Source organism: Chrysemys picta, chromosome 7 (genome assembly GCF_011386835.1).
Source record: "Chrysemys picta bellii isolate R12L10 chromosome 7, ASM1138683v2, whole genome shotgun sequence".
Lineage (NCBI taxonomy): Eukaryota > Metazoa > Chordata > Testudines > Emydidae > Chrysemys > Chrysemys picta.
In genome coordinates this window covers 71686173-71757847 of record NC_088797.1, presented here as the reverse complement: position 1 = coordinate 71757847, position 71675 = coordinate 71686173, and the positions used below count along the sequence as shown (strand labels likewise).

The following is a 71675-nucleotide window of genomic DNA, read 5'->3' as shown; positions in this document are numbered from 1 at the left end:
CCTCCTTCCCCAGGTTCCGTCTGTTTCCCGGGGCGGCGCAGGGAGCCTGCCCCGGTGCACATTGGGCCGCAGCCCGCCCCCTGAACCCCTCCTGCAGCCAAACCCCCGCCCCGAAACCCCTGCCACACCCCAACCCCCTGCCCTGAAACCCCTGCTGCAGCCCGCAGCCCGCACCCCTCCTGCACCCCAAACCCCTGCCCTGAGCCCCCAGCTGCACCCCACACGCCTCCTGCACCCCAACCACCTGCCCTCAGTCCCCTGCTGCACCCTGACCCCCTGCTGCACCCCGCACCCCTGCCCTGAACCCCACACTGCACCCCTCACCCCTCCTGCACCCCTCACCCCAACTCCCTGCCCTGAGCCCCCACCACACCCCTCCTACACTCCCTGGGAGCAGGGAGGGGGCGGAGTTGAGGTGGGGATTTCGGAGAAGGGGTTGGAATGGGGGCAGGGAAGGGGTGGGAAGAGGCGGGGCTTCATGGAAGTGGTGGAGTGGGGGCAGGGCCGAGGGCGGCAGGGAGGAAGTGTCAGTAAATACGGCCCTCGGGCCAATGTACTAGTCCTCATGTGGCCCTCGTGGTCATTTGAGTTTGAGACCCCTGGCCTAAACTGATTTCTGATGCTCTTTGAAGAGCTATTCCACTGCCATCTTCTACCAGTAATATCTGAGAAGATACAGTTACAACATCCTCTGTACAACAAATGGCAAAGCCTGGCACCTACTGCTGTGACAGTCAGTGATCAAAAGAAGAAAATCCATGATCTGTAATTGACTTCCTCTACCATAGCCCAACATAAAGGCCTAGGAGAAAGGGAAGGAAACAAAGCCACTACAGAAAGAAGTTTGTACATGTCATGGAAAATCTATCACATATCAGAACATCTTATGACTAAGGGATACAGGCAAATATTTGAGTATATTTTAAATTGTCACTTTGCAAGAAAGTGAAAATATAATACTTTAAAGGCTTCAATACTGTCAATATATATAACAAGAACATTACCTGCACATTTGGTCTGTTTCTTTTGGTTGCACCTTCAAATGCCAAGTAGGACAAAGAAGCTTGCTCACTTCCACCAACATCCACTTTGAATACGTCACCTGCCTTGATAGTCACTATGCCTATCACATGATCTCCCTTGACTGGGACATACTGAAAATTAAAACAAACATGTACAAGAAATAAATATATCTTTTTACATGTATATACACATCCATACAATACACAAGCACCGTATACAAAGAAGCTGAGTGACCAAACTTATTTCCAAAATAAAAGTTGCTGAAAAAAAATCTTGATACAGTATCAAAATGAACTTCTATTTTTAGAAGGCACAGACCCCACTGAAAATACTTACATTTACTTCAACAGGATTATTCATAAAAGTTAAGCATGTGTGTTTACAAGATTAGGGCTTCACAGTCTTTATAAATAAGGGTAAATCTACAGTGCAGCTAGAAGCATGCTTCCCAGTGCGAGCAGACACATACACTAGCTCTGCTTGAACTAGTATGCTAAAAATAGCAGTGTGGCCAGGGTGGCACAGGCTAGCCACCCGAGTACAATAATATCAGACACTGTGGGTATGTACTCAGGAGACTAGCGGCTGCCACACTTTTATTTTTAGTGGATTAGCTTGAGCTAGCACACCTATCTACCTGCACTGGGAAGCACACTCCCAGCTGTAGTGTAGACATGACCTAACTGTTGTGAAGACACCTTTAGGGTAAGTCAGTGGTTCCCAAACTGGGGTTCGTGAACCCCTGGGGGTTTGCAAAATGTTACAGGGGGTTCTCGGGAAAAAGTTCTCTAATGGCGGTAAGAGATGTTGCTAGGGATCCTGGGCAGCATGGGGCCAGCAGCCTGGAGCCCCTGGACTTCCAAGAGCTAAGCAGATCAAAGCAAGCATTGCTATCACACTGAGGAGATTTAAACTTCAAGACTCTTTATAAGAAATGGAAAGGGAGGTGGATATTTTTTGCTGTTTTTAAAATTATATAGGCAGCTAGTATTGTTTTTAAAATTATTATGAACAATTTTAAGCTTTGTTGTAACGTGCATTGTTTGCCTGGACTGCTCAAGACCTGAATGCTTGTGTAGGAGGAACTCTTTGAGTTGGCTTCTTAAATGCCTTCATGCTGTTTCACATCTGAAACATAGGAGCCTTGTCTTACAACAGGCTTATTCAAAGTGATACAAGCTACAAAAGTGAGATCTTGGAAGAGTGTTGCTGTTTTCATAATGCAATAAAAATACTGTAATGATAACTAATAATTAATAACAAATAGTGTGTAATAAACATGTCATAAAAACAAATTTTATATTCCCAAGATCACTGCTTTTATAATGTATACTCAAATAAAGGAGAAAATCCCTGGAAATATTCATTTTTAGGAGGGGGTTCACGAGACTTGACATTTTAGTGAAAGGGGTTCACAGGTTGTTAAAGTTTGGGAACCACTGGGGTAACTGTTACCTAACTTGACTTCCATCCACATACAAATCTCTAGCTCAAGTTAATTGTTGCTTTAAACTCAAGCTAGCTGGCCCATTGAGGGAGTGGGTGGGTTGATGCTTGAGTGATGCTGAATCTAGTAATGCTGTGTGAATGCAACAGCTCAAATTACAAGAGTCTCATCAGTAGCAAATCCAATTATTCTGTGCAACTCCAGTGTTGTTTTCTAGTGTGGTGGTCACTCTCAGTGGAACTAACCTAGCTTTGAGTACAGTAATGAGCAAACTAACAAGAGCTAACAGCTACAGTGAAGACAAGCCATTAGAGCAGGGGTAGGCAACCTTTCAGAAGTGGTGTGCCGAGTCTTCATTTATTCACTTTAATTTAAGGTTTTGCATACCGGTAATACATTTTAACGTTTTTAGAAGCTTTTTCTTTAAGTCTATATTATATAACTAAATTATTGTTGTATGTAAAGTAAACAAGGTTTTCAAAATGTTTAAGAAGCTTCATTTAAAATTAAATTAAAATGCTGATCTTACGCCGCCAGCCTGGAGTGCTGTTCACCTAGGCCTGCAGCGGGCTCAGCGGGGCCTGCAGCGGGACGCCAGCTGGCAAGGGGCCGGCAGCCGGGACCCCAGACCTGGGGGGGGGGGTCAGGGCAGAGGGCTGGGTGTGTGTGTGTGGGGGGTTCAGGGCAGAAGGCTGGGTGTGTGGGGGGTCAGGGCAGAGGGCTGGGGTGCTCGGCTCATGGGGGTGCTCCCAGCCCCCTGCCCTGAGCGGCTCATGGCAGGGGCTGGAAGGGATATGCCCTGTTCCACCCCCTTCCCCAAGGTCCCGTCCTTACCTCTTCTCTGCCTGCTCTACGGAGCAGCGAGCATGCTGATGCTCGGCTCTGCCTCGCTCCCCCCTCCCTCGCAAGGGCCAACTGCTGATCAGCGGCAGGGAGAGGGAGGGGGAGGGGCAGGAAAACACCACGCTGGGGAGGGAAGCGGGGGAGGGTGGAAGCTTGGCTGCTGCAGGACCAAGCTTCTGCCTCCTGCCCCCCCCAGGGGAGAGCGGTGGGCGGGGGGGCTGAGTGGGGCTGGGGGCTGGGACCCTCCCCCCAACTCTCCCCTGTGGGGGCAGGAGGTAGAAGCTTGGTCCTGCAGCAGCCAAGCTTACCCTCCCACCCCCGCTTCTTCCCCCAGCGTGGTGCTTTCCTGTTCCTCCTCCTCTCACCGGGCAGGCAGCAGTGTGCCACTCAAAATCGGCTTGCATGCCGTGTTTGGCACGCGTGCCATAGGTTGCCAACCCCTGCCTTAAAGTGCTAGTATAAAATTAGGACTGCAAAAAAAAGTGCGGAAAAGACATCCTGATTGTGTGTCTCTCTAAGAGGAAGTGACAGGAAATTCACAAGGGACATTTAAAATTGGACGAGACATTGGTAATGATCCTATAACGAACAACCCTAGCCCTGCAGTAATGGGATAGATTAGAAGTAATGGTCTTCATTTTATTTAACTTCTATAATATCTACAAATTTCTGTTAACACGATGGCTAGCGAAATAATCAGTTGTGCAATTTAAATCTTCATTAATTTTCAGCATTAACTCTCCAATAAGGTTACTACAACAATTTACACATCATAAAGATACTGTTTCAGTATGGCAGCAGAATGAGCAAAAACATTACACTGGTCTCCGTTTGGATGGTTTCTCTTTTAGGAGGACCCTTGTCCACATTACCGCTAGAACTGAGAGTTTGCAACCAATTAGGGTCACCGTCAGCTTCACCAATAACAGTTTGCCACCACACAGCAACTTTTCAGTCATTAGGGCCAATTAATTTCTGTAATTAGCAACTCTGCCTTTATTGTGAGAAATTTTGGCCAGCTATCCCATAGCATCCCATCAGTTGCTGTAGCCTGCACCAAGTGTGGTTATTTTAGAACCTCCTCAGCCCCCTTTTTTCCAGATGAGGTTACAGTTAAGTCTTCTGAGTAAGCTTAGATGCTGGGGAGGATTCCCACACTTTTGGCACAAAGAGGGAAAAAAATCTCCTATTGTTACCAGCAGCAGTGTATTTTTACCAGTGATACCTCTAGCTTTCTCAGCTACCAGTTGCAACACTGAACCACATAACTAGCAGGTTTGTTGAACACAGCAAAGGGCAGAAACACCCTGTATACAGTAGCACTCCCACTTTTGCTACCACTAGAGAAACCACAGCAGTGGTAAATTAATGCCCAAAGCCTGGTACTCATGAGGCCCTGGAATTGAACAGCAATTTATGTACACCGTTGGATGTACAACTCAACAACTGTACAGTGTTATGGTAGGATTAGTTATTACAAGAACACAGTTGTGGGTGACCCCCACACAACAAAGTAATAGCGTGCATAACGCCTTACAAGAACGGATATCTGTGCCACACTAGGCTTCAAATCAGGGATTATTAGCAGCATCATAAACAGATTGTAGTCAATCACGCCACTGACAAGTGGCACAGTATAGTAGTAATTTGTGTGTGGACGGGGACTAAGTGGACACCAGACGTTGCCTGCAGCCCCGCAATTCCCAAGAAAAGCAATGGAAGGGGTTTCCACTCCGGTTCTGCGTGAAGGGTGCTCTGAATGAAGGGTGCCACAGCGAGCTTTAAAGAGGAGGCGAGGTGCAGCGCCTGGAGAGTGAGAAAGTGAGGCGAGAGGAAGGAAGAGAGGGACCGTCCCAGCAAGGGCGAGCTTCAGAGCAAGCTCACCAGGCTTCAGCCAAGGCGCTCTGTGCGCAGAGCCACACGGAGCCCACCGGGGGAAAGGCACTCACAGCACCCACCCCCGCTCTGCAGCGCCGCCCGCCCCTCATCCCTTGGGCCCGCCCCCGTCAGCTCCGGCGCTCTCACCCGCTTCTGCTGGGAGTCCACCCAGTAGGCCCCGCCCGAGCCGCCTCCGGCCCCGCCCGGCTGGCGGTGGCGCAGCAGCCCGCACTTGGTGACCAGGAGCCCGGCCCGACAGCTCCTCAGGCCCGGCCCGCACACCAAGCGGCCCGGCAGAGCGGCGCCCGGGCCCAGCCACAGCCGCTCCCCATCCGCCTCGGGGTGCGAGGGCAGCAGCAGCACGTCCCCCGGCAGCACCACCTGCCCCACGCACTCCTCGGCGGGCAGGGCCCCAGCCTCTGTCGCCGCCATGGTCAGGGTCAGGCCTTTTCTCGGGCCGGCCAGCTTCCCCGAGCCTAAGGCGCGTGCGCGACAAGGTGCCGCATGCGCAGAAAGCATAGAAAAGCGGCGGGGAGTGGGGGTCACATCCGTGCGCAGGCGCACAACTAGTCTTTGCCTGGCTGCTATTGCGGAGAGAAAAGCCCGGGTGTCCGTCGCTCCGAACTGTCCCAGCCGGGGCCGTGCGCGAGGCTCCTGCCATGGCGGTGGGTGTCGGTACCGGTGTCAGGGGGCCCGCAGGCGAGGAGCGTTGGGTTGGTGCAGCCGAAGGGCCTGGCCCTGCCCTGTGTCACAGCTGTGCTGCTAGACATTAACTAAGGGCCTCAGTGTAGCCCTAACTGGCTACTAAGCCTGTAAAGTCAACCTCCATCTCCGCATAACTGCCCCCCACGCCCGGACTTCACAATGAAACTGTGCGATTGCAGGGCGGGGGTCTGCCCTGGTGCCACACTGTCATAACTATAAAGGGAAGGGTAACAGCTGTCCGGTGTACAGTACTATAAAATCCCTCCTGGCCAGAAACTCCAAAATCCTTTTCCCTGTAAAGGGGTAAGAAACTCAGGTAACCTGGTTGGCATCTGACCTAAAGGACCAATAAGGGGACAAGATACTTTCAAATCTTGGGGGGGAGGCTTTTGTTTGTGCTCTTTGTTTGGGAAGCGGTTCGCTCTTGGGACTGAGAGGGACCAGACATCAATCCAGGTTCTCCCCATCTTTCTAAACAAGTCTCTCCTATTTCAAACTTGTAAGTAAATAGCCAGGCAAGGCGTCTTAGTTTTACTTTGTTTTCTCAACTTGTAAATGTACCTTTTACTAGAGTGTTTATCTTTGTTTGCTATACTTTGAACCTGAGGCTAGAGGGAGGTCCTCTGAGCTCTTTAAGTTTGATTACCCTGTAAAGTTATTTTCCATACTGATTTTACAGAGATGATTTTTACCTTTTTCTTTAATTAAAAACCTTCTTTTTAAGAACCTGATTGATTTTTCCTTGTTTTAGATCCAAGGGGGTTGGATCTGTATTCACCAGGGAATTGGTGAAAGGTTTCTCAAGGCTTCCCAGGGAAGGGAATCCATTTGGGAATGGTGGCAGCGGACCAGAGCTAAGCTGGTAGTTAAGCTTAGAAGTCTTCATGCAGGCCCCCACATTTGTACCCTAAAGTTCAAAGTGGGGATACAGCCTTGACACACACATTGCAGGACCAGCTCCCGGATGCCTGCAGGAATTGCAGGTAGTCAAATCTGCTCGCTCGTACGGTTGACTGGTTCTATTTGTAATATACACAAACCAGTTTTTTCTCTCTAATATTTTAATAATTGACTCGTGTACATATATACTAACTTCTAAACTAGAAAGCTGGAGTTAGAATGAGAAAACGGAACAGAAGACTGATCTGCCACTGGATTCTTAACCAGTTGCGACATCACCTGGCCAAAAAAAAAAAATACTAGAGGGTTGATTATAGTACAACCATGTCAAATTGACTAAGGCCTTGGCTACACTTGCAGATGTACAGCGCTGTGAGTTAAACCTGACTTTGTGCAGCTGAGTAGGGAAAGTGCTGCAGTCTGTCCACACTGACAGCTACCCAGCGCACTGTCGTGGCCACATTTGCGGCAATTGCAGTGCTATTGGGAGCGGTGCATTATGGGCAGTTATCCTACAGAGCACCTTTTCCCATTCTGGTGCAGTGGGTTGTGCGAAGGGGGTGTGGGTGCGGGGGATTCTGGGTCCTGTTCCAATGCCCCGTGATGCATCGCTTCGCATCACAGAAATCCCTTTGTTTCCGTCTACCTTTGGTGCCATCTTTCAATGGTTTCTGTGCAGCGCGATCTGTCTGCGGGAAATGGAATCTGAACTGCTGAGGTGTATGCTGACGAGTCTCGCCAGCACGTCACGTTTGGCTGTCGAACTATTCCTTAAGATCCAAAGTGACAGTGAGAGTGAGGGTGAGGAGTCCGACGATGCTATTGAGCCGCGTAACTCGTATGACACGAAATTGCGTGTGGCATTCACGGACATGCTCAGCACCGTGGAACACCGCTTTTGGGCTTGGGAAACAAGCACCGAGTGATGGGATCACATCGTCATGGAAGTCTGGGATGACGAGCAGTGGCTGCAGGACTTTCGGATGAGAAAAGCCACTTTCATGGGACTGTGTGAGGAGCTTGCCCCCACCCTGCGGCACAAGGACACGAGATTGAGAGCTGCCCTGCCAGTGGAGAAGGGGTGGCTATTGCAATCTGGAAGCTAGCAACTCCAGACAGCTACCGGTCGGTTGCAAACCAGTTTGGAGTGGGAAAGTCGACCATTGGAATAATGTTGATGCAAGTTTGCAAGGCCATTAATCGCATCCTACTCAGAAGAACTGTGACTCTGGGTAACGTGCAGGAAATAGTGGATGGCTTTGCACAAATGGGGTTCCCTAACTCTTGAGGGGTGATAGATGGGATGCACATTCCTATTCTGGCACCACCCCCTTAGGATCCGAGTATGTTAATTGGAAGGGGGTATTTCTCTATGGTTCTCCAGGCGCTTGTGTATCACCGTGGGCGTTTCATTGACATTAACACAGGCTGGCCCGGAAAGGTGCATGACGCACGCATCTTTCGGAACACTTGGCTGTTCAGGAAGATGCAGACTGGGACTTTTTTCCCAGAGCGGAAGATCACGGTAGGGGAAGTTGAAATGCCCGTTGTGATCCTTGGAGATCCCGCTTACCCGTTAATGCTGTGGCTCATGAAACCCTACAGAGGGAGCCTTGACAGCAGCAAGGAACGGTTCAATTACAGGCTGAGCCGGTGCCGAATGACTGTGGAGTGTGCCTTTGGCTGTTTAAAGGGCCACTGGCAATCTCTGTTTGGGAAGCTGGACTTGGCCGAAAACAGCATCCCCGCAGTTATATTCGTGTGCTGTGCCCTCCATAATATTTGTGAAGGGAAGGGTGAAAGCTTCACTCAGGCATGGACCTCCGAGGTTCAACACCTGGAGGCTGAATTTGCACAGCCAGAGAACAGGGCTATTACAGGGGCCTAGCGCGGGGCTGCAAGGATTAGGGATGCCTTAAGGGAGCGATTTGAGGCTGAAAACCAGCAGTGATATCTGGTGCCCTGCACGGGAGTGAAGTGCAGTAGTTCCAATCTTTAGGAATCAGTTTCTGCTAAGCAGACAAGCAGACTTGCAGTGCCTGTTTATTTCCTGGGCTAAGGAGTCTTTTACTTTATGCAATAATAAAGAATGTTTTCAAAGCCAAAGAATCCATTTATTGAAAATAAAAAAAAAATATTTATTGAAAAGAAACAAGGGGGTGGAGTGGGGAACAGTACAATCACAGATTCGCGTATGTCCTGTCTGGTGTGCTATGCAGTGAGTGCTGCACTTCAGGACAGCTATACTGCATGGTGATGGGGGTTGAGTGCAGAGGGTAAGGGTTGTGGTTTTCAGGGCTGGGTGGTGAAGATACTGGTGTTGGAGGCAGCAGGTGGCGTGAAGAACACGGAAGTTGGGGAAAGTGGGTTGGAGGTGACAGTGGGGCACAATGGAAAGAGTTTTGGGACAAGGGCTGTAGCGGGGGGTGGCGTTTGCGGTACTGCTCCTCTTTCTGCATGGCTACCAGCTCCTGGATAGTGTCTGCTTGGCGCTCCAGGATGCTTATGAGCCTATCAGTGCTTTGCTGCCGGTGCGCTGTGTTTTCCTGGCAGATTCTGCTTTCCCTCTCCCTTCAGTTCTGTGCTTTCTCATTCTCTTTAATAGATTGCCGCATCACTTCTTGCAGCATGTCTTCTTTGCTTTTTCGCGGTCTCTTCCTGAGTCTTTGCAGTCTCTGAGCAGGCGATAAGAGGGACGGCTGAGGTCTCAAGGTTGATGCAGCTGTATAGGCAAAATGGAACATTTAACAGAGACAGCATTGTTTATACCAGACAGAGTAATGATTCCCCCCGCACTTAAGGAGTAGAAAACACACAGGGTTTGTAATAATAGCATAATTTTCCCGTCTGAAACAGAGCACACATCCCACGGGAGCCTCAAAATGGTGAGTAGGGGGGACTGATTGTTTCAGGGCTGCACTGTCCTATGGGTTTCTGTGCCTTGGGGAGAGCCAACAGCTTCAGGGGGCACCTACACTGAACCCTGTCCCAACATTTTCCACAGGAGTTCGTCCTGGACGATATCTCGCTGCTGAGGGTGACCTGGGAAGCAAGGGAGGGTCTTCTACTGCAATGCGGCTTCCGCCCTGGCACATATGCAGCTTGCCTGTGTGCAGCAATGGTCCCCCGCCCCCCTCACGGCACAGTGGCACAGACACGTTAGCCTTGCTGGGACAAGAACCACGGTGGCTCTCCCGATAAACCTGCTCAAGCGCATTGCACATGTTCTGGATGAGACATTCGAGGAGATTACCGAGGCTGATTACCGCGATGTGATAAACCACATCAATGCACTATTCCGCATCTAGGCATGCATGCTTAACCCTCCTCTCCCAAAGAGCCCGCACCGAAAAAATTCCTTCCCGAAAAAAAAACCCGCTTACCGGGAACCTGCTCTTCTGTTTGTCCTCCACCAAGTACCGGCCGCTGTGACTGGCTACCTTCCTCCTGGCTCGAGAAGAGCTCCTGGCTGCATGGCTCCAGGGATTGCGGGGTGTCTCCATCCGGCCCATCACCATCACTCCCGTTTTCCTCCTCCTCTTTTTCCTCCTCCCCCCGCCCCCCGACTGGCTCTGAAGTGTCCATGGTGGTGCTTGGAGTGGACGTGGGGTTAACCCCAAGTATTGCATCCAGCTCTTTGTAGAATCGGCAGGTTGCGGGGGGAGCACCCAAGCGGCCATTTGCATCGCGGGCTTTGCAGTAGGTATTCCGCAGCACCTTCACTTTAATCCTGCACTGCAGGGCGTCCCGGTCATGGCCCCTTTCCATCATGTCCTTTGATATCTTCCCAAAGGTATCGTAATTCCTACTGCTGGAGCGCAGCTGGGACTGTACAGCTTCCTCCCCCCAAACACTGATGAGGTCCAGCAACTCGCCATTGCTCATTGCTGGGGCTCACTTGGCGCGTGGAGGCATGGTCACCTGGAAAGATTCGCTGATAGCACGCCACGCTGGGCTGAGCAAACAGGAAGGGGATTTTTAAAATTCCCGGGGAATGTAAAGGGTCGGTCACATGGTTGGTTACCTGAGGCCAGGGCAGTAGAGTTTGAACTGATGACCAGAGTGGCTAGAACAGGCATTGTGGGATACTTCCGAATAATTCTGGAGGCCATTCACAGCGCATTGAGCGGCCACACTGGCGCCGCAGCGCTGCAGTGGCAGCGCAATACTCGCTATTCCTCTCGGAGAGGTGGAGTACATGCAGCGCTGCAACCAAGGAGATACAGCGCTGCAAATGCCTTGCCAGTGTGGATGGGGAGTGAGTTACAGCGCTGGGGGAGCCTTTACAGCGCTGTAACTCGCAAGTGTAGCTAAGGAAGACCTTAGAAATTCCCCTGCCAATCTTCTACCATGATCTTAAATAAAAAGAACCCTAAGAGTTTATTTGCGTATCAAAAATATAACATGAACATCCAGAATATTGAAGAAAATAACATAAGGCAGATGTAACACAAAACTTTTAAATCTTGTCTTGCTTCCAGAAGTTGCATGAGGTGAATTGAAAAATACTGTCTTTTGTTTTGTACAGTGCAAATATTTGTAATAAAAATAAATATAAAGTGAGCACTGTACGCTTTGTATTCTGTTTTAATTGAAATCAATATATTTGAAAATGTAGAAAATATCCAAAAATATTTAAATAAATGGTATTCTATTATTGTTTAACAGCACGATTAATCACGATTTTTTAAAATCGCTTGACAGCCTTACTGCTAGTTAATACATTTTTTAGTGTGTTAGCTTTTGTTTCTTTGTCTTAGTCCCAAGTTTTTAAAATGTGGCTTCTAATTCTACCATATACTTTGGCTGCACAGTCATTTGATCCTGCAAATGGTATAATTTGCATGAGCAAATGAAGGATAGAAGTTAAGGCACCTTTAAAAAAGCTGACTCCATATATAGTAATCTTTTATCATTATCATATAGTACTAAAATGTAAGTGTGCCAGATACGGCAATTTCCTGTGTATTTCTGGGAGACTTACTGAATTAAGTTTAAGGTATCTTTGGGGTCCACAGTATTAAATGCAACTTTTATATGTTATTGTGGACTGTGAGGCCTAGGAATTCAAAGGACTGTTTGGTAACTTGTAATTGCTGGCAGTAACACTGTTCATAGTCTGTGAAGAGAACAGCAAAGTGCAGACACTGGCCCTTTTAGGCAGTCTGGCTTGCTGGGAATATCAGTGTAAAGCAGCTTAAAAAAACCCAGTTAGGTGGGAGAGAGATGGGGGTCTCCACCCAGGACAGGTGACGGCTAAGGAGCCAGAAACCTTCAAGTGGGTGCCTTTGGTGGACCATGAATTGGGAATACAGGTGCAGTTACCCTGAAACTGTGACATGTGATGGGAAGGCAGTGTGTGTGTGATCTATGCCACTATGAATTGCCAGCAGTTACAAGTTACCACACAGCTCTTTGTAAGCAAGTACATTAATTCTTAAGGTGACAGCAATAAAGAAAAAACATATTAAAATAATAAAAGAACCTACACATACTAAAACGGTTACCAGAGGTCATCCCCAGCTCCAGCCACAGGCTCTAGTAGGTGTCAATCCTTAAAAATCCACAACTGGGTTCTTACCCATCTCAGATTCAGAACTAGAACTTCTGGCTGAGCAGTTCAGCTGTTTCTTTATATAGCTCAGGCCTTTAATCTCTAGTCTCTGGGAACAGGTAATTAGCAGGCAATGACCCACACCTCAAGGTGTAGCATCAAAAGGCTGAGATTTTGCATAACCAGAGGTGAAGAATTTGCATTAACCTCTCCTTGGGTATTCTCCAGGAAATCCACTTCACACTTATTGTCCCAAGTCTATTTTTATTTGGCACATTTTCAGTATAATCCTTTGAACTCCCAGGCCACACATCTCCCCTCTGGAGAGATTACGTGCAAACCTGGCCCACAATAATACATACATTTTGCACTGAATACAATGGACTCCAAAGATACTTACATTTAATTCAATAAGCTCTCCCAAGGATGTGTGGGAAATTGTCATATCTGTCACAATAAGCAATCTTCAAGTAACTCTGCCCATATTTCATGGCACTATCTCCTAAAGCAGGGGTGGCCAACCTATGGCTCCAGAGCCACATGCGGCTCTTTAGAAGTTAATATGTGGCTCCTTTTTTAGGCACCGACTCTGAGGCTGGAGCTACAGGCGCCAACTTTCCTATGGGCCAGGGGGTGCTCACTCCACCCCTTCCCGCCCCATCCCCTGAGCCTGCCATGCCCTCTCTCCTCCCCCTCCCCTCTAGAGCCTCCTGCATGCCACAAAACAGCTGATTGGGAGGGAGAGGGAGTCAGTGATTGGTGGAGCTGACAGCTCGTGACCCCCATATAACCCTCTTGCGACCCCCTGAGGGGTCACGACCTGCAGGTTGAGAACCCCTGTGCTATCGTGTTGTCGTTGTATGTAAGGTGAAGTTGGAAAGGACACAAGTTTTTCCTCTTATTTCCATGATTCTAACATTAGGGGTGGATGGGGTGTGTCCTGCCACTTATTACCTTAACTGTCATTATATGTAGTTTTTGTTTGCTAATGGTAGATTTAGGGCTTGCTTCACAGAATTCCAGCTGACTTCTGTGGGAGTTACATGCAAATGAGGTCTGTAAAATAGATTCTACTTTCTGGAGAAGCATGATCAGCTATAAAGTATTCTTCTCTTCCTCTCCCTTTCCTCCTCTGGAATTTCTTACAGTGTGAAAAGTCTATTTGGAGACTGTGACTGAGGCTCTTACATTCCATCTCTCTAGTTCAAAGTCATGTGCATGTGTTATGAAACTTTTAAATCGTACATTTTTATTGAGGAAAAACCTCAACAACTTTTGATCCAAATTATTTTGATGGCTTCCTGAATACATACAAGAAAACATGATTTTTGACACTTCCCTCATTCAAATTGGATCCAAAGCATGCATAATCGTAAAAAACCTATAGATTAACTGAACATACAGGATAAAATAGCTTTTAATAACCTAGATTTTAAAATAGGATCGGCCATAAGAGCTGTGTTAAAACCTTATTAAAAACTTCAAAGCAGTTTAAACAAATTCTAAATTTAGCAGTAGCAATTACTCAGAAGATATTTTATTCAATTATTTAACTAGAAATCCAGGATACTGTTTTATAGACAAAATGTAAAGTTGCCAGTTTCATTTGCTTTGTGACTGAGATTTAGTAATATCTATCACTTTAAGAAGGTGTTCTAAAGGATGCACTATTTCCAAAATTAGCAATTACAGATACAGTAATCAAATTGGATCCATTAAATATCAGTACAAAATTAGTAGTGTCATTATATTTCCCAGGACATATTTTAAAAAATTAATATAATAGGTGGTGTAGGATGCAAGGATACAACAGGTACAGAAAGTTGAAAGAAAAAAAATGCTCCAAAGTCTTTTATCGTGCACTGCTTTATTTTACTTTCCCATGCAAATACAGACACCAGTCTGCACACACATACTACATTTCAAGATCAGGGCCTTAGTATCTGTGGACCATCATGAACAGAAAGGAAGACTCTTTCCTACTCATTTCCAAAGCACCGTACACAATAGGAAGATAATTTAGTCAGTTCACGTGCCTTATTTTTTGTCTTTCTATTAACTACTGTGTCTTTGGTTTGCATGTCTTATTCATTCCTAGGTTTGCTGAATTCTACCAGTCATCTCAGAAAGCTTTATGGAATCTTTGCTTGCAGTGTTCTCATTTGAGGCTTCCTCATGAGATGTACTGTTAGTGATTCATTCAGCTCACTCTCATTCATGTACTGAGTCGTCTTCCCTGTCAGGTTTGTCCCTTGATGGTTCCTGGTTTGTTTCAACGGCTTTAACATCTGCCAAAATGTTCACAACATTCTCCTTACCCCCCTTCTATGTATGAAAAGAACGATTTTTTCTGTACAGACATAAACAAATACACTCTTTGGCAAAATAATCAAATCACATTATGATCTGTTTTGTAATATTTATTTCCAAAAATGAAGAATGATTTATAATATCTAAAAGGCAGGATTACTGTTTATTCATTGATTCTCCTTTTTCAGTGATTTTTAGCAGTCTCTGGTGATCCAAAATTAGGGCACAATCAAAGCTTTCAAGAGCATTTTGCCCCACAACTTAATCTGTGAAGTAAATCTGACTGTACCAGAAATCTAGTTTGAACCTATAATCTAGCACACTTGGGAGTATTTGACCAGGAGAGTATCAGAGCTGGAAAAATAATAAATAAGCAGCAAGTTAGGGCTGAGGTAAATTGTCAGATCAGATTGGGGAATACTGCAGTAGCTTGTCTGCTCTGTGCCAGGATCTAGCCAAACACCACCAGCTCTTACTTGTACAAGAGCTAACACTTAAACAAACAGAATTACTTCACAAGTTTACAATGACATGGCAATAAAACACTTTTATGATTATGAAATTATAAGCAAAGATTTGCAGGCAAAGAATACTGTTACTTTTCTATAAGCAAGTAGGCATGAACAATTTCATTTCATTCATGAATTTTAATACATTCAGCTCTTACATTTTGTACCTATATGCAACAGTTGGGTTTAGTGTATGGTTAAATCACATCTATGTAATCCTTAGTTCTCCTTTTGGAGCCAAATAGCCCTATAAAAATCATTTTGTGATTCATAGAAAACACTGTTGTGGTGTTGCTCAAAGGCCTGGAATGGGGACTTAAATCATCATTGCTGCTACCTTTAGTTAAAAATCTCTCACTTGCAGGAACAATGTTTTGCTCTTCTACTTCAATTGACAAAGTTTCATTCAATGGCACTCGTTCCTGAAGAATAATTAACCACCCCCACCTACAATTTTCTGCACTCTCTGAGATGAGCACAAATCCTATCTAGTTACTTAACTCTTGACAATGCTTATATTTAACTTTGTAAGAATTATTTGTTTATTTCCTCAGTCCATCGTGTCTTTATTTTTCTACTACTTCTTTCATATTATATGCATCACGAAATCTGTTACCTACAGCCAAGCATTCAGAATATGCTGCAAGGAGTAAGTCCAGGATATACTCCTTAACGCACTTAAAACTGCCATCACCAAACAAGGACACTCCATCAGAGAAGTAGATTGCATTATGGAAGAGGCCACCCAAATAGCCCAAGAAAACATCCTTCAATATAGAAATAAAACCCCCACTCACCACAAACCTAGTTGTCACCTGTTACACCACACTAGAATCCATATTGGGGAATCATCAAACAACTACAACCCATACTTGATGGGGACCTGACCCTGAAAGAAATCTTTTCTGAGCCTCCACTTCTGGCTTCCAAGCAACCCCCAACCTTTTCAAGCTTATCAGGAACCAGCTCCCCACAGACAAGAACACCTCAACTCAAAGTGGCACCAGACCCTGCCAGCACAACAGATGCAAAACCTGCAGACATATCTCCACTGCTACAATGGTCAACACCCGCCACAACACACCTTTGAAGATCCATGAATCCTACACTTGCCTATCATAACGTGGTAAACCTCATACAGTGCACTAAATGTCCCAATAGTAACTAAGTGGGTGAAACCAGACAATCACTATGCTCTCGAATGAACTCACCAAGGAAAATGATAAGACAAAACACCCTATCACCTGTGGATAAACACTTTTCACAAAGCAATCACTCTCTTTCTGATCTATCAGTCCTCATCCTCAAAGGCAACCTGCACACACTTTCAAAAGACAAGGCAGGGAGTTTAAATTCATAACTTTACTAGACACTAAAAATCATGGACTGAATAGAGACACTGGATTTATGGCTTATTACAACAATCTGTAACCCACTAACTCCCTCTTTTTGTCCTATGACTGCAGAGGTGTTCACGGGCCACTCTAGAATGGTCCCTTACAATATGTGATAACTACTTACACTAAACTATCGATTCCACCTTGCAATTGTGCTACGACTCTGGCCTGGTTTACACTACAGAGTTAGGTTATGTTGACCTAACTCTGTAAGCATTTATATTAAAATGTAGCTCCAACCGATGTAACTCATCTACTACACCTCTTTAAGAGGCTTAGGTGGACACAGGTCAATCCAGTGTCAGTGTAGACACTGTATTGTTTACACCAACTGTTAATGCCTTTCAGAAGCTTTCCCACAGTGCCCCACACTGACAGTTAAATAGGTACAAGGGTTCCTGGTGAGGATGCGCACAGCCATAACAAGGAATGTAGTGTGGATATGAAAAAACAATTTAATTACGGCAGTGGCTGTACATCGACCTAACTTAGGTCGACTTAATTTTGTAGTGTAGACTTGCCCACTGAGAGTACCTTTGCCAGGCCATGTCTACACTACACACTTACATCGGTATAACTACATCAGTTAGAATAATCCAAACACCTGAGCAATGTAGTTATACCGACCTGACCCGTTGTAGACAGCGCTGTGTCGGTGGGAGGGATTCTCCCACTGACACAGCTACCACCTCTTGGGAAATGGATTAACTATGCTGATTCACTCTCCTGTCAGCATAGGAGCATCTTCATTTAAGTGCTACAGTGGCGCAGCTGTGCCAATGCAGTTTTAAATGTACATTTGCCCCCAGACCTGAAGAAGACCTCTCTGTGGCTTGAAAACATGTCTCTCACCAACTATTGGTCCAATAAAAGATATTACCTCACCCACCTTGTCTTTCTTTCATATTGGTATGTTGAGTCAGATAAATGATGTTTGGTAATCAATAAACATTAATCACTCATTTACAGTATTAAATATCAGCTGTTCCATTTTCCACAGTTAGAAAGAGAAACAATTACCTAGTGAATTCAACACTGTGAAGACAAAGAAAGTTAAGCTAGCCAGCCAGCTTTATTTAGCCATGTTTTTAAAATGTGGACAGGACATCTGACATTTTTGAATTTTAGCAAACCAAGTCCCCCTCTACCTAATAGTTTATAACTTCACCCACTGATCTCTCTTCAATATCCAATGACAAGTGATTTCACCCACTAGCCATATATCCCTTTCCCAGAGCACCAACATTACCACCCTTTTGCCTTCATCTTCTAGGCTTTTACCTAATGCAACAACTTTTTTATTGTTTCATAACAAGTATAACGAAATTTGTTGTTCTCATCGCTTTCCTTTAAACTTTTTAAAATAAAGTTTTCATTCGTGTGCTGAAATTAAAACTTAATGCATTTACTATTTAAAAACATTCCACATGTATGTTATGCTCCTGTAAATATTTCGGAGTGAGATAGGAAAGAAAAAGAAAAACCTGAAGAATAACTAGGTCGCTTTTGTTTTCAGAGAGGAGGAAAGGAATGGATTTTGCACAATCCTCTTTTAAGTCCAAGATTTTCTCCATTTATTTTCACTGTAACTATCCAGCTCCCTTTAAAGATGGAAACAGAAAATGCTTCTGATGTCAGCAGGATCATGGGACTCAAGCAGCTTCTCTGACTAGATTGGAGAAGGAACTTTTTGTGACAGTGAATTGCAGAGGTTAACATTAAGCAAGAACAGTTTGTTGATTTTTAAAAACACACCAAGCATCTTATTTGCTTCCTTAATTTCTGATACACTCTGGAGAGGTACCTTCATGACTCCAGCAGATACATTTTGTTGCACAAGAAACTCTAGTTCACAGCCAATCAGTGTACATGAGTTTATTTTGTCAGTATGCAGTACATTTATCCAGTTTCTTTTCTATTCACATAATATTGCCCACTCAATCGCAAACCATGACTGTTCTTCATTTGGCAATATATAAATTTGATTTTCAATCCCTGTTTTCTCACTCTTGTATAGCTGTGTGCTTTTTGAATACATATTCCATTTTTTTTTTTGGATGAAGGTGTACCAATTCTATTTAAGGTCAGATTTTCCCTCCCTTAACTTCTTCCCACCACGAACTAGAGACATACATCTGTGAGTGTAGATACCATCCATGGCAGTGACTTAAGAGATTAGTCCATGGTCTCAGGTGTTGATTTTTGCCAGATGTTTCATGCTAGGGCTTCTGCTTCAAACTACAATTTTGTTACACTCATAAGGTATCACTCCTGTTTAAAAAGGCATATCATCAGCCCTCCACTTGCAACAGAACTATTGATGTTCACAAAGAGCCTGCACTGAGTGGCAAGGTGCAGGGGTGTGTATGAATGTGAGCTAGGCAATTAATAGATAAGGAGATAGAGTGAGGCCTGGTCTACACTACGAGTTTAGGTCGAATGTAGCAGCGTAAATTCGAATTAAGCCTGGACACGTTCACACAACGAAGCCCTTTTTTTCGACTTAAAGGGCCCTTTAAACCGGTTTCTTTACTCCACCTCCGACGGGGGGATTAGCGCTAAAATCGGCCTTTGCGGGTCGGAATTGGGGTAGTGTGGACGGAATTCAACGTTATTGGCCTCCGGGAGCTATCCCACAGTGCTTCATTGTGACCGCTCTGGACAGCACTCTCAACTCAGATGCACTGACCAGGTAGACAGGAAAAGCCCCGCGAACTTTTGAATTTCATTTCCTGTTTGCCCAGCGAGGAGAGCACAGGTGACCACGCAGAGCTCATCAGCACAGGTAACCATGATGGAGTCCCAGGATCGCAAAAGACCGAATGGGAGGTACGGGATCATGGACCGAACGGGAGGTACGGGATCTGCTCGCCATATGGGGAGATGAATCAGTGCTAGCTGAACTCCGTAGCAGTAAACAAAATGGCAAAATATTAGAAAAGGTCTCAAAGACCATGAAGGACAGAGGCCATAACAGGGACGCACAGCAGTGCCGCGTGAAAATTAAGGAGCGAAGGCAAGCCTACCACAAAGCCAGAGAGGCAATCGGAAGGTCCGGGGCAGAGCTGCAAATATGACGCTTCTACGCGGAGCTGCATGCGATCCTAGGGGGTGCAGCCACCACTACCCCAACCGTGTGCTATGACTCCGTCAATGGAGAAACACGCAACAGGGAAGTGGGTTCAGGGTACAAGGAAGATGAGGATGAAGATAATGTAGATAGCTCACAGCAGCAAGGAAGCGGAGAAACCGGTTTCCCCAACAGCCAGGATATGTTCATCACCCTAGGCCTGGAACCAGTAACCCCCGAACTCACCCAAGGCGTGCTCCCAGACCCAGAGGGCACACAGGGGACCTCTGGTGAGTGTACCTTTGTAAATATTACACATGGTTTAAAAGCAAGCGTGTTTAATGATTAATGATTAATTTGCCCTGGCAATTGCGGCCAGTACAGCTACTGGAAAAGTCTGTTAACGTGTATGGGGATGGAGCGGAAATCCTCCACTGACATCTCCAGAAAGCTCTCCTTCATGTACTCCCAAAGCCTTTGCAAAAGGTTTCTGGGGAGGGCTGCCTTATCCCGTCCACCATGGTAGGACACTTTGCCACGCCAGGCCAGTAACACGTAGTCTGGAATCATTGCATAACAAAGCATGGCAGCGTATGGTCCCTGTGTTTGCTGGCATGCAGACAACATCCATTCCTTATCTCTCTTTATTATCCTCAGGAGAGTGATATCATTCACGGTCACCTGGTTGAAATGGGTTGATTTTATTAAGGGGACATTCAGAGGTGCCCGTTCCTGCTTGGCTGAACAGAAATGTTCCCCGCTGTTAGCCACGCAGTAGGGGGGAGGGGTGAAGTGATCATCCCAGAGAATTGTGTGTGTGTGTGTGGGGGGGGGTAGTTGGGTTTGTGCTGCATGTTAACCCGGAAACTGCAGTCCCTCCTTTTACATTGCAAATCCATTTTAAATGGCCAACCCAAGGGGTGCTTGGTATGGGAAATGAGGGCGCTACTGTTTGAAACCATTCCTACATGTTAAGAAGGTTAAAAAAGCCAAAAGACTGTGGCTTACCACGGCTGCCTGCAAGCCGAAATCTGTTGCCTGGCACTGCGTGAGTGATCTCTCACACCAAACCGGCAGGCCCTCAATATAAGAGGAAAAATGCGACCTTGTAACGAAAGCACATGTGCTGTGTAATGTGAACAGCAAAATTTAACGTGAAAGAGTGTACCCATTGTTCTCTAAAATGTGTCTTTTTTAACCACCTCTCCCTTCTCCGCCACCAGCTGCAAATGTTTCTCCTTCACAGAGGCTAGCGAAGATTAGGAGAAAACGGCGGAGAGGATATGTTCTCGGCGCTCCAGATGTCCTCCCACGCTGACAGAGCACAGCAGAATGCGTGGAGGCAGTCAATGTCAGACTACAGAAAAGCACAATATGAACGAGAGGAGAGGTGGCGGGCTGAATCGCGGGATGAACAGAGCAAGTGGCGGGCTGAAGATGATAGGTGGCGTCAGCTTGCAGACAGAAGGCAAGAGTTGATGCTCCGGCTGCTGGAGCATCAAACTGATATGCTCCAGCGTATGGTTGAGCTGCAGGAAAGGCAGCAGGAGCAGAGACCGCCGCTACAGCCCCTGTGTAACCAACAGCCCTCCTCCCCAAGTTCCATAGCCTCCTCACCCAAACGCCCAAGAACACGGTGGGGGGGCCTCCAGCCACCCAGTCACTCCACCCCAGATGATTGCCCGAGCATCAGAAGGCTGGCCTTCAATAAGAGTTAAAGTTTTAAAATGCAGTGTGTCCTTTTCCTTCCCTCCTCCCCCACCCATCCCGGGCTACCTTGGCAATTATCCCCCTAGTTGTGTGATGAATTAATAAAGAATGCATGAATGTGAAGTAACAATGACTTTATTGCCTCTGAAAGCGGTGCTCGAAGGGGGGAGGTGAGGGTGGGGTGGTTGGTTTACAGGGAAGTAGAGTGAACCGGGTTGGGGGGGGGGGGAGTGGAGGGTTCATCAAGGAGAAACAAACAGAAGTTTCACACTGTAGCCTGGCCAGTCACAAAACTCGTTTTCAAAGCTTCTCTGATGCACACCGCGCCCTGCTGTGCTCTTCTAACCGCCTTGGTGTCTGGCTGCGCGTAATCAGCGGCCAGGCGATTTGCCTCAACCTCCCACCCCGCCATAAATGTCTCCCCCTTACTCTCACAGATATTGTGGAGCGCACAGCAAGCAGCAATAACAATGGGGATATTCTTTTCGCTGAGGTCTGAGCGAGTCAGTAAGCTGCGCCAGCGCGCTTTTAAACGTCCAAATGCACATTCCACCACCATTCGGCACTTGCTCAGCCTGTAGTTGAACAGGTCCTGACTACTGTCCAGGCTGCCTGTGTACGGCTTCATGAACCATGGCATTAAGGGGTAGGCTGGGTCCCCAAGGATCACGATAGGCATTTCAACATCCCCAACGGTTATTTTCTGGTCTGGGAAGAAAGTCCCTTCCTCCAGCTTTCGAAACAGAACAGAGTGCCTGAAGACGCGAGCATCATGTACCTTTCCCGGCCATCCCACGTTGATGTTGGTGAAACGTCCCTTGTGATCCACCAGGGCTTGCAGCAGCATTGAAAAAATACCCCTTGCAGTTTATGTACTCGGCATCTTCTGGGTGCTTGGCAGAAAATACTGGCCGCTTGGCAGAAAATAGTGTACTACGACTGATAGCCGCCATCATCATTGGGAAGGCAGCAGAATATGACTGGGGGACATATGGAGTTTCAGCCATCATCTGATCAAACTGCAGTATGATGATGACGGATTCCAGTCGTAATACACCATCTACTGCCAAAAGGCAAGGGGCTACTGCTGTGTAGCAATGCAGCCCCACGTCTGCCAGCCCCATGTCTGTCAGCACCCAGATCACCAATGAAGGCTACCAGTCATACTGCACTGTCTACTGCCAAAAGGCAATTAGCTGCTGCTGTGTAGCAATGCAGTACCACGTCTGCTGGCACCCAGAGGACATATGGTGACGGTGAGCTGAGCTGAGCGGGCTCCATGCTTGGCGTGGTATGTTGTCTGCATGGGTAACCCAGGTAAAAAGGCGCGAATCGATTGTCTGCCGTTGCTCTGACGGAGGGGGAGGGGCCTGTCGACATGTACCCAGAACCCCCCGCGACACTGTTTTGCATCATTCAGGCATTGGGATCTCAACCCAGAATTCCAATGGGCGGCGGAGACTGCGGGAACTGTGGGATAGCTACCCATAGTGCAATGCTCCGGAAGTCGATGCTAGCCTCGGTACTGTGGACACGGTCCGCCGACTTAATGCACTTAGAGCATTTTATGTGGGGACACACACAATCAGCTGTATACAACCGATTTCTATAAAACCGGCTTCTATAAATTCGACCTAATTTCGTAGTGTAGACATACCCTCAGACTACCTTACTTTGGAAATTCCTAGCTTTAATCAGGCTACGGCACAACATTACTTAAAAAGACACACAGACATTTGGCTGTAAAACTTAAATTACCTTTGTGATTTTTTTTTTTTGTTGTTAAATACATGGCTTTTATTCAAGTTTAGCTGGGTTTTGTTACATTAAAATTCTTCCAGGAATATTTTCTTTTTTAAAACTGGTTCATAATGTAAGTCCAACAAATAGCAAAACTATGATAAATTCTGTTCCTTAACTAAACTGAAAAAAGCAGTACATTTCCAGCATATTGTTTCCCAGGCAGATTAAAAATTGACTGTCTTTTTACTTGTTTATTGCAATAAGTTTTCTTGTTTTATATAAAAACATTTTTATGGACAAATCATGTTATATCTAAAACACAAATTTATTTACATAAAAAAGAGGTTGCTGAAGTCGTTCTATATTTGACTAAAGATTGGTGCTTGTCTAGTGTGTTATGTACTCAAAGCAGGTTGAGTCCGAAGGAACATTAACTGTAGTACCTATGAATGGAGCCAGTAAGACTGTTGAGAACATGTGGTGAGAAAAACTGTTTAGACATTATTTGTATTGTTAGGTATAATACTTACTCTAAATAACAGTCTCATCATCTTCTACAACCATTGCCAAAGTAGGGGTTCCAGACTTGTTGGTCAGATCTGCTGTCATCTTTCTTGGATACTGTTCAATAATTATCTTCTAAGATAAAAGTTACATTTGATTCAAACAAACAGAAAGAGAAACAGACAGACTATATGCCTCATCTCTTTCCCAATTAAGCCAATGAGGTTTTGCCATTGACTGCAGTGGGAGCAGGATTAGCCCTATACAGAATATTTTTCTATATTTTTTAACAGTAAGGGTATGTCTCCATTACAAACCTAAGTCGACCTATATTAGGTTGACTTGCATCACCACAGTAGTTACTGTGGTGGCTGTATGTCCACACTACTATCCTTGGGTCGGTGGTGCACATCCTCACCTGAAGGAGGCGGGGGAGGAGGGGAGAGAGGAGCTCGGGCTTCTCACCTCAGCTCACAGATGAGAGTGGAGTCCGAAGCTGCCTCCTCTTCTCGCCCCGGCTCCCAGCTGGGAATGGGGTCCGCCAGGAGCAGGGTCCAGCAGCCCAGCTCTCCCAGGGACCAGGGGGTAGCTGGGCTCTATCTGCCCAGCTTTCTTGTCAATTTCCCAATAGGAGCTGCAAAATTGACAAAACAGCCAATGTAAGGGACACTATCTACATAGACGCTGTGTCACTCTAACTACACCAGGGGTTCTCAAACTGGGGGTAGGGACCCCTCAGGAGGCTGGGAGGTTATTATATGGGGGGTTGTGAGCTGTCAGCCTCCACCCTAAACCCTGCTTTGCATCCAGCATTTATAATGGTGTTAAATATATAAAAAAGTGTTTTTAATTTATAAGGGGGAGTTGCACTCAGAGGCTTGCTATGTGAAAGGGGTCACCAGTACAAAAGTTTGAGAACTACTGAACTACACCAACATAAGCCTTACACCTCCTGTGGAGGTGGAGTTATTATATTTGAGTAGTAGGGCATTGGTGGGAGGAAGGCTGTAGTGTAGACACGGACATAATTAAGTTGACAGAAGGCTGCCTTCTGTCGACCTAACTGTGTAGTGTAGACCAGCCCTTAGTGCTGAGAACTTCAAACTGGCAGGCTAAGTATGACATTCAGCACATTATCTCCTAGTAGCTCACACTTCTGTTCTTCATTTCTGCAGTGTCCAACTTCACTCATGTTGCTGGTTGTGTGATGCCATGCAAGTCATGGAGAGTCAGCCCCTGGAGTCTCATCTACATTGTTAACTCTGGTTCAGCTCCACCAATGGCCATGACTTTGTGAGCCTCTGATGGGATGCACAAACCCCATGCTGGGCTCAAAGGGGATTTAAGGACAATACTAGACCCAGATAGCCCCACTTCTCCAGATCAGCATGTTCTAGCTGGGGAGGAAGCTTAAAAGGGAGCAACCCAACTCAGATGGGGGAGGAAGACAGACCTTTCCTGAGGGCTCCTGAACAAGGGTGTCAAAGAAGTTTCCCGGGGAGGAAGGGGACTGAGCCCGGTTTGGGCTGAAGTTTTAGTTGTCTTTTTTTTCCCTTTTGTTATCTTTTATTGTACTTGGAGTCATGGGGAGAGACAGATGGTAGGAAGTGACCCAGGTGGTAACTCCGAGAGTGCTCCGAGAGCCAGACTCTGATAGGCTCTTATAGGGCCCTGAGTCAGAGCCTGGTGGAGTTGGAGGGCCTGGGCTCCCTTATCAAGTGCCCCTCCTGCAAGAGGTATATAAGCCTCATTCCCCACCGCCTTCACTCCCTGTAAAAAGAGGGCAAGGATATTGAAAACCCAAGGCAAAGCTAAGCCCATACACACACACAGGTGAGGAACTGGACTGACACCCCAAGGGTCCCTTTCTCCTCCTTCTCTTTCTTTTTCTTGCTCCCTCCCTCCAGTCGAGTCACAGTATGAGTAGGAACAAAGGAAGCAGTCGTTACACAGAACAAGGATCCTGGTATAAAGAGTTTGGCCGGTAAGATTTTGAGAACATATGGTGAGAAAAACTTTGCTTTGAATTTAACATGGTTTGCTAGGTTAGGCAATAGTTGTGTTTTATCTATATGTTTCTTGTAACTCTATTTGAGATAACAAGATTAGTGCAAATCAGTTCTATTAATAAAATGACAGACTTTATATACGAGCTTGTTTTGTCCAGAAGAGGGCTGGGCAGTACAAGACCTACCTTTCTGGGGAAAAATCTGGGAGTGGGGGTATACTGGGGTCACCTTACAGTATAATTCAGGTTGGTAAGAGCCTGAGTGTGACTGGCAGGCTGCAAGTGCATACAGAGATAGCTCTGAGTAACTTACATGCTAGTGCGTATTTGTGAGCAGTCTTGAATGGAGGCCATAGCAGCAATGCACTGTAAAGAGCACCCCAGGTTAGAGGGCAGGAGTGACACATGTATTCGTTGGTTTAGTTTGTACCCTGGCTATGTCACATCCACTAGACCACCTGGCCCTCCGCAGACCCTATCACACTGCCCTAGAGCAGGGTTTCTCAACCCCTAGATCAGGACCTAAAATTGGGTTGCCAGAATGTTTCAAAGGGTAGCGTGGCAGTTCCTGTGTCTCCTGTCCCATGAGACTAGTTAGGCTTGCCTCTCTGCTCCAGGCACTGCAACCTCTGGGGTCCCAGCACAACTCAGGCTTGGTCCAGCAGTCATGATGAGGGGAGTCTGGGCAGGCCAAATTTGAGTGAGTGGCAAACTCATGCGCCAGGTCACAACTCACACAAATTTGGTCTAGTCAGAGAGGTAGGGCCAAACCAGAGCAGTGCTACAATCCTGGAGGTTGCAATGGCCAGAGCCAAAAGCCAAGCCTAGACAGCCCCACAGCACAGGAGCTGTGGGGTGAGTGCTGGCAAGACCCTTTCCCCCGCCCCAAGGGGGCAGAACCTAACCAAAACCACCCCAGAGCCAGGGCCGGCTCCAGCTTTTTTGCCGCCCCAAGCGGTGAAGCAAAATAAATAAATAAATAAAGCCGCGATCGGCGGCACTTCGGCGGTAGCCCTACCGCGCCGCTTCATTCTTCGGCGGCAATTCGGCGGCGGGCCCTTCCCTCCGAGAGGGAGTGAGGAACCCACCACCAAATTGCCGCCCAAGACCCGGACGTCCTGCCCCTTTCCATTGGTCTCCCCAAGCACCTGCTTCTTTTGCTGGTGCCTGGAGCCAGCCCTGCCCAGAGCCTCCACCCCCCAGACTATTTCCTAGGTTGTGACAGGGCATAAACATTTACAAATGGATCTTGAGCCCAAAAAGGTTGAGAACCACTGCTCTAGAGAAGACTAACCAAAGGCTGCTGCCAGCAATTAAAGCAGTGTTTTGGTTAGATCTCTTAAGCCATATTCGTAACACTTGGAGGCCAGAAGGGACCATTAGATCATTCTGATCTCCTATGTATCACTGGCCATTAAATTTCACCCAGTTGTTTCTGTATTGAACACAGTAACTTGTGTGTGACTACAGCATACCTTCCAGAAAGGCATCCAATCTTGATCTGAAGATATCAAGACATGGAAAATCCACCATCTCCCTTGGTAGTTTGTTGCAGTGGTTAATCACCTTCATTGTTAAAAATGTGTGCCTAATTTTTCATTTGGGTTCAGCTTCCAGCCATTGGTTCTTGTTACGCCTGTCTCCACTAGATCAAAGAACCCTTTAGTACCCTTCTCCCTGCGAAGGTCCTTACATACTGTAATCAAGAGACCTGAAGAAGAGCTCTGTGTAAGCTCGAAAGCTTGTCTCTCTCAACAACAGAAGATGGTCTAATAAAAGATATTACTTCACCCACCTTGTCTCTCTAATACTGTCACCAAGTCACCTCTCAGGCTATGTCTACACTACAGACCTTACAGCAGTATAGCTGTACTGCTACAGCTGTGCCGCTATAAGGTCTCCCATGTAGCTGCTCTAATCTAACGGGAGAGCTGTTCACATCAGTGCTTTTGTCAGTGAAATTTATGTCGGTCAGGAGTGTGTTTTTTTCACACCCCTGAACGACAAAAGTTTTACTGACAAAAGTGCTATCGTAGACATAGCCTACGTCTTTTGGATAAGCTAATCAAATTGCACTCTTTAAATCTCTCACTGTAAGGCATTTTCTCAAGCCCTCAAATCATTGTTGTGGCTCTTTTTTACACCCTCTTCAATTTTTCAACATTCTTTTAAAAATGCGGGCACCAGAAATGTATGCAGTATTGTCGTATCTGGCACACAAATGCCTCATACAAAGGTAAAAATCACCTCCCTATTCCTTCTCACTACTCCCATTTATACATCCAAGGATTATATTGGCTCATTTTGCCACAGCATTCCACTGGGAGCTCCTGTTGAGTTGCTCATCCACTGTGACCTCTGAATCCTTTTCAGGGTCACTGCTTCCCAGGATACAGTTCACCATTCTGTAGGTATAGCCTAAATCAGGGTTTCTCAAACTTCATTGCACTGCGACCCCCTTCTGACAACAAAAATTACTACACGATCCCAGGAAGAGGGACCGAAGCCCAAGCCCTGCCTCCCTGGAGTGGGGCTGAAGCCAAAGCTTGAGGGCTTTGGCCCTGGGTGGGGGAGCTGTAACCTGAGCCCCGCCACCCAGAGCTGAAGCTGAAGCCTGATCCCTGCTGCCCAAGGATGAAGCACTCAGGCTTTGGCTTCAGCCCTGGGTGGTGGGGCTCAGACTTTGGCTTCAGTAAGTTGAACGCCAGCCCTGGCGACTCCATTAAAACAGAGTGGTGACCCACTTTGGGGTCCCGACCCACAGTTTGAGAACCGCTGCCCTAAATTATTTGGTCCTAGATGTAAAACTTTGCAGCTGGCTGTATTAAAATGCATTTTGTTTGAATAGGCCCAGTTTACAAAGTGATGCAGATCACTCTGCATGAATGCCCTGTCTTCCTCATCATTACCACTCTGCCAATGTTTGAATTATCTATAAATTTTGTCAGCTGTGATTTTGACATGGTATTCAAAATGCTGGCAGTCTCTTTATACTAGGACTTCTAATGTGTCTACCATTGATGAAACAGGACCAATGTTACCAATGTTTAGAAAAGATTTCCCAATGTAGACAAACTGCTTTTATGACTTGTGACACAGCGGACAGGGAACTGACAATATGAGTAAGCCTGGACATTGCAAGGATGAAGAATATAAATATGAGCTGTTGGATTATAATCTAAATTTCCCTCTTGGACAGGTAATTGGGGACACTGTGAGAATTCCTTATCTCTTGTCTGTAAAATGGGGATAAAAATTATTTACCTATCTATGCTAATTTCAGGAGAATTGTGAGGATTAATTTTTTAATATTAAAAAAACATTTTAGATGAAAACTACTGCATTATTAGATTAACAATGCTAAGTGTTAAATAGTTTTATTAAGATTCAATGTTCTTAAGCATGTAAAGATAATAAGATTTCAGTTTTAAAATGTAGTACACAAGATTAAATTCTGCCAGACCTGATAATGTGCTTCAGTTTTCTGCCTGATCAGGAGCTCTTCTGCTTTCAGTTTTTGTACCATTTCCAGTTCTAACAGGGCCTTTGCACGATCTTGTATGAGCTGGGCCCTCTCTACCTTCCTCTAGCATTGCAGAAAAATTATGACATTGACCAATGACAAAATATGGAAACTAAAATCAGCCAAGTTGGGATTAAATGTCAAAAAAGATTTTTTTTAAATGAAAGGAAATTCACCTCTTCTTCTTTATTTAAATTTTTCTTGTATTTGTAGAGCCAGTATGCCAGATAATTAATTGGATCTGCTGGCCGATGCTCTGCCACCTCTGCAAGTCCTTCAGCTAAGCATTTTCCTATGCATTTTTTGAGGTACTCTGTATCCATTCTTATCTTCTACCAAGCGCTGCACCAATATATTAACTGAAATGTTTTAGACATTATTGAGTGAGAACATGTGCACTAACAAAAGGTTTCATATGGACATTGGTGGTTATACAGATCTGTTTACATTGCCTTGGTGATACATCTCAACCCTGACATGGGGAACCATTTCTGGTAGTAAGGGAATAATTCAGCCTTAATGGCCAATACATTCTTGAATGACACAGCTAAGAAAGGTGGCAACTAAGTTGTTGGTTTTGTGAGATGAACATCACTATACTGATACCAGCAACTCATTTCACATAGCCTATTGGAAAGACATCCGCTGGTAACCACTTTTGGTTACTACCATCTTGGTTCTCTAGAAGTGAAAGTCCCTGTATTGCACTTCTAATTAAATTCTGTATCGATCTTGGTAAAATATTACTCCTTAAGTATTGTTTTATTCCTACTGGATCTGCAGTATAGCCCTAACTAGCACAATCTGCATGGCACTGAATCAAACGCAATAGTCTTAGTTTTCATTTTTCACAAATAGAGTACAAAATGTTGGATTTATAAAGAAGCTTCCAGGCTAATCTAGACAGCGTAAGTGGCTTTTACAGAAGAAAGTGTAAATGATAAGAAACTGACAGTGCAGTGACAGTGTAGGGCAATTATGGAAGTAAGTACTAAGGCTATGTCAACACTATGGACCTTACAGCGGCACAGCTGTACCACTGCAGCTGGATCGATATAAGGTCTCCCGTATAGCCGCTCTATGCCAGCAGATGAGAGCTCTCCCGCCAGCATAATTAAACCACCCCCAACAAGTGGCGGTAGCCATGGCAGTGGCACTGTCCACACCAGCTCTTTTGTCGGTGAAACTTATGTCGGTCAGGGGGGTGTTTTTTCCAACAAAAGTGCTAGTGTAGGCAAAGCCTAACAGTATGCCTATATTTAAATGCTACATCGGCACAACTCTATAATGCGTCAGTGTAGACACTACCTCAACCAATGGGGAGGGATTTTTCCATTGGTGTAGGTAATCCACATCCCTGAGAGGTTGTAGCTAGGTTGATGGAACAATTCTTCCATTGACCTAGTGCTGTCTATATTAGGGGTTAGGTCGGTATAGCTACATTTCTCAGGGGTGTGGACTTTTCACACTGTTGAGAGACTTAGCTATAGTGATGTAAATTCCTAGGGTAGATTGGGCCTCAGACTGAGTCTTTACTCCTGGGGGAATTCTGCACTACTGTGTGTGCGCATAATTAATGAGCTGTGCATATTTTTATTTTTTTGCGCAGAAAAAAGCTTCTACAGAAATGTTGCTGCAGTTCCACCTTTTTCCCACCAGAGGGTGCTGTGGTGTAAGAACAGTAGCAGCAGCTCCCAGCCAGCTCGGGAAGACAAATAGCCTGCCTTCTTTGCAGTGCCTGTCATGCCAGGTCACGAAACAGGAGCTATGGGGAGACAGACAGCATGGGGTGTTGGGGTGTGATGTCAGGGCCACATTGTGATGGGGGAGGGGGTGCAGAGCTACATAGAGACAGGGGAGTGGCTAGGTGGGGGCACAGAGACACATGGGGACAGAGGGAGAGGGTACAGAGCCACATAGGGATGGGGGAGAGGGTGCAGGGCCACATGGGGATGGGGAGACTGAGTCGGGGTGGAGGGACACATGTGGACAGGGAGTGTGGGAACACATGGGGACAGGGGCAGATGTGCTTGACTGAATGGGAGATGCTAGGAGTCAGCCATGGTCTGGAGCGGGGCAGCTCCCTAACAATCCTCCCCGCCCCTCAAAAACCCTCAAAACCATACTTTTCCTACCCATACCCACATTTCCCACCCATTCCCACAACCCTCCAACTTCACACCCAGGTTCCTTCCCAGCAATTTACTCCCCCAGCTCCTCCATTACCACTGACTCCCCCAAGCCTTTGCTTCTGAGGGGTGTGGTAAATATGGTTCTGTATTGTAGTTTAAATGAATTATTACTCAGAGTTCTGTATTAATATGCCTAGTAAGGAATCTATTTGTCAAAAAACATTTCCTGAATCGTTTTTTCTTGTCTGTATTGTTTCAGACATACTTGGTGACAGGTATTTTGAAATAAATGACCAAAAATAATTAAAACTGGTGTGATTATACTGTGTTATTTTGACAAATAAAATATGCAGAATTTTAAAACACTGTACACATAATTTTTTTTTTTTTTTTTGGTGCAGAATTCCACCAGGAGTAAGTCTTGTACACTGGAGTCTGTTTGAGTGGGAACCCCTTCTGTCCAGGTTACTGAGGTTATTGTGTCCTCTCCAGGAACAGACCAGGGGCTCTTTACCTTACTTATGGGTAGCTACCGCAATGAGCAGCGGGGAGTTGGCACGCTGCTGGTATTACACGAGGTAAAGTAGCAGAGGTTTCTGTTGTGTAAAGATCAGTCAGTCACTCACCGCTGGGTGTAGGGGACGGGACAGTCCTTTGTACACATGGTGACAGGCTCTCGAGCCGTGCTGCACGCTGGGGCCCCACTATCTCTCCCACCCCAGCCAGGCTGCCTGCCCGGGGCTGACCCCACCAGGTGCCCGCTGCGATGCCGCCGCCCACGGGTGGGCGGAGCGCGGTCGGTTCCCCCAGAACCAGGCGCGCCCGGTCCGGCCCACACGCCGGGATCCCACCGTGTCCGGCTCTCCAAGGCGAGTTGCCCTCAGGCCGGGCCGATGTTCTGCCAATGCCCGGCCCCGAGGGGGTTAACCCCGCCACCTTACTCACGTGACAGCGCCTGGCACCAGCCCCACCACCAATCCTACCGCCCGGGTCACGCGGGCGGCTGCCTAGCGACGGGACGCTCTCGAGCAGGCCCCTCCCACTCCGCGCGCTGCGGGGGTGCCCTCTGCGCTGCGCGCCCCTCAAAGCAACGGCCAGCGCCCCTTTCCTAGGCTGGACGCTCGTTCGCCCGCCGAGTCCTGCTTACTCATCACACGCGCACGGTTCGCTGGCACGCGCTGCACTGCTGCTTGGCGAACGCACCCGGTAGGGCGCCCAGGCCGCAGCAGGGGTCGCGCCCCCCAGAGAAGTGGGGTGGGGGCATGAGCTCGGGCCTTGTCGTCCCCAGTGGGGCTCCGCTCCAGTGAATCTGGGATGTGCGCGGAGCCGCAGCGTGGGAAGGGGCGCGGGGGAACCTTTCAAAGCGGTTTCCCCTCGTGAAGGGGGCGCGGGGTGCCGTGTGCGCGGGGTGCGGCATGGGGCGCCATGTCCGGGGTCCTGTGCGGGTGGCTCTGCCCTGCCGATGGGTCTCCCGTGAGTCTGCGGGACCTTCTCAGCACACTCCTTTCCCCCAAACCGCCTCCAGGCCGTTTATAGCAACAATGCACCAGCCGCAGCCCCTGGTCATCTGTCTCCCAGCAGCCTCCCCCCAGCCAGCAGGACCATCGTGTTGGTTCATAACAAATCATATAAACCAGTGGTTTTCAACCTTATTTCATTTGTGGACCCCTAAAACATTTCAGATAGAGGTGTGGACCCCTTTGGAAATTTTAGGCATAGTTTGGACACCTCTCCGCCACCGGGTCCACAGATTGAAAACACTGCTTTAGCCCAAGCTAGATAGTGCTACAGCTGTTGAAAATCAAAACACAAATACACACAACTATAATTTTGCTTGCATTTTCACCTTCCTGGAAAGAGTTGTTTTTCATCTCCATTCACCAGCATTAAAAACTGACAGATGATCATTTTTGCCCTCATTCTTTGCTTATACAAAGAGAACAATCCTAAATTATGTTTTAGTGCACCACAGATTGCACTGTGAACACTTCTGGCCTAAATAAAACGTTGACTAGGTCTTTTACATTGTTATGGTGCTTAAGTATTTGTAAGGGAGCTATTATCCTTGTATCTAAATTAGAAATATTCTTTACACTTGATATATTTTCTGCTTTCCAGTTTGAACCTCTACTTTAACTGTATGTAAAGGGCCAGTGCTTACTAAAAGGTTTAGAAAAAGCTGATATTTTGCAGATGATAGCAAAAAGCTAAATGTATTTTGAGTTCTAAGTTTAACTTAAGTTTAAGTTCTAAAAATGAAAGTGTGTCAAACTATTTTTTTTCTGTGATCTTTTATTACTTCCAAAGCGTTGGGAATCATATACTAAACAGACAGTGATTTCAGTACTGTATTTACAATAAGCAATATTCGGTCAGTGTTCACACACAAATCCCAAAACAAGGATGTTAGTATTATCGTTGTTATAGTCGTATCATTATTATATTGTATAACAGTATTGTAATAGTAGTAATATATTGGGTCCTGATCGTACAAACACTTATACACATGCTTAAAACTTAGCTGACGTCAGGCTGTAGGAAAACAAAAACTGCATTCTGAGTCAATATATTTTTAATCTCATGAGTAGCAGAGATGAGACATATGCCCATAAATGAAGCCCTTTATGCTATTGATACTTGTCTCATACCTAACTGTTCTTTTCTTGTAGAAATGGTTTAAACAAGAAAATCAAACATCCCAAAAACAAAGTGTACAAACCATGCCAAGAATGTAAATATATTTGAAGAGTGGGTTGCAGAATCCTTTGAGGTGAGAGGAAACTATAGAACCTTCAGGAGGTAAGTGTGTTCAGATGTGCATTCTATGGAGGTGCATTGTGACAAAACACTGATATATGCCAGTGTGCCAGAAAGTAAGCTTTGAACTTAACAGGAAGCATACCTAAGGGGTGTCTGTGCAAGAGATCAGAAGGAAGGAATAGTCTGTGATGTTTCTGATCTCCTGCATTTGTGTGACTTGCCTTTAGATAAGATCTGTTTTCTTCTTCTTAAATAGATCATACACAGAAATTATTTAAATTCTAAGTAGCTTCTAGGTTCCTTTGGAATCCACATTGAATTCAGTGAAGTGTGTATTTAGGGACAGAAAATAGCTATTTGGGACTATTAGAGAAGAGCTAATAGAATTTAGCACTATAAGGAAAACTGTAGTGATCATGTACTATTGTAACTGGAGATAAGTGAATATTTCCTAAACTATGTTAAGCAACTACTGCTTCATGGAAATTACATTTTGAAACAAATGGAGCAGAATTGTACTCTATGTTTTGGATACATACAGGCAGGTGTAAGAGAGGTATTTACCTAACAAGAATGGTCCCTACGCTGTACATATTTTAAAAAATTCTCTCTGAACTGATGAGTTATGTATATCTCATTGTGCATCTCCATCTGAAGTTCTATAAAACTAATTGACAATGAGCCATGTTTAAGAGAGTTTGTTGTTTCCTTAAATGTAATCTAGTTAGAAAGATGGTTAAAAACTTTTAAAACAACTGAAATGATATGTCCTTCAAGAAGTTATAACATTGTAAAGAAATTGGTACAACATAGATTCTAGTATCCTTTTAATATTTTACTCAACAAGTAGTCCCAATTACCTCAATAGGACTTTTTTTGTGGAGAAAGGTTATACTCAACATAAGTAAGATTTTAGAATCTGGCCTTACATAAACAGAATATAGTAAGAATAAATTTTAAAGCTTGTTTTTATTATTTCATTATCTGTATAACTATGGACGATGGTGGTGCTTCGCTTGACTGGAGAACAAACATATCCTGGGAAGTATATTAAGACAAATATTATTTTACAATCTGAATGAACAGAGAATCAGAGATTTTGACTTCAATGGGAGCAAGAGCAAGCCTCATCTGATCTGCTTTTAATATGCTTCAAATATAGTCAGAAGACAGAGGGTCTAAGGTTCAGAGGAAATTAAAAGCCAAGTTCATGAATAATCACTGTAAATCATAGTTGAGAAAAATGCTCTGTGAATGATGTTTTTTTCTCAAAATATCTGGCAGATTGGAACTCTTTTTGGCAAAGGGGAGCATGTCTAAAGTTGGGGAGAAGTACTTTCTTAGGCAGTGTAAGTTCATACCAACTTCCAGGGTCTGCCTATGCTTGCTGGTAAATTAAAGATGTTATTTGTTTTTAGGAAGGATGGTCTTGTAGTTAGGCACAGGACTGGGATGTCTCTTGCTTTATTCAAATCATACCATACTGGCATATAATATAGATTATTTATTTCAGAAAGTGCATGTCCACTTCATTTTCTGATTAAAATACATCAGATGTGTGCATGCTCTTTGTCAGTAACGCAGCATTAATGAAGATTTTTATGGCTATAACCTACACATTTGTTTTGATTGTATTCATGACTTTTATTCACCTAGCCACAGAAGAACAAGCTTTTATTCACAAGAATTCTTTCTGGAAGCAAAATCTCTCAAATCCTAGCATGAATACATCTGTTTATTAGAGCATTTGTATTGGGACTACTCTCGTAGTCATTTTGCAAAGCTGTTTTAATTACTCTCACATTAGTCTGACAATTACAAATATTCACAGATAATTTGTGAACAAAAAAGGGAATTCCAGTTTATAAAGCTTAGGCCATCTGATCAGGGAGCGGACACCATAACATGTGACTTAGATGTCTAGGTCATAAAGTATGCATAGCAAATATTAATTGCAATCAGCTCAAAAACTCTGTGATAAAATGTTCATGCACAAAGTATTGAACACTTGTAAAAAATGAGCAAACTAGTATTTATTATAAGTAATACTACAGTACCTATAGACCCCAACTCAGATTGGGACCCCTGCTGCTAGGCATTGTTCACACAGTGAGAGAAAGTTTGTGCCTTGAAGAGCTTGCAGTCTAAATACGCAAGATGGACAAAGGGGTGAGAAGGGAATCGACACAAATGACCTTTTCCAAAGTTATCTAGCAGGTCATGGCAAGGTCTAGTGCCTTGTCAACTAGATAACACTGTCTTTAATACAATGCACAACCTCTTCACAGAGCATTCACCAAAAAAAAAACGGCTGAATTCATTGGCTAAACTATTTGCAACAAACTATTTGATATGGTCTAGTCAGTAATTCTTAAAATATATTTTAGTTTAAATCGGGAATCACTGTTTAGTGTCTGCTTCCTTTACATTTTTCAGGAGGTGTGAATGGAGTCTGAATACCTCAAGAGATGCCTAGGAATATGCTTGGCAAAGGGACTTGCAGAAGTGGTAGAGCATCGGCCCATAGACCCAATAGAGTATCTGGCATACTGGATTTACAAATACAGGAGAAATTTAGATGAAGAACAACAGGTGGATCTCTCTGCATTTAAAAGGATTACTGTTACTCTTTCACAAACTGTAATGACAATATAGCCAATATTAGTTAATCTTTTTTCTGATTTGTCAATATCTTGCAATGACAGAGGAAGCAGGAGAGGGCTGAACTTGAGCAAGAGCGTGAGGAGGCCCTGAAAGAACTGGAAATGTTAGAAAAAATGAAGGAAGAAGAACTCATGTTCCAGCAGAAACTTGCAGAGGAGCAGCAGGTCTGGCAAAATATAGTCAATAATAAAAGTAATTAAAATTTCTAGCAGATAATACTGTGGCATTGACATCTCATAATTAAGGCTGTTTTAATCACGGGTATTTTTGTAAAAGTCATGGACAGGTCACAGGGAGTAAACAAAAATTCATGTCCCGTGACCTGTCTATGACTTGTACTATATACCCCTGACTAAATCTTGGGTGCTCTGGGGGGATGAGAGGTGACCCAGTAGTGCTGTGGGTGCTTGGGGGTGGGGGAGGAGGAGAGTGTGGCCCGGGACCCTCGCTGGTGCTGGGTGTGGGGGAGGTTTGGCGGGGCTGGCAGGTTCCCTACCTGGTTCCGTGTGGCTCCCTAGGCAGAGGCGTGGCCAGGGAGCTCTGCGCTCTGCCTGCACCCCAAGTGCTGGCTCCGCAGCGCCCATTGGCTGGGAGCTGCGGGGGCAGTGCCTGCGGGCGAAGGCAAGGCATAGAGCTGCCTGGGCATGCCTCCGCTTAGGAGCCAAGGGAGAGACATGTCACCGCTTCCAGGGAGCCCCCTGAGGTAAGAGCTGGCCAGAGCCCTCACCCCCTCCCACATGCCAGCCCCTAGCCCTGAGCCCCCTCCCACACCCAAACTCCTGCTGCTGCTGGGGAGGGAGATAGTGGCCAGAGACTGCCCCAGCAGCAGCTGGTGTGGCTGGCCCAGGGGCTGCCTGAGCTGCTCAGGCGGTCCCCGGGCTAGTTGCACCGGCCCCTGCAAAAGTCACAGAGGTCCCTGAAAGTTACGCAGTCCATGACTTCCGTGACCTCCATGACAGACTCGCAGCCTTACTCATAACACTGGAACCAGCCTAGGTATGTATCTTATGGTTGACATATTGCATATGTCTGTATAATGGTGTTACAATAACGCAGCATAAAAGCACTATAATGTGACTTGTATAAAGTGTCTATGTGCCAAATAATAAGTGACATGACCATCCAGAACATGGAAGTGGCTAAGCAAGGAAACTGACTTTGCAGTATGATCTCCTTAAATAATGCAGAATCCTAAGGCAAAGAATACCCAATTTAAGGCTTCTCTGAGCATCAGTAACTTACAATTGGCATGTCAGGGGCTGGCGTTCACTATGTATAGTTGCCTGTCAATTAGGCTGTCAATTGCAGTTAACTCATGTGATTATCTAAAAAATATTAATGGCTATTAAAAAAATTAATTGCGATTAATCGCAGTTTTAATTGTACTGTTAAACCATAACAGAATACCAATTTATTAAATATTTTTTGGGTATTTTTCTACATTTTCAAAGATATTGATTTCAATTACAACAAAGAATACAAAGTGTACAGTGCTCATTTTATATTATTTTTGATCACAAATATTTGCACTGTAAAAATGATAAACAAAAAATAGTATTTTTCAATTCACCTCATACAAGTACTGTAGTGCAATATCTTTATCATGAAACTGCAACTTACAAATGTAGATTTTTTTTTAATTACATAACTGAAGTATGTCCTCTAGAATGGTGGCCGAAGCAATAAGGGGCATACAAATGTTTAGCATATGTGGCATGTAAATAACTTGCAACTCTGGCTACAAAAGTGTCATGGGAACACTTGTTCTCACTTTCAGGTGACATAGTAAATAAGAAGCAGGCACCATTATCTCCTGCAAATGCAAACAAACTTGTTTGTCTGAGCGGTTGGCTGAACAAGAAGTAGGTCTAAGTGGACTTGTAGGCTCTAATGTTTTACATAGCTTTGTTTTTGCGTGCAGTTATTTTTTGTATGTAATCTATATTTGTAAGTTGAATTTTCATGATAAAGAGATTGCACTACAGTATTTGTATAAGGTGAATTGAAAAATACTATTTCTTTTGTTTTTTACAGTGCAAATATTTGTAATAAAAATAAATATAAAGTGAGCACTGTACACTTTGTATTCTGTGTTTTAATTGAAATCAATATATTTGAAAATGTAGAAAACATCCAAAATATTTTAATAAATGGTATTCTATTATTGTTTAAAATCACGATTAATTGCAAATTATTTTTTTAATCGTTTGACAGCCCTACTGTCCATGCACATAATAGGTGTATTCAGTAGATGTGGACTGCTCCCTATATTGTGGCAGACAATCAACAGATCTGTAATTTACATAAACACACAACTTTACAAGTGGTTGCCATTGTATGATCATGGAGCACATCCACTGTGGTTCCCTGATCTGTGATGTAGCCTCCTATCCTATGTAGAGTGTAGAGCTGAGAATTTTTTTTTTTTTTTTTTGCAAATATTTGTTTGAATTGGACGTTGAATTTTGATTTGGTCATGTATGCATTTTTGTCATGTTTGCTTTCAACAAACATTATGTGAGCATTTCTGTTATGAGTGTTCATGCAAAGTGAATGTTTCAATATTTGTAAAATATATGTGTAGGATGTATATTTGAATATATATTTAATAATTCATACTGTGTTAGTTATATACAAGGGCAGCCTCAAGCAGACCTAGGGAACCACTTGCATGTCTGCAATTTAATGTGTAACCTTCTTCGTGTTACTTTGCCCAACTGCTCTGCTCTAACATCTGCATGTGGGAAGAGAAGGTAATAGTGAATGTATCCAGAAATTGTGTGTTTGTGGAAAGAGTCAGGATTAGTGGATGGAGGTTTCCTGTTAAATAAAAGAAGGCAAAATCTGTGTTGTGGGATAGCATGGGCTAAGGAGATGTCCTGATTCTTCATACGTCTCAATTTATCATCACAGTAGAGTTATTTCAGCATAAAAAATTATATAGAACTGAAACATGAGAAATAAAGACTCACATTTCTAGCTGGCCTTGGTAGAGCGGACCTCTGCCTCCCATGACCTGAAGCCACCTGTTTGAATGAGCAGTGTCTGAAATAGCCCCGTTTGTATATCGCATGGTATTGTTGCTATTCCCAGATTGGGATTGCTTACATAATTAACCATAACAGTGTAATCTAAGCATATGACAATCAAATATAGAATTTTAAACTCATGCTGCTCTCATTAGTTTAGTTGTGTAAGTTATAGCATGAATTGCATATTTAATTTACAATTTAACAATTTGAAAACCGAAATATTTGCTGAAGAATTTCATGAATAATTTCAAATAATTAATACATATGAGTATATGATGTTATATCTGCAAGTGGCTCACAAAGAAAGAAAAGGCTAAATTAATCAAATAAGTTATTTGTTATGAATTTTCCCCTCAGCTTTGTCACAGTAAAGTCACATTTTTCAAGGGACTGGTTGTGTGTGGGTCACAGTTTTGAGCGACTAGCTCTGGGCACATGCATGTGCTCTATATGACTGCATATGACCAAAGAGCATCTGAATGCCACTTTTGGACTTAGTGGTCATGTTTGTTAATATATTTTCACAAAATATTACAGCGAATAAAACAAGATTTTTGCTGTCAGTATTTGATTCTCCAGCATAAGTGTTAATGAATAAAACATTATTTATACTTAAATTATGCAATTTCTGACATATGATGGCAGCAAAGACCTGAGGCCCAGATTTTTAAAGGTATGTAGACGTTCATGCGTTCAGCGTTGCAACAGCTAACTGATTTAGGAGCCTAAATCTCATTTTCAAGCCAGATTAGGCATTTAGTAACCCAAACCCCATAGACTGTCAATGAGATTTTGGCTCCTATGTGTTTAAATCCCTTTTGAAATGAGATTTAGCCACCTAAATCAGTTAGACATTGCAACGCTGAATGCAGTAGCACCTAAAATACCTTTAAAAATCTGGGGCTTAAATTCTTGTGAGTTCTAGTTGTCTTCAAATGGACATTGGATTTGATCTTTAATGAGTGTGTGTGAGGGATGTATGGAAGGGTAAGGTCTTCAATTGTCTATTCTGTTTTCCCTTTGACAATCAAAAGACCTTGCTCTCCATTCTGGTCCACAACTGATAAGATTGTTGAGTCACCTGATATTTCAACAAATCTAAACTTCTTCTTATTTCAGTTATTGTATGTTTATGTTTTCAAGCATAAAATACATTGTAAATGGTGACGAAAAAGCATGCAGTGTTGTAGCCATGTCAGTTCCAGGATATTGGAGAGATGAGGTGGGTGAGATAATGTCTTTCATTGAACCGACTTATATTGGTAAGAGAGACAAGCTTTTGAGCTTACATAGAGCTCCTCTTCAGGTCTGGGAAACTTACCCAGAATGTCACAGCTAAATACAAGATGGATAAGCCCCTTCATTTTCAGTTTAAACCGTTTTTACTGAAAAAAATCTCGTTTTTTTTTCAAAACTTAGTATTTGTTTTTTTTTCTGTATAATTCAAACATATAAAAAATAGCGTGTTTTATTAGGAAAATACAGTACATTGCATGAGATATATGTATTACAATAATATATTAGTTTTTGTGTATATGCAAAGCTGTCTGTTGAAGTAAGGCTATATATTAGTCTAGAAGATGCACACAATAAACAAACAGGCATGCACGCAAGCGCTGAAGTGCATGCGCATCTGAACATCCTAATGAATCTCACACCCACCATATACACATTTCAAGCTGTTAGCAGATAACGGTTTAAAGATTTGACACACTAAAATGGGAAGAAAACGAAAATCAGAATATGTTTCAGAACATAAGGAAGTATTCAAAAGTTTAAAAAAAACAAAAACGGGAGAAAAGAATGAAGTTGGGTGTATGTGCTGCAAATGGTGTGGCATCGTACTTGACACTCAGGCCAACCGTATTAAAGAACATTTCGAGAGCAAATGACACTTAAGACATTGGAATCAGCATTTGTCCGGGCACGGCAGAAAGAGCGAGATCAAAACGATGTAATAAGTGAATTTGTACATGCCCTCTGCTTTTCAGGGCAGCCGCTAAGCCTTGTTGATGGTCCTTTGGAGGACTTTATATGAAATTTCTGTCCAGCAGAAAAATCTTTGCCAAATTCAATCAATATGACCAAGAAATATCTGGAGGAGAATGATGATGCTCTGACCAACAAAATTAAAGAGAGGTTGACTGGAAATATAGTTAGTTCTTTGATTTTTGACGAATCGTCAGATGTTCTCGACTGCCCAATCCCAGTGATTTTGTTTTCATTTTTCATTTTGTTTTGGAGAAGCCTGCACTAATTTTGGCAGATCTGGAGTTTGTAAAGTCAGCAGTCAAACAGTTGCGGCAGGTGTCAGTAAAACTTTAAATGAATATGCACTTATGTGGAAGGATTTGAGCTACAGTGAATTCTGACTCGGCTTCTTACTGCGTGAAGTTCAAACACAAGATGTAAAGCTGAATGAAAAACCTAAATTGCTTTGTTTGTCTTGCCCAGCTCACCTGCTGCACATTGCTGTCTCTCATGCAACAGGGGTTCCCAAAATGGCTGATTTAAAAAATTCCGTAATAGATGCTGGTGCAGTTTTCAAGCATTCAAATTAAAAAAAAAATCTTCTATGATGTTTGCGAAGAGATCGCACTTGAATACAGCATTTCAGCATTCCAGTTGTACCGACAAGATGGTTTAGTCTGTATTTGGCTGCACAGTGTGTTCAGAATGCAATAGGTGTATTAATGCAACTTTTAGATCACAAAGAGTTCAACAGTGGAAAAGCCAAAAAGCTGAAATCTCAAGCAGCTATGTAAGAAATTAGGCAAAGCCTTTGTACAAAACTCAAATTCCTGATTGAAACACTTCAGCCACTACGTGAAGCACAGAAGAAATTGAAATCCAGTTCTTTAACAGTTGTCACATTTTCTAATACAAAGGTGTCTGGCATTCTGGTTAACAATATCTCTGCAGAACTTTCTCACAAAAGCACATCTGGGGAGATTCCAGAAAAAAAAATAATTTTTTTTCATGTCTGTGTTGCCAGTCACTGTGCAGGAGGACCACCTTGCAAAAACTTTCAAAAGTTTTTACGAAGAGCTGTCAAAGAAGTGGGAAGTTACTGACGCTCGCAATATGTCCCCTACAGCTTTTCAGAGAGAATCATCATTCTGGAAAGTCATTGTGCTGTTTGACCCTCATCGTAAAAGTGTGGCCTCAGCTGATAAATGTAAAGAGTATGTTTGTATAATCTCCCCTTTTGTGGCTTCTAATGAAGAAAATACAAAACTGGAAAGTGCCTATATGGCAATGCCTTCCACAGACAACCACTCCATCTCTCCTCTTGAATTCTGGGAAATCCACCACACTGACTGTCCAACTTTGAGCCGTGCTGTCTCTCGCATCCTCAGTGTCCCACCTGGCTCAGCTGATGTGGAAAGAGAATTTTTGAAATTCAGCTACATCCAAGACTGTAGGAAAATGGGCCTGGGAAAAGACTTCTTAAAAAGATTGCTGCGAGCCTACACTACTCAGGACTTTTGGAAATTACACTGAAAGACCTCACAATGAGTGTTTATAAATATTTTAAAATATTGGGCCCAATTATTAAATGTAAATATTTATAGCCTAATAGTTCTAAGTCTACAACAGTAAACTGCTTATTCAAATGAAAAGCTTTATTTGGGGATTAGTGATATATTGTTTTCTTGAACTCAGAGGTGGCATTGTGTTTTGAGTTCTGTTTTAGTTCTGCAGCAAACCACATTGAATTCCATTCATGAAAGCATTAATCTATTGAATGCTTTCCCCCCCTGTCCTTAAGTCCACCAAAATAAATCCCAATATTTACCCAGAAAAATTAGTAAAAGTTTTTGCACTGATTTTCAGCTGTTTTTGTTGTTGTAGTAATAAACACCGATACATTCCCGAGAAAAAATAAATAAAATAAAAACTGGAAACGAAGGGCCATAAAGATGGGACAGATTGTTTAGCATAAGTAGTTAACACACACTTCAGGGGACCATTCAAGGTGAAGTGGTCTGTTAACACCCCTCCAGACATGGGGAGAAAACAAACATGGGGGGTTGCTAGTGGGTGATCATTGTAATAAGCCATAAATCTAGTGTCTCTATTCAGTCCATGAATTTAAGCCCCCTTGAAATATGTTAACTACTTATGCTAAACAATCTGTTCCATCTTGTATTTAGTTGTAACACTATGAGTAATTCCCAGACCTGAAGAAGAGCTGTGTAAGCTCGAAAGCTTGTCTCTTTCACCAACAGAAGTTGGTCCAATAAAAGATATTATCTCATCCATCTTGTCTCTTGACAAAAAGTACATATATAAAACCTCTGTTTTGCAAACTTTAACACCAACATAGGTCAGCCTACTGTAGTTTACCTTTTTTTCCCTCAATTTGTCCATGTTATATTGCTTCCATAAAATGACTGCAGGCTCAGCTGGAACGAGAACATGAGGAGGCTCAGCTGGAACTAGAAAGGGCAGAGAAAGAGAAAGCAGAAGAGCTGTCCTTGCAGCAAAAAGCTGAAGAGGTCTGACAAAGTTCCATTAATAATTAGATAATGTCACCAACCAGCCTTTCCAAAATCCATGCTTAGATATCAAACATCCTCTCTGATCAGTGCAGGAATTGTGTATGTATGCTTTTAGCCTATGGACATTTTACCAAACTGTCAACATCTGTGAAAGAACATTTCTGGAATGCATGTCTAGCCCTGCAGCTTCATTTCAAATTTCCTGAGTTAGACACTGGGCTGTACTATCAGTCTCTTCAGCATAATTTTCATAACCAAGTATAAATGGTTTTAGAGTGCAACTTAGTATACATTTGTTTGCCTAGTGGTGCTGCAGTCTTCCTTGGTTATGGTTATGAGAGTGTTTTTGTTTAAATGGGAACACAAGTGAATAACTTCCCCAGTCCTCCTATTTGTAAATGCAAACACACTTAGGGTTTGTCTACTACTACAGTTTTGTTGCTTTAGCTATGGTGTAGCTAACGCAGTAAACCTTCCTACTGTGGATGCACTTATGCTAGTATAAAAGTGTTTATATAGCTTATTCTGGTTTGTGAGGCAAAATAAATTATACTGTCATAAGGGATCTTTCTGCTCGTATATCTTTGTCTACATACGGCTTTTTTAAAAATAAAAAATCACCCCAACTGACATGGCTATATTGGTAAAATTTTTAAGTATAGACCAGCCTCCAGTATATGGGGTTCATCACAATCTAAAGGAGAATATTTTTCTCAGATCATTTTGTCAAAATATTGACAGTTTATCACTTTAAATATCAAACTTTATGAAAGTGAAATAGAGAAAAGATACTACATGAAAACCTAAAGTTGTTCAAATTCCTCTAATAATAACTAATATTAGCCCTAACGGTAATACATAGACCTTTTCACACTTTATTTATTTATGCCAGGGGATTGTTACCATAAATCTCTAGTCTATGGCATCTGTTTATTTTCATTAGTTTAGTGCAAACTAAGGTTCTTTAACATATCTTCAGAGTTCTTAAATACATTTGTGACAAAATTACTAATAACTCACAGTAAGCTTTGTAATTCAATTGTAGGAACCGGGGGATAAATCAAGGACATTAGCTGAGCTTACAGATAAATATGGAGCCCCTAATTTGGCCCGAGTTGAAGAGATAGATGAGAGTGGGCAATCTGACGTAAGTACCAAAAAAAAAAAAAAAGTCTAAGTAATCCCTGTATAGAGATTTTTCTGTCCCCACTAATGCTATACAGTTAAGGCTGTGTCAGCACTTCCATTATGACCTAAAAGAGAGTATTTGGGCCATATTCTCCAGACCTTCTGAAGAGAGCTTGATCCCCAGTACATGTTAAAACAGCCTTTGGAATGTTCTCTCTAGTTGTTGACTGCCAGTGGCCCCCACAGGCCATTCCCACAATCAAGGATGAGTTGATTATAGGAACTCTCTTGCCCTGTCTCATTTTCCCCGAGCTGTGCCCCTGTTTCAGCAGTTGAGAAAAACGGTGATGGAGCTTATCCTTAAATTTCTAACTTTGTACATTCAACGTGTTTTCCAAATGAAAGTTTCAATATTCCCAGGGGAGCAGCTACCTCCCTTTGCCCCTGTGATCATATGGCTACAATAAGTGCTAATTTAATCAGCTGGAGGTGAATCTTGAGAGTAATTAGAGGCTCTTTCTTTCCTGGTGTGCTAAAGCACACAGTCCTCACAATACTCCTTGAATCTGTCACTATAGGGAAGTGAGAGAATGTGAATTAGATTTTGACTTGTGCAAGAATTGCAGCGTGTATAACAATATCTCTTGGGTCAGCTACTAGAACTGAAATGTATCCAGTTACATATATCTTGCTGGTCAAAAGAATGTGTTAGATCCCACTTTTCAATTCGACATTTTTTAAATAAGTTTTCAAGTAACAGAATATATATATATTTTTTAAATGATTGTGTAACTCAAGATACTGGTAAAGACTGTTTGTAGTTCTAGTATGCTGTTGCCAGAATTTTTTTTCTTTGAATTTCATTAAATTGTCTTGCCCATCTTATTTTATTGTCAGTAATGTAATTTCAGCTTTGATTTTACATTGCATGAGGAATGTTTGTTAACATGTTTTGGATGTAATAACAGCCTGTTTATTTTACAAATGTTTTACAGGTGGCTCTTATTTTTAATGAATCTAAGAATACATTTGAAGTCAGGTTTTCACAATTAAGCTTATGTAATCATATGCATGCAATTGCAGGCATATTTGGTATGTAGTTATTACTGCATTTGCACATGCAAATTGGGTAATGAAATATACAAATAAGTAATAATTATGTGTGTAGCCATTCACCTATGTAATTACCCAGTGTTAGGGCATATAAAATAGGTTCACAATTGTATAAGTATTAGTCTGGTGATGACACATTCTTTTTGCATTCTGGAAAGATATTGTCAGTGAGTTTACATAAAAACGGTGGGACCAGATCAATATTCTTACAGTATTGTATACACTTTCACCCTTTAGTACCCTTTGTTAGCTTGGGAATCAGAGATATTTGTCTCTATACAGTCTTACTTGTTGATGGTAGAGGGGAATAAAAACTAAAGTGTTATTTCACTGAATAGGAGAATGCATAGTCATGCTGAAGGTTATCTAAACACCGTTTCTGTTTGCTTTGGTTTGTAGCATTTTTTACCAATTTCTGTTAATGCTGGTGAGTAATCCTTCTTTTTCCTTTCTTTTTTTTTTGCTCTTAGGCTGCACTGAATCTCACGGCTGAATCAGAGGAAGAAAACCCAACTGACATGAAAGTTGATTCCTGAAGTTTAGTGACTTACTGTAATTGTGTATTTAATATATGGAATGAATTTATCAGTGATACCTGGGGGTTTGAGAGTTAGATAACAAAATGTTTTAAGGCAGCTAATTTAAGGCAAATATCATAAAAATAAAAATCATTCAAATTCTGGGAAAAACTGATTTGACTTGCTACTGATTACTAATTCATTTAGTGTTCTATGCATCAGGTTGTAAATACTGTACCTAGATTCAATGGAACCAGGAGAGACAATCTCTTCTAAAGCTGATACACTGAATTCCACGTAGTTCACTAAATAAGACCCTTTCAGGCAAGTATCCCAAAACCTAATATCCTGACTGGCCTTCATGAATATTAAATATTAATGCTCTAGAAGTAACCTTAGGGATTCATCCTGATGTCGTTGTCCAAAAATTCTCCTCTTCTCATTTATTAGATTGGTTACTGCTTCCATCCAGAACTAGTTGCATTTCATTAGTGGAAGAAGTGATTCCTGGATGTACACTGTTTATAATAAAGGTCTTGATCTGAGTTCTCTAGGATAAATGGGGTTACTCATGTATTGAAAATTTTACAGATGCTTAAGTGCTTTGCTGTATGTGGGCTACAGTGCTCAGTACCATGTAGGATAGAGTCCAAAATGCTTTCAAATGAAAGGTGCTATCTAGAATATTAAATGAGAGTTGTTATCTGATGAATTCTTGTTAGTAATGGGCAAACTTCAAAAGGTTTTGAAGTTCACTTCAAATAGGCATCAGATAATCATCATATCTGAACTTAGCCTGATTTCCTGATCAAAGAGATTTCCAAAATTCTCTGGTTTTCTCCTGGCCAAAAATTCCACAATTGTGGTATTTTTTTTCTATATTTCATTACTTATATTCCCAGTTGAACCGAGCAAGTGCTGATGTGTCCATTTAAAAAACAAACTATACAACCTTTACAAAATTCAAATTTGTTTTGAGTTTGAGCTGGATATTTGATTGTTCAAGTTTTATCCAAATGGCTTCTTCTGTTCTTAATCAGATTACTTTTAACAAGCAAATGATGGTGCGTTGTTGCTGATTGTCAAGGGTATTAACTTGCCTGCTCTAAATAGACACTGACTTGTCTGGAAATGATACCAGAATTGAGAAACTGGATGCCTCTTGGTTATAAAATAAAAAGGTTTCTTTCCACCTCAGCATCTTGTAGCAGTACAGATTAGTTGGGCAATCAACATTCAGTTAAGATCAACAATATATAATAAAATATTACTCCATTACAAATTCAGTATATGGTTTCTTTAATTGATATTTTTGTGTTTTGGGGATGAAAGAGAGATTTTGGGATAGCTTAGCAGTTTGATAATTAATCTGTGCTAAAGCTCGTTCTAGGATTTCTTCTGCCCTTTATAAGATAGAAAATATGTAGACCCTACAGGCAAAGGTCAGTCATGCAATAAATACTTTCCTGTCCTAGTTTGACTTGCTCTGTTCATATGGCAAAGCTGGCACTGAGCAGAAACCTGTCAAAATGTTGTGCTTTTAACACTATCAATTCATAATGAAATTCTCCAAGAAAATCTTTGCTCCTTGTGCACTCTGCTATTGATTCCTCACTTCAGTGCATTAGTGTCTTTGGTTCCATCCCTTAAAGTCAACAGAAAGATTCCCAGTGACTTTGAATCATGCTTTAATTACATGCTGGAAAGTGGCATGGGGCTGATAGGTTAAATGCATCTTTGCAAAGTGCTAAAAATGCTGCATTGTAGCAACAAGTACAAAAATATGTAAAATAGCCTTGGATTTCTGTTGGCAAATAAATATTGAAAACCCAGAGCTATACTATTGCCCATGCATGTTGATAGTTTTATGCTGTTTATTGGCATCTGCCTGTTTTAGAGAGAACTTTGTTATAAAAACACAACAGTAGAGCAACAATAGTCTGGGATGCATTCCTACAAACTTTGATTCATGCCGCTATCCTTAATTATGTAAATAGTCTCATTAAAGTGAATGGGACTATTTGTGTGAATAAGTGTTTAGAGGTTTGGGTTCCAGTGTTGCAGTGCATACATTTATTCTGAATTGATGCATATTTGTCTAATTTTAATGGCAGCTGTGTCTCCATAGCCTATCCCTTAGTCAGCTTTGAAAATCTCAGCCTTGATATGTAATTAGGAAATACAACTAAAACACAAGACTGTGGCCCTTAACATGCTAGTTAATAATTTCAGCCATTAATTCCCTATCACACCAATAGAAACACAGTACCTACTTGTTATTTCATTCAGTCCCATTCCAATCACTTGGTTTGAAATAAACTGTTGATCTTGTTACACATATGTCCACCAGGGTGCATATTATATCTTGGCATCAAATGGCAGTATTTGTAATGTCCGTAACAATCTTGTTACAGTTTTTTTGTTTTGTTTTATAATTGTGGGTTTTCTTTGGATTCTTTCTGCTTAGACCAAATTCTGAATGAGCCCTCTTATTAAGTAGCAACTTTCTATAGGCAGTGATTTATTTTCCAGTACTACCTGCTTAGAAGTGATTAAAGTGGATCAAATAGAGGGCCAGATTCTGACACCTTTACACCCTGCAGTTCATGAATACTGCTGCAATAGCCTAGAGGGCTCATAAAGGGTCTCAAATGGCTCCTAGGGGAATTCTGCCCCCACCCCCTTCAGGAATAGAACAGAGCTGACGTTTGTGGCCTTTCGTAGAGACATTCCTATGTGAGGACGGGGTGAGAGAAGGAGTGGCCATAGCTCAACACTACTCTGGGGTGCAGAGTAGTCCACAGGTGGTCTGGGCAGGGCTTTTGCAAATTACAGAAGAGACCACTCCTGTCCCCAGCGAGTCCTGGAATCCAGGGGGGCAAAGGTGGCTTAAAATCACCTTTGCCCTCCCCTATTCCTGGCTGTGCGTCCTGTGAGGCCCACGGAGTGGTATTTGTGTTGTTCTTAATACACACAATTTGATTTGAGAAATTGTAATCCAATTAAATAGAGGATGAAATTTGACCATTGATTGAATAAAATGGAAGGCACTGTATTGAGAACTGCAATCAGTAAGTGAAACTTAAGCTGTAGTATGATTTACCCTTAAAATATATTTGTGGGGAAAGGTTAAATTTGGGAGCAGGTGTTAGAAAATGTTGGGGAAAATATACTGCCAAAATATTGACAGAAGAATCATTAACATGTTCTCTCTTCCTTTCCTCAGAATGCCTGCAGGTTTATTTAGGCTAAAATGAGACCCCCATATAGAGACTATCCAAAGAATGTGCTGATAGTAGTGTCCTCCTCACAGCTGTTGCCATTCATCCAGAGCTGAAGCAAGTGTAAGGAGGAAGGCAGATATGAAGGCCAGAATAAGGTCTAAATGAATTAGTTTAGCTAAGCAGACCTCCGAAAAGAGGGATGCTCAGTCGCACACAGTGTGAAATGCTTACCTTTCAGGAGAAAAGGAATATACAGCAAAATAAGGGGAGGAGGCTCATTGTTCCTTCTTGTTAAAGGGTGGGAGTGCAAGGCTCACCTTTCCCCATAGATCCCTGAGTGTCTGATGTACTGGAAAATGAAAAGATATATCCAAAATTGTACTCAGCTGTCATGCTTAGTAGTACAGAATTCTGCAATTAGACTCAACCCTTCAGCCTTAATTCATTTTGTTAATAACAGAAAATGAATTCTGTGCCCTTTTGTGATGGCATCAGAGAAATATACATCTCTAAAGGAAAGATTCAGTCATTTCCTTTGCAGCTTCAAACACATTGGCCTAAAGTGGCTTGTTAATGTATGCTTAAAACTCTTGCAAACAGGTGGCTAATTCTGCAGTTTCACCAAGAGTAGTGCCAGAAGTGAACTGATGCATGTGAGCCCTCCCACTAAAAAATTGGGCTGAAAGAAATAACTCAGATTGTAGTATAATGTGCCATTACAAAAGTGGACAGAGCCCATTAGGACATGTGATGCCATGGTTATATCAAAAGGTTTGGGACAAAGTTGTTTCCTGGATTATTGTCTTCTGATTCAATAGATCTCAACCTGCTAGCTGCTTGCAAACCCCTGGTGGGTCTGTGGCATGGGTAAGAAGACTGTCATGAACAAAATGGATACTCTGGTTACTTTCTCCAGACCTGAAGAGGAGCTCTGTGAAGTTTGAAAGCTTGTCTCTTCCACCAACAGAAGTTCATCACATAAAAGATACTACCTCACCAACCTTGTCTCTCTCATCATGAACAGAATTATTTTTTCATGTCTTGGAGCAAATAAACTTGGAAGTGGGAGAGTTAGAACTGGGAGTTACATGTACCAATTGTTAGTGAAATTGACTAGCATGATGATTAGTCAACTTCACTCAGTAGGGAATCTGAGTAAAGCATATCAGTGCTGCAGGAATGCAGCATACTAACTCTAATTTCAGGCCAGCAAGTGAAAAGGTGGGAAGTCAAGGAAGAGACAAGAGGCACAGAAAGAAGTTAGGGGAGGACAGCAGTGGTAATTTTTTCTGCTAACTTAATTATTCCATAGAATTAGTTGCGTAACCAAAGTTTACAGGCAGACTAACCATAACTGGCCTTTTGCTTTTGGGAATATCTCTGATGGGGGCTCCTACAAATTTGTTGTGGCTTTGACAAAGGACTTGATTCCTGATCAGAAAAGGAACTTCTATTCCAATAGCCATCAAAATCATCAACTTATTGTGTGACAAGGGGCATATAACTTTAGCTCTGTGTACTTCAACTAGTTCAGGTACATATTTGAATTATGAAAAAAGAATCAAGTCTTAACTACAGGGGGAAAACAGATGTTGCATCTTATCTGAGCAATTGAGTGCGAAGCAACAAATAAAAAGTCTCACTGCAGTCTGTAATTATATACATGATTAACTATAAATTGAAATACACCCTCTCCCATCGTTATGCATCTAGCAAACTTAAAACTAGCAATAGGTGAATTTGAAAAGGCTTGGAGCTCAGGCTCCAATAGTTTCGGGTATCATACCAAGCTTATCTGATTTATCCAGATCTTTAGAGACTATAAGACTGGGAAATCCTGAGAACAGACTTTCTTGTGAGATCCCATCTTCCTGCTTTCAATCATGGGCAGAGATACTGCAAGAACAGCCATTCTCATGGTACTTCAGTATTTTCCATTGTAGCTGGAAAGTGGAAGTAAAAAATTTTTATGCACCTTTTGGAATTTTGAATAAGGTTCATTTTGAATTTGGTTTGAGAAATTGATAAAGGTTCTGGTGTGGGTGGGGGAAGTACTATAGTCAAACTGGTTCTTTAAAACTAGAGATGGAGAAACTTTCTGAGGGAGAAAGGATGGCGTCTGAGTCTGGACCTAGACCTAAATATTACGGTTTGTCTTTACCTTTATAGTGGGCTGAATCAAAACACAGCTCTGAACAGACCTGAACTTTGATGTGTTCAAAATCTGGATCTGAATTTTGTGTCTTGATCTCCTCTCTACACAGAGGATATGTTAACATCTCAGGAGCCTGACCTTGCTCACACAGATGTCAAAGGCAAAACCCCCATAGTCAAAAAGGGGAGCAGCTCTGGCCTCTGCCCATATGACAAGCAGGTCTTCTGTCCCTTAAGACTAGTCCCTCTATGCCTTTATAAATTTAGGTGCCTTGATTGACTCAGGCTACGTGTGGGAAGAAACTCTGTAGGAGAAAAATGAGATTAGTTGTTGCAGGGGGATGGGGAGAGAAAGAGAGTTCAGCTAATGCACTTTTTTCAGTGCCTGGCCTCTGAGTAGCCTGCTGGTCTCAAGTAGCATTTCTGGGAATGTACTGAGGGACTGTCCAATCATTATCTTTCATTTCCACCCCACCTCCTGTTCAGACCTTCTTGCAGAAGCTACTGGCTGCATTCAAACACACCTATATTTGATTCACTATTGCCTCAAACAGTTTTGTTTTTGCCAATGGTGCATTTAGTAGATACAGTAATTTAAAAAAACCCAGTATTTATTTAGCTGATACTTGTAACCCTGGAAACAATGCCCTTCAGTTGTTTGTTTCACTTTAACCCCTAACTGCACTCTACATTTACTATGGGCACTGACAGACAGCTGAAAATTTCCATGGCTGAGGCTTTTTGCACTGAAGTTTTGTTGCAGCATTTTTTATTTTTATTTTTTTGGTGTGTGTGTGTGGGGGGAGTAGCCTATGGAAAAAGGCACTGTTCCTGCTAATTTTCTCTCCTGCTGTTGAGCAAGGCATCCATGCATTTTTGTTTTATTTTTTAAGACATTTAAAACAGGTTCCTTAATAAAAACATAATCAAACTACACCTCACTGCCACTGCTTTATCCTCACAGTAGGCACCCACTCTGTGCTTTTATAGACATTGACCAGTCTACACCGGATTTTTGGCAAAAGTTTCCCACTGCTGCTAACACCAGGACAGCTCCACAAGTGATAGTAATGGTGAGAACACTAGTGTAGTCAAGGTGCCTGTGTCTGCCAGCATTTTTACCATCATGTCACTTAGATCTGCTCTAAGCAGGGTTAGATGTTGTGGGGCCTGATACTGCACCCCACCCAAGCTGTGCTTGGCACAAAAATAGAGTAGAGTCAAAGCTGGAATTAAACCACCTTTACGTTTCCCTGTATTTTAGCCAGGTTTTTGGCATAAATCAGAACTGCTCTATTTTACATATAGCAATGACCTCGAATGGCCATTCCAACAGCTACAGCTGTTGCCTCAGTACATTCTGACCACATCTCCAAGGCGCTCCCTATGTCTGGAGAACCCCTTTATGTTGGAGGTATTGCCTAGAAGCCATTTCCACTGACTTTACAGACCCTTTGTGCTATCAGAGTGACACAGAGGCATCAAAATGAAGTGATGCTGCTGAAAACCCTAGCAGCCATGTCACCCTATTCAAATTTGTGTTTCCACCATTGCTAACAATTGTGTTGCTTCAGCAGTGGGATCAATGGTGGGAAATGTTTGCCAACAAATCCTGGTGTAGACACAGCTTAAGTTCTGATTCTCCTTCAGGAATGTAAACGCACGGACAGCCAGGATGTGCCAGAGGGCTAGGGCCACAGGCCTGCTGGTTTTATGGCCCAGCGCTAATGTCAACATTCCTTTTTAGAAATAGTAAGTTACAAGCCTTTTCCATTGCTGAGCTATACTTTGAAATGGAAATCTGCTGCTGGGACTGAAAGTTTGTCATGGCTCATTTGTCCTGGGCCAGCCTTGGAGGCAGAGTCATGGGCCCCATGTACTGGCTTTTTGGAAGGTCCAAGGATCAAACTGCAGCTGTGGCAGTGCTCCAACTGCTGAGTGCTTTCTCCTATCTGACTTTTGCTCCCCTGCTGAGCTGCTAGTGAGGCCTCTGGCCACTTGGGGTGGGGGCATTACAATGGAATAGATACTTCATTTGCTGGCAACATACATGTTAGGCAGTGGGAAGAAGGAGTGTGAACCTAGCTCACCATCCTCAGAAACCCTGGTGGGGAGAAAAAGAGGTAATATGGGGGGAAACTGAGGCACACTCTCAGCAATAACACACTAGTGGGGAGGGCTGAGAAAGCAAAAATGTCAAACAACAAAAGAGGGAGTAGGAATACATCAGCCTGGGAGTGGGAATACATCAGCGCGAGGAAGGGAAGGGGCTAGACCTAAGTTCAGGGAGAGACAGGAAGACAGAGCTGCCAGCTGTGATGGGAAATGCCCCTTTAAAGGCAGTGGGAGTGAGTCTGCTTCCTGGTGCACTAATTGTCCAGGGAGGCATTGTTCCTTCTTGAAGCACTGATTTCTGGAACTCCCCTGGGGCAGTGCAGCTCTGCAGAGCCCCCAACATGGGCCAAAGTGTTAAAGGCACAATCAAAGCCTATATGCAGAGTTGCCAACTCACAATTTTATTGTGGGTCTCATGATTGTTAGTAAGCTTCTTAAAACCCCAGCTCCTGGAGTGATGTGATTGCATGAGAAGCTATTACTCTGTGTTTGCACTTTGCTCTAGTGCCCCTCAGCACTACCCTAATAAACATCATCAATCATAAATATAGCAATACTTTAGTGCAAATATCAGCTTTAATGTTTAAGGAAACATGTAAGTTTCTAGCCCTCACAATTGCACAGAAAAACTTGAAAACATGAACCCTAAAGGATCAAAAACTAGAAGACCCCAACACTTTTTAAAAAAATCTCATGATTTGTAAGCCAATCTCATGATTTTGGAGCCTCACTCCTGATTTTTGAACAGTTGGAGTTGGCATTACTGCAGATCATAGAATCATAGAATATCAGGGTTGGAAGGGACCTCAGGAGGTCATCTAGTCCAACCCCCTGCTCAAAGCAGGACCAATTCCCAACTAAATCATCCCAGCCAGGGCTTTGTCAAGCCGGGCCTTAAAAACCTCCAAGGAAGAAGACTCTACCACCTCGCTAGGTAACGCATTCCAGTGCTTCACCACCCTCCTAGTGAAATAGTGTTTCCTAATATCCAACCTAGACCTCCCCCACTGCAACTTGAGACCATTGCTCCTTGTTCTGTCATCTGCCACCACTGAGAACAGCCGAGCTCCATCATCTTTGGAACCCCTCTTCAGGTAGTTGAAGGCTGCTATCAAATCCCCCCTCATTCTTCTCTTCTGGAGACTAAACAATCCCAGTTCCCTCAGCCTCTCCTCATAAGTCATGTGCTCCAGACCCCTAATCATTTTTGTTGCCCTCCGCTGGACTCTTTCCAATTTTTCCACATCCTTCTTGTAGTGTGGGGCCCAAAACTGGATGCAGTACTCCAGGTGAGGCCCCACCAATGTCGAATAAAGGGGAATGATCACGTTCCTCGATCTACTGGCAATGCCCCTACTTATACAGCCCAAAATGCCGTTAGCCTTCTTGGCAACGAGAGCACACTGTTGACTCATATCCAGCTTCTTGTCCATTGTGACCCCTAGGTCCTTTTCTGCAGAACTGCTACCTAGCCATTCGGTCCCTAGTCTGTAGCAGTGCATGGGATTCTTCCGTCCTAAGTGCAGGACTCTGCACTTGTCCTTGTTGAACCTCATCAGGTTTTTTTTGGCCCAATCCTCTAATTTGTCTAGGTCCCTCTGTATCCGATCCCTACCCTCTAGTGTATCTACCACGCCTCCTAGTTTAGTGTCCTCTGCAAACTTCCTGAGAGTGTAGTCCACACCATCTTCCAGATCATTAATAAAGATATTAAACAAAACCGGCCCCAAGACCGACCCTTGGGGCACTCCGCTTGAAACCGGCTGCCAACTAGACATGGAGCCATTGATCACTACCCGTTGAGCCCGACGATCTAGCCAGCTTTCTATCCACTTTACAGTCCATTCATCCAACCCATACTTCTTTAACTTGCTGGCAAGAATACTGTGGGAGACTGTATCAAAAGCTTTGCTAAAGTCAAGGAATAACACATCCACTGCTTTCCCCTCATCCTCAGAGCCAGTTATCTCATCATAGAAGGCAATTAGGTTAGTCAGGCACGACTTCCCCTTGGTGAATCCATGCTAATAGTTCCTGATTACTTTCCTCTCCTCTAAGTGTTTCATAATTGATTCCTTGAGGACCTGCTCCATGATTTTTCCAGGGACTGAGGTGAGGCTGACTGGCCTGTAGTTCCCCGGATCCTCCTTCCCTTTTTTAAAGATGGGCACTACATTAGCAGTGGTATAAGGGCCCTACCGTCAATCAAACACTAGCCCCGCCCCTTGAACCCTTAAGCCCCGCCCCTCGTGAGACGGCCCGATGAACGTGACGGCCTCTCTTTGTCCACCCCCTCAGAGGTGGAAGGCGATCACGGCTCGGGGGAGGCACCGGCGGACAAAGCGAACGGAAAAGACGGCGCTCAGGTAAAACGAATGATTAAGAAGCGGCGGTCAAGGAGGGGTGGGTAATGGGGTAGGAACCGGGGGTTGCTTGAATTAAAAAAAACAAGCAGTGGGGGTGCTTACGCGGCTTCTTTTCTGAAAATCTCTCAACAGGTCGACGATGCCTTTTTAGAGGCCTTTAAGAACTTACACATTGGAAGCCCTGTGGGAGTAAACATATCGTGCGTCAGCTGCTTTTGCTCATGTCTGAGACACAGATCTCAAGCCGAAAAGGACAAAATGGAAGAATGAACCATCTGAGACTCCCTTATGGTAGGGGTCATGGCATCCATTTTTAGAGGTGGCTGTAAAAGGTCGTGTTAAACCAGGCGATTAATAAAACTTATTTAAATATGTCAATATGATTGTGTTCCCTTTCATACTCGTGGTAGTAAAAGACGGTACCAGTAACAGTCATGTCTACACAGACGGCTCTGTTAAAGAAAATATATTATGCCCCCGGGGAAGTTGGGAGCTTCGGCGGGGTCAACCCTCTTTTTCAAGCGGGCAGAAAGCATAGTAAAACTTTAAACAGAAGACAGGTAACAGCATGGCTTTCAGACCAGGATGCTTACACTTTACACAAACCGGCTCGAATACGTTTTAAAAGAAACCAGACCATTGTTTCAGAGGTGGATGCGCAGTGGCAGGCAGATTTGGTGGATATGCACCCTCATAATCTTTTAAGCGGTATACAGGTCTCTGGCCCCTGGTTAAGGCTTCATTCACTATGAATATCTCATCGGTAAACGTCTGTTCGTAACCTTTTTCAAAAGCGCCTTTGGCTGTAAAGTTTAGCCTTTTCATATCAGAGGGATAGCAAAACAAGCAATTAAGGGCTCCCCCTCAGGCAGAGGAAAATATCAGAACAACCGCAGCTCGCTTACTGGATGCTGAAATGAAGTCTGTTCTTCAAAGAACTGACTTGGCTGAATATGAAAAAGCTAAACTTTACAGCACCGTGCTTCAGACGTACCTAATGTACGTGAAGCAGAGCGATGCAGATAAGGGGAAAATAAGTCTGTTTCTACCGGAACAGGAACAAACCCCCAGAAACACCAAAGAACTCAGACTCTGTTGCTCAGGAGGTGTTGGATAATGTAAATAAGCGTTATAAGAAAAATGCAATAGTATTGCTAAATAAGCTGGGCCAGGATAAAAATCTCTCTTCATGGAACAATAAAGGATCTTTTGTGTACGAAGGCTCTGTGGTTAATGGTTCTAACATGCTCGACTTAGTCAGGGCCGTCACCCAGACTCGCTCTGTTCCTAGCAGACATGTACCTAAAGGATGGGATGTGTTTATGAATGCCATGGCGGAACTGAACGTACCATCTTCCGTCATGGGCAATGCGGCAAACAGAGATCTTTTGGAATGCCTCAAGGCCTCGACTGCTGACACCGGGGTGGATCGAGAAACCGTGACCCCTTTTTTGCCGTCTAAAAAACGAAAATTGGCTAAAAGAGCCGAATGCCTCAGTGTGTAACATTTTTCACATTCTAATTTTTTTTTAAACTAGTAATGTTTTGCTTTAAATAAAACATTTCTATAATTTAAAAAAAAAATCTGTGTACTTTTTCCTCAATTGTTTTTTTTTTTTTCGGGGTCAGGTTCCGACGTATCCATCAACGGCTGGGTCAAAGGGTCCTCCTCGGAACTGTCGCTGATGTAACGCCTGCTCCACACAAGGTCAAAGGTGGTTGGGTCTAAAACAAAGTCCAAAGTTCTCACGGGGGTGGTGAAGGAGTCCATGTTTCCTCTCAGCAGCCTTTCCGTGCTTTCGAAAACACGTGTCCTTGGTAAGAGATGGCCACCTCCTCTGTCTGGCGCTGGGACTTATGGGGTAATGGTGCTGCACTCTGATTGGCGGAGGGCCTTAGGAGGAGTTCTTAGTGGGGTCACACGACTCACTTCCGGAGGGATCACCCCAACCCAGAAGTCACCCTGATTGGTCAACATCTCCTCCCAGGGCGGTCCTTTCAGCACAAAACCCCTCCTGATTGGTAGAGGGTGGTGGGGGGAGTTCTTAGAGGGGTCACATGACACACCTTGCTTCCGGTCAGGTGGCACCTTGACCCCGGAAGTAATACCCCCATGGGGTGGGACTTCTGGCGACAGGTGGGAGGGACCAAGGGGTCAAGGGGCAGGGCTTAAGGGGTCAAGGGCGGGGTTATGGTTTGATTGACGGTAGGGCCCTTATACTACTATTAGCTTTTTCCCAGTCATCTGGGACCTCCCCCGATCGCCATGAGTTTTCAAAAATAATTGCCAATGGCGCTGCAATCTCATCCGCCAACTCCTTTAGCACCCTCGGATTCAGCGCATCCGGCCCCATGGACTTGTGCACTTCCAGTTTTTCTAAATAGTTCCGAACCACTTCTTTCTCCACAGAGGGCTGGTCACCTTCTCCCCATATTGTGCTGCCCAGTGCAGCAGTCTGGGAGCTGACCTTTTTCATGAAGACAGAGGCAAAAAAATCATTGAGTACATTAGCTTTTTCCACATCCTCTGTCACTAGGTTGCCTCCCTCATTCAGTAAGGGGCCCACACTTTCCTTGACTTTCTTCTTGTTGCTAACATACCTGAAGAAACCCTTCTTGTTACTCTTAACATCTCTTGCTAGCTGCAACTCCAAGTGTGATTTGGCCTTCCTGATTTCACTCCTGCATGCCTGAGCAATATTTTTATACTCCTCCCTGGTCCTTTGTCCAATCTTCCACTTCTTGTAAGCTTCTTTTTTGCGTTTAAGATCAGCAAGGATTTCACTGTTTAGCCAAGCTGGTCGCCTGCCATATTTACTCTTCTTTCTACACATCGGGATGGTTTGTTCCTGCAACCGCAATTAGGATTCTTTAAAATACAGCCAGATCTCTTCATCTGTAGGAAAATATTGACCTTTTTTGCAGGGTGTTGAGAAAATGAACATGTACCTTTGTGAACATTCTGATACACTGAAATGTGACATGCCCTCTGCTAATCTGTTCTCTTCTGTTTAATCACACATGGGCTAGTTAAATAGACTTTGGCTTTCCATGTTGCTACATGCAGATGGCCCTACTCTGTAAAATTCTCATCTTCAAAGAATTTAATAACAAGTTATACAGTTATTTAAAAAAAATAAATAGAAAGGAATAAGCATTTTTATTTCCCTTAATTACTGTAAACCCTGTGTCAATTTGCCTCTTCTCATTGCATTTAACTCGCTGTCAGTGGAAATAGAGGAGTACATATTACAGCTTCTCTGAAAACATCACAAACACTTAATAACACTGGGACAAATGCAGCCCACCGTTCAACTCATGCAATCCCATTGATGTCAATTGAGTTGCACAGAGTGTGATTCGAAGCAGAATGTGAGCCATACTGTATTTTAAGCTAATTCCAAATCAGCTAACAAAAACCATATTCAATCTTAACTCATATTGCAGGGAATGATACCAGGGCATCTTCAGGTTTTTACTAATCTTTTCATACATTTCCCCAGGACCGTGTCAGTAGGGGCATCCTCCATACGTGGCTCTCCTTTGGGTGAAATTGCCCCCTGTGATGAAGGCCAGAATAAGGTGAGTGCACCACTTACGTCCTACTTAAATTCTCAAAATAGGCTTAGTGGATACTTGCCTAGGAGTGACTTTTATTTACAAAGACTAGACCAAGTTGTGATATGCTATTTCTAGTGGAAGCATGTAGGTCAATCTAGGGTTGTGTGATAGTTCTAATTTATTTTCCAATGTTCAAATCATGAACTCTTGATGTGTAAACCACTAAGTACTCACTCCAGGAGAGCAACAAACAACATGGGAAATGATAAGCTTGAACCAGTTATTTTTATTACTCATCATTTTGAAGGGACATTGGGAAGGTTGATTAAAACAAAGAGTTGATCTGCTTTTGTCTCTCTTTTTTTTTGTATTTGTTTGTGAAATTTCAGCAACTCTGCATCCAGTGATTTTTTTTTTACCAAAGCAAGAGATTTTTTTTTAAATGGGCACTGGGCACTGTGCCTTTAAGGGTGGAGCTTCCTAGACAGAGAATCTAGGTAAGATGATGTGAAGCTCTTGTTCTTATTGTGATCTTCTGCTCAGAACAACCAGAACCGTAAGCCACTGCGTTACCCCTCTGCTTCAGGAAGTGAGAGCTTTGCTGGCGATTAGACTGTCAGCTCCCTGACACACTCCTCTTGTCTACTTTACCAGCAAATGTCTTGAGACCCTGCCAGTCTAAACCTTGCCTTGCAGGTAACAATCAGTGAACACCAGTCCCCAATTTCCCCAGAGATGCCTCTCTGCAATGTTCAGTCCCTCTCCCTGTGACACTCACAGGAATTATTAAGTTTGCTGCCTCCAAAGAGACAATGCACACCTCAGCCTATTAAATTAGCAGAAGACGCACACTTCACTTGAATACATAGCACTGTGATAGTTTTGTAATAAAACATGATTAAGTCTATTAACAAAGAACAGAGATTTAAGTGATACTAAGCAAGAGAAAAAAATACAGGTATGGTTACAAACAAAACTAAAACATGCTTTCTAGTGACTAAAATTTAATTTTACCAAGTAACAATCTTTGCCTAAGAAGTTTTCTTACTTTCCTCAAGTTACCAGCATCTCTAGCCCTGCAAGCCAGGGGATCCAACTATCACAGGTTCAGAGGGTTCTGTATCTTATGTCCCTTAAGTGATGGATTTGCGCCACTTAAATTAACCAAAATCAATAGATTTGAGAGCCAGAAAGTCTTCCTGGTGTGCAGACTCCAACGTCCAGTGAGTTCACTAAGCTTCTTCGTCTGTTGCTTGTTAGTTTGATGGCTTTGTTTGCCTTGTATGTAAATTTACTTTCTTTGTCCTCTACCTGTAATCAAGCTGGTCAGACAGGTAAATGCACATTTCTTTGTCTGGGGCAAGTTGGGTTTGTGCCTCCCAAACATGTTTTATGCACCTATTCCAGCAGACATATATAACCCTTGTTACACAACCTGTACATACACCACAGAATGATTTGCAGGACCAGCATGGTACCAGTTTACATATAATACCTGACATGACACCTTTCAGATACATATTACGACAAGAGTGTGTGGGGGATAATGAGTGTGTTAGGCCTGGTATGAGTTACAGTATGATGGGCCCTTTGCCAGTTGGCATTAAGGGGCTCCCAGGGTCACAGTTATGCAGAGACTGTTGGAAATGGACACAGAATAAATCAGCTCTTAAAGCACCTTAAGCATCGACTGATGACTGAAAACCACAGACACTACTTGCAGGTAGCCTTTATGATGAGCAACCCCTACAACAACAAAACCAGAGTTCACAGCCCAGCCAATCTTATCAATTCTATCTCTCATCCCCTCCCCCCCCAGCCCCCCGCCATTATTCTTTTTCGAGGTACAGTCACAATTTTGACGGGGCTATCCTACAGTTCACAGGGCATTGAAACAGTCCCGACATATCTCCAAGGCAGATGCAATATGGTGATGAAACATTACAACATAATTGCCACAAAACTGTATTGCAACAGCTGTGTGAGGGAGGACACAGTGGAGGGCCCTGCCCCTGCAATGTACAATGCACAGGCAGACCGCTGCACCTGGTTAAATGGGGCTTCATGTGGGCACAGCAGACCACTGAAGGATCAAGGTATAAAATACAGAACCCGACAAAAAATCAGTTGTGTGCTGGCCAACTCTTCCAAGCAGCCCTATGATAATGAAACAACATTTGTATTTGATGGAAGTTGAACAAAAAGTAATGGAAAAGATTTGTTTCACACTTCTGAAAGTAGTTTATGTATAAAAAGAGCAAATATCATGAGACATGATAAAACTGCAAGAGCTGGCAATACTGAACACGGACCTGGCCTGAGGCCATGGAAAGCTCTCAGTGACTAATGAAACACAGTGAAAACTATACCCATTTGAAACCATGATCCCTCATCATCCTAAGAATAAGGTTCCTTAGGCTGTGTAACCCTTCTGCCAATGAATGCACTGGCAGTAACAAGGGCCATGTCCTTATTTTAGGGGATTCTCTTTAATTTTGGCTCGAGCCCACATCAAGTAATCTGGGAACCTATAATCCCTCTGGGGCCTTTGCTATGCAAATCTGGACCCACTTGCAAGCACAGAAGTTTAAACAATCAAACTGTATTGGGTGGGGGCGTGGATAAAAGGGAAAGACCAGGTTGAATGGGGACAAATATTAACACCTTCCACCACATTTACCTCAAGGTGGATAAATTCCAAACACATAGACCCTGAATGGCTGATACAGTTTGTTCTGCCTCCTTCTTCAGTCAGAGTTTGTGGTTCCAGGAGTCCAGGAAATTAGGGTCCCTGTTCTGTAAGAAGCTCTGGGACAATATCACCTGTCCTGTTATAGTGATTTCAGCCGCTAGGACAGGGAGGCCTCACCAGAGTAGCTAGGCTGACGTAGATAGTTGCTGTGAATTCTTCTGCTCCCATTGTAGGACACACAACTGTGCTCACTCTGCAGCTCTCCTGCTGGAAGCCTCCAGCTGCTGCTTTGCTCCACCTGCTGGGTGTTGTGGCTGGGCCCAACTGCTGCCTTATTCTACTCACTGCTCTGGTGACTGGAATTGTGGCTGGGCTTTGTTCTCTGCTCACCACCAGCTAGACAACGGGGATCTCTGGTGAGCTCTACTCACAAAAGGCAATTATAGCGTTTAGCCCTACACTTGAAGATGCAAGGTGATCAGGGGGCTTAGGAATCCATCAAAGCCTCTACCACCCAGAAAGCTATTCCCAGCAGGAAGCCAGGAAAGTGCAGTCTCTCTCCACCACACTCTTTAGCTCTGTCCATGGCATCTTGCCCCACCTAGGCAAACATCAGTTTTCATCAGGATGACCCCAGACCCAGTCATTGTTCAGGCTTGGCCCCAGTGGGCTCCCAACAGGCTAATCTCATAAATACGGGCCTCAAGTTCAAAATTTAGTTGACTTATACTCTAATGTCCCCAAACTATCCTTTGTTAAGGTGCACCCGAGGAACTGCCCTTTTAGTTGGCTCCCCTTGCTCTCCAGCAGATGACAGCAGAGAATACAGTGATATTTAAATGAGATTCTGTCTCACTCAGTCAAGTCCCCTGGCTTTCCAGCAGATGTCATCAGAGAGCTCACTCAATTACCTTCCTTTTCTCATAGGCTTCAGGCCATAGGTCTTACACATGGATAGTTCCCTCTAAGGTGCATCCCTGGGCAGCCACACATGAAAGAATGAAGGGCCACCTACCTAATTAGTGGCGCCGCACAGATGTGGCTCCACTAATTAGGTGCCTGGACCCTGGAGAAGACACACATGTAAGGTGAGGTGATGGCCTTGGGAGGAATAGGGGATAGGTGGGAGGGGGCAGTAGGGTGAGAAGATGGGGTGGGGAGAATTTGGGACGTGCAGGGCTCCGGTGGCCAGAGAAAGAGGCGACTTTCCCCAGCTCCATGGCTGTGGCTGCCGGGGAGAGACAGCCCTCCTTCCCAGCCCCAGCTCAGGGGTTGCTGCAGTGGGGGAAAGAGGCAGACCCCCTGCTCCTTCCCAGGCCCAGCTCGGGGGCTGCTGTGGCGGGGGAGAGGGCACATTCATTGCATTAGAAGGGTAAGACTACTGATATTAAAATATGAGTTGTGTGCTTTTATTTGTAGAACAAAAAAAGTTAATGATTATTAAGGGTTTTTTTTATAGCGCTTTTATCCAAAGTGCTTTACAATAGTTAGCTAATGGTACAAACAACATTTGGAAAGATCATTAAGTGGTCCGCCGAGACCCTCAGCAATTTTCAAGTGGTCCACGAAAAAAAAAGTTTGAGAACCATTGTGCTAAGCCGTTGGATTTCAACAAAATCCTTCAAACACAAGTGAAAGATAATGTTGTTTGCCAATATATTTGCCTGGAACAAGTAATTAGATATACTACCTGCCTGCTGCTACTCCCTGACAGGCTCTGCTTTGGTGGCAAGGATGGCAGGGAGATAGAGTTGGCCAATAAGGTCATGATCTTGCCAGTTTATTGCAGCCTTACATTGTCAAGGTTCTGGATAAGTCCTGCAGCAAGGCGGAAGGAGCCATGGACTAGGAATAATGGTTGATATGGATGCATGATATGTATTTCATCTGCCATCCAGGATAGCAGAACAATCCAGATATACTAAATGCTACAGGCTTTGCCATTTCATCTAGTCAAAACAAAATCTCTTCTGCACTGAGCAAGAGAGTTGTTGTTGCGCATTACACCTGTGCAAAGTGAGTATAAAATGCTACTAAATACTGTCTACCAAACTAGCACAGCAGCTCTGTCAGCTTCCCCACACTGCTCCACCAATGTGCCACATCGTTGCTCAGGAGGGTCTGCCTCTAGGAATACAAAGATAGTTTAATATCTCTGTTCTTTCAGACCTAGCCTTTCTGTTCAGTCTGCCAATAAGGATGTTAGTAACAACTATAGTGTTGTTTTTGTGGTGTAGTCACCTGTCCACTGGAAAGTGGACCAAGACCACCAAACTCATTTCATATAGGTCTCTGAAGCGAAGTCTGAAGAGAATTTTCATTCACTAGTACCTGGTCTGCATTGGAATTAACAACTGTTGCAATAATCTCCCTTAAGAACTTGCCACTATTGCTCACAGAGTATAATATTCCCTATATTTACCACAGGGAATACTTCAGCAATGCTGCAAACATGGGGGAGGGGGAGAGAGGGAATTCATTAGTTATTTAAGGCAATGGGGAACTTGAAAGGCTCTGGAACTTTTTACCAATGTGCGCCAAGCCATCAAGTCTACCTAAAAAAATAAGTCAATTATTAAATGTCTTGTTGAAAAACTCCATAAAATCCTTCATTATGAATATGAGGGACTCTGCTGTAAAAATGGCCTTTAAATTTGTCCCGAATGTCTGAGACTCACTCCAATCAAGTGAGAACTGGCAAGTCCACATCAGAGGGTTGAAATCTTTCGCCAGAACAGGAACAGAAGGAAAGGATTAAAAATTCATATAAAAAGGCATCAATAATTCATTAGCTTCTCCCAGGATTCCATGTATGTGACATTTTAGAGATTTTCCTTAATCAATTATTTGGATCCAGGCTACCCAGTTCAAAAATATCCATGTTTCCTCTTTTTGCTAAAGGGTGAATCTTGCAAGCCCACAATAAACTTTCCTGCTATTTTTTTCAATCTAAAATGTTCTCTGGGTCATTTTGCACCACAATGCATGTGATCTAAAATCCTATGGCCATGTCTACACTACAAAATTATGTCAACCTAACTTACATCAGCATACAACCACCACAGTTATAAAATCGCCTGTGTGTGTGTGCACACTTGGCTCCCTGTGTCGGTGGTGTGCATCTTCATCAGGAATGCTTGTACTGATTGTATTGCCGGTGTGGGACATTGTGGGATGGCTCCTGAAAGCTAGTAGCAGTCTACGTAAGTACCACAGTGTCTACACTGAGACTGCGTTGGCCTAATTACATCGACTGACTCTATGCCGCTCGAGGAAGTGATGTTATTAAATTGGCATAGAAAGGCACTTACGTCAGCGGGAGCCAAATGTAAGTGAAGACACTTCCACAGCTAGGTTGACACAAGGCAATTTATGTTGACCTAACCCTGTAGTGTAGACCAGACCTATGATCCTCTTCATGTAATGGAACGAATTTTTCAAGCTGCCTCCAAATACTTCTTTATGAGACCTGTCACATGTATGTGCAAATCCCCACATCTGTGTGTACAAATGGACATTTACATGCTTATATCAGGCAATTGTTAGTATTTATCTGGCGAGCAGAAATTTGAGTATTTGTACGTGCAAATGGGGTACAACTGCAAATACTGTGGGCACTTTTGCAGAGAAACTCATATATGTTTTTTGACTGGTAGGTAATTAAGTATGTATCAAGTAATGCAATTACAGTTGTGCACCACATGAAAGAAAGAGTCTGCTGGTGTTTCATATCCTGGACAAAGTCCAAAGTATCTGAAATTAACCTAATGTTCCTTGTCAGGAAGCCAGCCTGCCTAGATTCACAGAAGCTGTCCTGCCACAACTCTGTTACTGTGGGTAGGTTTTGGATGTTCACAAAATAGTGACTTCATGTGCTAGAGTCAATATTTGTTTCACAGGTCAAAGTCTAATTTACAGTATTATATACACTACCCCTGGTTTTCAAACTTTTTGTACTGGTGACCCCTTTCACATAGCAAGCCTCTGAGTGAACCCCCTTATAAATTAAAAAAAGGGGGGGTAATTTAATTTAATGGGGGTTAGGGCTGTCAGCCCTATGGAGCTGACAGCTCATGACCCCCATGTAACCATCTTGCAACCCCTTGAGGAGTCACAACTCCCAGTTTGGGAACCCCTGATAAAAGGCTCTGTTTTCTAAGGTAGTTAGGAGGTCAGAGCATCTTGTTTATTTATGCTAATAATATATCCAGCAATGTGAACGGATGAGATTGTACAGATTCTAAGCTCTTGGAAGAGTGCCAAGGTTCTCAAGACAAAATTCTGTTCTGGATTGAAATCCACTGATCTAATTAGGTATGGGACAACATGGGCAGGTGACCTGGCAGAATTACCATTAAAAATAGATAAGTACCAACAAGGATTCTTAAAGTCAAGATTCTTCCCTCTGATACTCAGTGGGAGTTGTGTATGTGTGTGCATTTTAGGTATAATCTGTCCCAATGTTATTGAAATGAATGACAATGCTTTAATCCACACTTCAAAGACAATTATCCTGTGAGGAAAGCATGCATGACTGTGAATTTAGAGGAAGCCCACTTCTGATCAAAAAGCTTTTCCATTTTAGTCCAATGAATATCTTTAATAATGAACGAAATAATATATTAATTGTGAACTCAGGCAAATATATGTTCAGCTCAGGCAACACAGTTATATAGTTTCATGTTTATAAAGTAATCCCTCTGTTGTGATTGGAGGCAAAGCCTGAATGGGGTCTGGGTTATACTTTATTTATTATTATTAATTATTTTATTACAGTAGCACCTAGAGGACCCATCTAAGAGCATGATCCATTGTGGTAGGCACTGTATAAGCACACAATAAGAAGCAGACATGAAGAGCTTATTTATAGACTCAAAGACTTTAAAGTCAGAAGGGACCATTGTGATAATCTAATCTGACCTTTTACATGCCATAGAACCTTACCCACCCACTCCTGTAACAGGCCAATAACCTCTGGCTGAGTTTCTGAAGTTCTCAAATCATGATTTAAAGCCTTAAAGTTACAGAGGATCCACCACTTACCCTAATGCAAACCAGCAATTGACCCATGCCCCACGCTGCAGTGGAAGGCAAAAAAACCCCAGGGTCTCTACCAATCTGACCTGGGGGAAAAAATCCTTCCTGATCGCAAATATGGCCATTAGTTAGACCCTGAGCATGTCAGCGAGACCTGCCAGCCAGATACCTGGGAAAGAATTCACCGTGTACCTCAGAGTCCTCCCCATCTTGCGTCCCTTCTTCAGCCATTGGACATATTTGCTGCTAGCAGTTGCAGATCAGTTACCTGCCATAGTAGGCAGTCTCATCATACCATCCACTCTATAAACTTATCAAGCTCAGTCTTGAAACCACTTAACGTTTTTACCCACACTGCTCCCCTTGGAAGGCTGTTCCAGAACTTCACTCCTCTGATGCTTAGAAACCTTTGTCTAATTTCAAGCTTAAACTTGTTGACGACCACTTTATACCCATTTGCTCATGTACCAACATTAGTCCTTAACTTGAATAACTCCTTTCCCTCCCTAATGTTTCTCTCTCTGTATTTATAGACCGCAATCATACCTCTCCTCATCCGTTGTTTTGTTAGGCTGAAAAAGCCAAGCTCCTTAAGTCTCCTCTCAGATGGTAAGTTCTCCATTCATCTGATCATCCTAGTAGCCCTGCTCTGCACCTGTTCCAGTTTGAATTAATCTTTCTTAAACATGTGAGACCAGAATAGCACACACTATTCCAGATGAGGTCTCACCAGTGCCTTCTATAACGGTAATAATATTTCCCTATCTCTACTGGAGATGCCTCACCTGATGCAATCCCAGGATACATTAGCTCTTTTCAGATCTGCATCACATTGGCTGTTATATTCATCCTGTGATTGACTAATACACCCAGGTCTTTCTCCTCCTCTGTCACTTCTGACTGATATGTCCTCAGCTTATAGCAATCATTCTTGTGGTTAGTCCTTAAGTGCATAATCTTACAATTTGCACTGTTAAATTTCTTTCCAGTTCTATTACTCCAGTTTTCAAAGTCATCCAACTCTTCTTGTATGATATTACAGTCCTCCTCTATATTGACAATACTTCCCAACTTTGTGTCATGCACAAATTTTATTAGCACACTCCCACTTTTTGTGTCAAGATTATTAATGAAAATGTTAAACAAGACTGGTCCCAAGACGGATCCCTGAGAAACTCCACTAGTAACCTCCCTCCAGCTTGACTCCCCAGTCACATAGACCTGCCTCTTCCTGGTGTTGGTGCAATTCTATGGCCTTCATCCTGTTAGTTCTGGCTGCAAGTTCTTTTGTCTTTTGTTCTCACTTGCAGTCTTCTGCTAGTCATCCTCTGTCCTCCTGGGGCTCTTAACTCAGGCTATCTCCACCGACTCTTCCCCTCTTCTTGTAGGACTAGTTACCTCATCTCTTCTTCCATGCCATCCCACCTTCTGTTACTGCCTGCCTCTCCCTCTTCATTTTCCAACTCAGCAAACCTGTTCTTCAGCTCTATTTCTCCACTGGTCTTTTCATCTGCCTTGTTCTCATAGTCACATGCTTCCACTGACTACTTTCCTCACCCAGCAGTCTACTCTCAGAATTCTCCAGTCCAGCTTGCTTCTGCAGGTCTTGAGTTTTCCCTTCAGTCTCCTCTCTCCTTCCATCCATTATCCCCTTTGAAACTCAATCATAGTTTCTACCTTCATCTCCAAACCTTAGATCTTCTCTTCGATCAGATCTATCAGGCAGCATATCATACAAATGGTACCCTCTCCAGGATAATGTACTTCCTGAAACTACCACATCCAATCATTTTCATTGTCTCTTCCATTCCTTGAATCACTATCCCTGCTCTACCATAGCCTTCTCTCCTAAGCACCTGTCTAGGAAAAAAACAACACATACATGCACACACAAAAACTGAACACCACACACTTCCTCCCCCCAAATTCTCCTTACACACTCAGGCTCTGTTTGCTGGTTCCTGTGCCACTGACTGGCTCCTTGGCTGCCTTTATAGGCCTGCTGATTAGGGAAGCCCTTCCCCCTAATCAGGGCTTGTCTGTGATTAACACACTACCCACACCAACCTAGGCAAACTGAAAACAAACATAAAAAACCTGCAAGCAGATACACTCTCAAGAACTCACTCACTGCCTCTAAGGAACAGGGGTTTGCCTCCCTTCTCCTCCAACAGATCTCCACTCAAACTCCCCTGTTTTCAGCTCTGTTTGCTGACTCCTGTATGCTGCTCCTTATAATTCAAATAGACAAGACAGACAAAGGGCAGGCAGCAAACCAGAGGTATGGAGAGACAAAGTCAGTTGCTGAAGATCAGACAGCAGAACTGCTTCCCTGCCAACAGTTCAAGTGGTTAAAATGGGATGCAGCTGGTCACTGCCAATCCCTGTGGAATCAATGCTGCTGCAGCCACTGGCCCTAGTCCCTGATGCAACAAGTCCATGCCATGCTCAGCCCCTACCTTCCAGCTTGGCCTACCCAGTGCAGTGTCACTTCCCAACCCTGAGCTCCCCTGCAGCCACTGAGTATTCCTCAGAGGTCTGAACATGCCAAGGAACAGCTGAAACTGCTGCCTTCCCTAGCTTTGCCTCAGCCCATGGTAAGCACCGTGTGTAATGTGCATATGGCTGTGGGTGCCACTGAATGCGGGTTGTGTCCAACTTCAACTGTGACAAAGGGGTTGGAAGTCAAAGTGGGACAGTCCTGCAAAACCCAGGACTGTTGGGAGGTATGGAACTAAGAATAGAATCCAGGTTTCCAACACTCACGTTAGTGTCCTACCCACTAGATCATACTTGTCTTTATATCTCGTCCAGAGGGACACTTGCATATGTATCCAATTGGCCAAGAGCACCAAAAAGAATGAAAGGAAACAGAGCATTTGGAAATAAACTACTCAGATATCAAGGGACTACAACCTCATCTGAGCTGTTTATAGGATTTGGAGGCAATACAGATCCCCGTGTAAAAGAAACCTTATAAACTTTGCTTCAGTGACTAATCTTGTTATTGTTCTGTCTTCCTCAGTCAGCCAGCTCCAATGTATAAAAACTGATTTAGTAAACGGAGACACTTTAATTTGTCATTACTGTTTGTGAACTTAAGGTATCCATCCTTGATGCATGTCACAGTTCATGTCTTTGTAAAGTGGTGTTTAATATACAGAGCTGCCAGGAATGAGCTCAGGAATGGTTTGAATATCAGCACCTGAGAGTTTTATCAAGATAATCAGCAGATAAGGGGCTAGTGTGCAACTCATGCTAGTGCCCCTGCTCTGTGAGAACCAATCAGTATACTATCCTGCTCCCATCTTTGGCTTTAACGGAAGCAAGATTTGGCCCCAAATGTGGGTTGACTTATTTGCTCCTAGGAACAACCAAAACCAGATATTTCATGGGTCCAGAATATGGATTATGAGGCCAAAACAAAGAGCCACTCACCACCTGTAGAATTCTACCAGTTGGAGTTAAAATCACTCCTGTGGTTAGCCCACTGGAGACTTCGAGTTACGCCACAGATAAATCTCACCCTTATAAAAGGAACTGCCCAATT

The 71675-nt window shown here is 43.5% G+C and overlaps 3 protein-coding genes and 1 long non-coding RNA gene across 6 annotated transcripts in view; 2 read left to right on the top strand and 2 right to left on the bottom strand.

Annotated features, from left to right (window-relative positions):
• LOC101934130 (exosome complex component RRP40) overlaps nt 1–5769 on the bottom strand; it is a 9620-nt gene extending 3851 nt beyond the window's left edge. The window contains exons 1-2 of the mRNA XM_005293962.5: nt 5339–5769; nt 1005–1154 (exon numbers count right to left, since the gene is read on the bottom strand). Of these exons, the coding sequence (XP_005294019.3) occupies nt 1005–1154; nt 5339–5710 (522 nt within the window). The 5' untranslated portion in view covers nt 5711–5769. The remainder of the gene's footprint in view (nt 1–1004; nt 1155–5338) is intronic.
• A 67-nt stretch (nt 5770–5836) lies between these two features.
• LOC135972723 (uncharacterized) lies at nt 5837–8902 on the top strand. The gene is made up of 2 exons (XR_010589206.1): nt 5837–6395; nt 7476–8902. It is a non-coding gene; the product is annotated as an uncharacterized LOC135972723 (long non-coding RNA).
• A 326-nt stretch (nt 8903–9228) lies between these two features.
• LOC135972722 (zinc finger and SCAN domain-containing protein 20-like) lies at nt 9229–10811 on the bottom strand. The gene is made up of 2 exons (XM_065551790.1): nt 10180–10811; nt 9229–9518 (listed from the first exon to the last, which is right to left on the bottom strand). The coding sequence occupies exons 1-2, from the start codon at nt 10679–10681 to the stop codon at nt 9370–9372; spliced, it is 651 nt and encodes a 216-aa protein (XP_065407862.1). The 5' UTR covers nt 10682–10811; the 3' UTR covers nt 9229–9369.
• Nucleotides 10812–32261: 21450 nt separating this feature from the next.
• Nucleotides 32262–48808, top strand: DYDC1 (DPY30 domain containing 1). Of its 3 annotated transcripts, XM_005293963.5 has the most exons (7): nt 32262–32462; nt 33926–34055; nt 36453–36608; nt 36722–36844; nt 44116–44214; nt 45263–45364; nt 46929–48808. In XM_005293963.5, exons 3-7 carry the CDS (start codon nt 36462–36464, stop codon nt 46992–46994), a joined length of 537 nt encoding a protein of 178 aa, XP_005294020.1. In that variant the 5' UTR covers nt 32262–32462; nt 33926–34055; nt 36453–36461; the 3' UTR covers nt 46995–48808. The 3 variants fall into 3 exon arrangements, with proteins under 3 accessions (XP_005294020.1, XP_023962708.1, XP_005294022.1); XM_024106940.3 differs by lacking the exon at nt 44116–44214; XM_005293965.5 differs by lacking the exon at nt 45263–45364.
• Nucleotides 48809–71675: the final 22867 nt, after the last annotated feature.

Coding starts and splice junctions, on each gene's coding strand:
- LOC135972722 (XM_065551790.1), bottom strand. CDS start 10,681: ATGAGCAATGGCGAGTTGCTGGACCTCATCAGTGTTTGGGGGGAGGAA. Junction 9,519..10,179: donor AACAGAAGAGCAGGTTCCCG/GTAAGCGGGTTT, acceptor TTGCCTATACAG/CTGCATCAACCTTGAGACCT.
- DYDC1 (XM_005293963.5), top strand. CDS start 36,462: ATGGAGTCTGAATACCTCAAGAGATGCCTAGGAATATGCTTGGCAAAG. Junction 36,609..36,721: donor ATTTAGATGAAGAACAACAG/GTGGATCTCTCT, acceptor TTGCAATGACAG/AGGAAGCAGGAGAGGGCTGA. Junction 44,215..45,262: donor TGCAGCAAAAAGCTGAAGAG/GTCTGACAAAGT, acceptor ATTCAATTGTAG/GAACCGGGGGATAAATCAAG.